The 72089-nt window shown below is 33.0% G+C and overlaps 2 protein-coding genes and 1 long non-coding RNA gene across 4 annotated transcripts; 2 read left to right on the top strand and 1 right to left on the bottom strand.

Annotated features, from left to right (window-relative positions):
* Positions 1-29633: 29633 nt before the first annotated feature.
* On the bottom strand, positions 29634-32512 carry LOC117686569 (uncharacterized). The gene is made up of 3 exons (XR_010710477.1): positions 32376-32512; positions 32195-32250; positions 29634-32097 (listed from the first exon to the last, which is right to left on the bottom strand). It is a non-coding gene; the product is annotated as an uncharacterized lncRNA (long non-coding RNA).
* Positions 32513-35946: 3434 nt separating this feature from the next.
* Positions 35947-49894, top strand: LOC117686554 (protein inscuteable homolog). Its single transcript, XM_066073339.1, has 14 exons — positions 35947-36028; positions 41413-41642; positions 42135-42292; positions 42562-42625; positions 43333-43456; positions 43972-44024; positions 44264-44378; positions 44717-44830; positions 45557-45682; positions 46040-46211; positions 47037-47212; positions 48389-48614; positions 48845-48921; positions 49512-49894. The coding sequence occupies exons 2-14, from the start codon at positions 41611-41613 to the stop codon at positions 49641-49643; spliced, it is 1569 nt and encodes a 522-aa protein (XP_065929411.1). The 5' UTR covers positions 35947-36028; positions 41413-41610; the 3' UTR covers positions 49644-49894.
* A 6017-nt stretch (positions 49895-55911) lies between these two features.
* LOC117686553 (phospholipase B1, membrane-associated) lies at positions 55912-66112 on the top strand. Of its 2 annotated transcripts, none has more exons than XM_034461686.2 (13): positions 55912-56072; positions 58407-58513; positions 59110-59191; positions 60226-60284; positions 61092-61159; positions 61487-61530; positions 61635-61743; positions 61864-61996; positions 62932-63089; positions 63654-63825; positions 64329-64427; positions 64856-64924; positions 65927-66112. In XM_034461686.2, the coding sequence occupies exons 1-13, from the start codon at positions 56027-56029 to the stop codon at positions 65966-65968; spliced, it is 1188 nt and encodes a 395-aa protein (XP_034317577.2). In that variant the 5' UTR covers positions 55912-56026; the 3' UTR covers positions 65969-66112. The 2 variants fall into 2 exon arrangements, with proteins under 2 accessions (XP_034317577.2, XP_065929920.1); XM_066073848.1 differs by having other exon boundaries at positions 63654-63826; positions 64333-64427.
* Positions 66113-72089: the final 5977 nt, after the last annotated feature.

Raw genomic sequence — 72089 nt, 5'->3', positions numbered from 1 at the left:
GGTATATAACATAAAATAATTGTTTATTTATTATCGTCAGTGCACTCCACTACTGGCTCTGAAAACCCCTGTCCGTATGAAAATCCCCTGTCTTCCCCTGTCATCCCCTGTGTTTTCACTGTCATCCCAGTACATCCCCTGTGTGCCACTGTACAGAGCCCCTGTTTACCTTGGCATCCCCTGTGCGCCCCTGTACACAACCCCTGTGTGCCACTATAAGCCCCTGTCACCGCCGGTACGCCCCTGTCATCCCCTGTAAGCCACTGTATACCCCTGTGCATACCCCTGACATCCCCTGTACGGTCTTTTACTGCTCGCTAAGTAAATAAATAGCTTTTAAATAATTTGATTTTTTAAAATTTATATTTAGCATTCAGGTTTTAGACGGTGCTTGTTTTTCTTTGCATTTCATAGAGGGCAATATTATTACAAACGTAAATAATTTTGACTCAACATTGACACAAATCAAGATATACTTGTATACCGATAAACCGCTTATTTTATTACATGCATTTAAACAAATGACCGTGTTCTGTATTAAAAAAAAAAAAGGATAGAAAGAAAAATAAGTGGAGGAGTGCGTGAAATCTGCAATGTTCTGTGCCATGTAACTTGACTGAGATGAAGCACATAATAACACCACATGATCAGCACGTGCAGATAACCACACACCGATCGAAATGATCATCTATATTTTGACTGTTTTGACCATTGTAATGATGCATATAATTAAACAGCCTTTATGAAGTTCATGTAAATCGCTGATATTTGCTGTCAGTATTGTTTTTTTATAAATCATGAGAGAGAGAGAGAGAGAGAGAGAGAGAGAGAGAGAGAGGGGGAGAGTTGATTTTTTTCGGAAAGGGGGATTAGACCGGTCCATTAACACTTTTAACTTCTATCAGCTAGTGTGCGTTTTCCAGTTTAGTTATCTACATGTATATGCATTATTGTATAGAATTGTCCTCATGCATATACACTGCAGAGCAATGATACCGTTAATGAATGATTTAATGCATGACTGTATGCAAATGCCGGTAACGGGCTCCCATTTAATTAAACACACATTCATTATCTTCAACAATGGTCCGGGATTCGGGTCAGAAAAATATCAGGCATTTATTTAAATTTTATTTCATTTGAAAAATGAAAAATATAAAAGAGCAATATACAGTTTTAATTCATATCACTGTGCCAAATAATGTTCTGAATTTAAAGCTCTTCAATCTTTTCCTGTTTGAAATTCTCAGAACTGAAAAATTGAAATTTTCAATTTCTTGTTTCTTAATACTTGACAGACTGGAAAAAAGGTCATAACCGAGCATCCAGACCTGATGACGTGTGTATATACAAGTACGCGTGTGTCTGTCACCTCATTGTTCTTAATCTCGCTACCATGCACTGCAAATTGTCAAGAAGGGCTGTATACAGTATATAGCTATTATATAATCACTGACCGACCATTTAGATCTGAGGAACTGTGTGTATATTTACGTGTACACGTGTGTCTATCATCTCTTGCTACCGTGAACTGCAAATTGTCAAGAATGGCTGTGTACAGTAGCTATTATATAATCACTGACCGAATGAAATAATGTCAACATCCTCTCCTTTGAAAACTGTAGCTTCAATCAGCTAGTTGTTAATCATGTGTCTTCAAGTTTTTTGATCAATTGATCTGGTCTAGTATAAAACATTGATGTATTAAAAATCAATATGACAGCTCCTAGTTAATCTAAATAATTATAGAAACTTAGTTATGAAATCTAATTAAGATTGCATGTTGACTTATTAGGAAATTAATTCCCGGTTAAACTATTCGTAACATTTGATTGAAAATCACTGCAATCTCTCTCTCTCTCTCTCTCTCTCTCTCTCTCTCTCTCTCTCTCTCTCTCTCTCTCTCTCTCCTCATCAGTTTTTTTTAATTTCTCAATATGTATAACACCTCCTACATGTATAGAAAACACATTTACATTTTCTAACCTTGGCGACAGATTTCTGTTCACTGGCAATTAATTGAATTATTTTAAGTTTGATATCTTCCACTTTGCAGTAAAAAGAGGTATGCCAATTAGATTTTGGAAATTAATGAAATTGATTATGAGATTAAAACATCAGTTTAAATTCAAGAATCTAATAAGCTTGTCAGGAACGTAGTGAACAAACATAATAAAATAATTTCTTAGGCAAATTTATATATATGCTACTGAAACTTTATTTTGCTAGTCACGGGAAATTAATAAAGGTATAAGCAAGAACTTGGTTTGAAAAGGAGAAAGGTGTACTCTATTGTTACATAGCTGATTATAAATTATATATTTTGACTGATTTATAGGTTTTAGTTAGCTCCTATATGTTTAGATATATACAAAATTAAAAACCACGTGCCGCGCTTGATCTTAGTTTCTAGTGTGTTGTTAATTACAAAGAATCATATGGTTCATAGGCTTAAGATATTCATAAGTGAAGTGTGCATATATCTGTAGACAATTTAAAAAAAATGAATAATTCACTCTGTTGTATTTTTATGTCTGTTTTTCAAACATTAAAGAGAAGCGATTTTCCCGAGTTCCAAAGGACTACAAGCCCTGAGGGCTTGCACACCTAATATGAAAAAAAATTCCCGCCCTCACCTGAGGTTTACCACCCGGTGAATCTCAAATCTTTAGTTGTTTGCATGATTATTGAAGTATCAATGAATTATCAACTAAAACATGTGATTTCTAAAATTACGATAACAGTGTGTCTTGTGATTCGGCGCTGTTGAGTGCAAATATACCTCAAACTAGATACGATCTCGTTACGAGTAGGTCTTCCGTTCAATTTTTAAACGATACGATTAAAATATCAATGAAATTTCTGAATTCCACCTGAAACACTCCCTTTCAGATAATGTATACGATTGTCAATATCCTTTAAAATGCATAACAAAGTGTTTTGCTTTTTCACATTTTGCATATTAAAGATTTAAGAGTTTAGTCCCCTAAGATCCATAATAACGTCATCAATGGGTGTGGCAATACGTTTTACAAACTGATATTGTTATGATCAACAACTTTATTTCTGTAATGCATTACAAAATCTCGATTATTTTTAAGGTATGTGAAAAAGACTTTACGAGTGGCTTGGCCCCTAATTTAAGGGTCCAGCCCCTTTTTCTTGAATTCAGTCGAAAGATCTCACAAATTCTAACATTTTTTGTAATTGCACGTATTTAGAATTGTTGATCATTTTTGAGATACAAATGATTGAATATTTTAGGGGCCAGACTTCTAGATCCTTAATGGGGACAGATATTGGTGTTTTGATTGATGGAATCGATTAGAATCATCAACGCAAGCATTTTCTCTTTTACAAAGCTTAACAAAATATGTCTCCTTCTCTAGATATATTGCGTCAAAGTTTAAGTACTTTGGCCCCTAAAAATCCCTAATTACGTAATAAATAGGCGTGGCAATGATTTTTCCTGATAGATATTGTTACGATCAACAACTTTGCTTCTATAATGCATTACGAAATCTTTATCATTTTTAAAATATCTGTAATAGAGTTTACGAGTGCCTTGGTCCCTAATTTAAGGGGCCAGCCCCTTTTTCTTGAATTCAATCTACAGGTCTTACAAATTTTAACATGTTTTGTTCTTACATCTATTTAGAATTGTTTATCATTTTTGAGATACAAATGTTTGAATATTTAAGGAGCCAGCCCTGTAGATTCTTAATGGGGACAGAAATTGGTATTTTGATTAATGGAATCGATGGAAATCATCAATGCGAGTATTTTCTCTTCTACAATGCTTAACAAAATATGTCTCCTTCTCTAGATATATTGCGTCAAAGTTGAAGTACTTTGGCCCCTAAAAATCCCTAATTACGTAACAAAATATTAATGGGCGTGGCAATAATTTTTCCTGACAGATATTGTGACGATCAACAACTTTGCTTCTATAAAGCATTACAAAATCTTAATCGTTTTTAAGTTATTTGTATAAGAGTTTACAGGTGTCTTGGCCCCTAAATAAAACTATCTCTGATAGTCTCTGAGTTTATGTCTGCACAAAATTGGTCGTAAAAACTGACGAAATCGGCCGTAAATCGGAACCGAAAGAGACGATTTCAAAATTGCAAAGAACTTCTGGAATTATGACCACTGGCAATCATCTGTGAAAAAATGGTAGAAATCGGCCGAATATCTTTTGAGATATCGCGTGCACAAAATTTGTGGAAAAAAATAATAATAATCATAATAAGAAACAGTACGAAAACAATAAGGTCTTCCGTTGGAAACGGAAGACCTTAATAATAATAAGAAGAAACAGTACGAAAAACAATAAGCTATTCCGTTGGAAACGGAAGACCTTAAATATAACACATGTGATTTCAATAGTTGAATTAAGAAAATGATATTGAAAAAAAACCCAGGTCAAAAGCCGTACAGGGGATGTCAGGGGCACGCACATGGGTATGCAGTGGCTTACAGGGGATGACAGGGGCGTGCAGGGGGTGACAGGGGCTTACAGAGGCACACAGGGGGATGTGTACAGGGGCGCACAGGGGATGACAGGGTATACAGGGGCTCCGTACAGTGGCACACAGGGGATGTACAGGGGATGACAGTGAAAACACAGGGGTGACAGGGGACGACAGGGGATTTTCATACGCACAGGGGTTTTTAGAGTCAGTAGTGTTTTTCGTAAACGTTATCTTTAAGAATATCAGACAAAAAACATGTCAAAGGGATCTCTCATGCTTAACATTGATTTTCCATGAAAATTAAGAAATCACAAATCTAACTAACAACCGTCTTTTTTTTTTTTTTTTTAAAATTCATGTGTTTATTAAATAAAGTAAATACGTCAATATAGACAATACTAAACTAGAAACATCGAGTTTCACTTTAAATGCCGTCACGGGAAAAAAGATTCAAACCAAAGATCTCAATACAAATTCGCATCCTTAAACCCTTCATAACCAACAAAATCTCCACTTACAAAGAGGTTGAGATTATTTTTTTATCTCTTTTATTTTAATATTTTTTTTACAATATATTTACACATTTATTCATACTGTAGTCTCAAACATTGCACAAAGAACGACAATAAGGCCAGAGAATGTTTTTATGAAATATTATTACTTGACTGACCCGTATTAATTCTACCCTCATAGTTAATTATTGTCTGATTAGTCCTAGATTAAGTAAACTGTCGTCATAAAATCACTAACAACTAAACAAAAGACACAGTTGACATTCAAGCATCAAACGACATGTTTAATCACCTCGATTGTTACAAATATTGTTCACTTGCCTTTTAATTCCAATTCATACAAACACATTAAAAAAAATATATACATCATTTATCATTTTTGACACAAACTGTTTGTCAATTTAACATCCATGACAAATTAAACAAGAAAAGAGTAACTGTTGTATTTTCAACAATAAAACGGCAATCGTGATTTCTGAAGGGTCAGAGAGTTTTCGTCATAGATCCGTTGTGACGTCATAATTGAATTGGTACTAGTATTTCAAAGCTCAAATGTTGATATACAGCAATCATTTAGAGTTTATATGGAATGCAATATAAAAATATCATGCATATAAAATTTGCATTATATGCATACCCCCCCCCCCCCTTTACCAAAAAACCTCAGAGATTTGTAGCTGATTTCCTTCGTATTTCCTTAAAAAGACAGTCATAAACAAGAAGTTTTATAATAATTATTTAAAGATTATGCCCCGGTACTCCTTACAAAACTAACCTTTTGAAATAAAACATTACTAGGGGAATTCATACCTTAAATATGGAACAAAAAAAACCCCAAAACTGTAGGCCACTTTTATTTACATGTACTAGATCTTGACCTCAACTTTAATTTTTTTGATTACTTAATTACAACTCAATCATCATAATTTAACGCTATTGATAATCAATGCACTGCTGAATGTCATTACAACGTATTAATTTGTTGTCTGGTGGCAAGTTCTATTCCAAAACCTGGATAGTGTTTAAGTGACTGTTGAAATGAAAACCGGGCAGCCTGGATGTTGCCCGTGATCTGTTGACAGATCCCGAGGATCTCCCAAGAAATATCCAAAGCGTTTCTATCAACATCTTCGTCGCAATTTACTAGGGCCTGGATATTATCTAGAGCCGCCTGTGATCTCAATGTGTCATTATCTCTACAACTTAAAAACTCTAGAAAACTTAAAAGAATCCATGGCGGAATTTCGATGACAGTTTGTTTGCTCCCTGACAGGTAACTAGACTTCTGTGCCAGCAGCAATTCCGTAATATAACAAATATCATTGTCAAGCATAAGATCGTTTGTTATTGCTTGTCTCATTTTTATAGACCAAGGCCGGCCACCTACAGCTTCAGTATACGCCCAACGTTGTGTCTCACCTCTAAACATGACATATGGCTGTGACATCTTGATCTTTAATATATCTATTATAGATAAAGCCTCCTTGTATCTGAATGTTTTGTAATAAAACATTGCAATGTACAGCATGTCCGACAAAAATCCAAATTTCATTGATAATCTAAGCAAGTGGCATGCCTTTTTGTCTCTGATATATGTATTTTTGTTGTCATTTTTATCAATGTATTTGTTGTGTAGTACAAAGGCAGTACATTGAAGGAATGTGGCTGTTTGACTCTGTAACATGATCACCTGATTACTTGTCAGAGGTAAACAAATCAACTGCTCTATTGCCAGGAGGCTTATTGCACAGTTTTGTAGGTTGCTTAGAGGCAAACACATAGAACAATTTATTTCTTGAGATAATACAACATCAAAAAAAATCTCAGAGCCCAAATCACATTCCTCATAAACTATAAGCCCGGGAAAAATAAACTCTTGACAGATACAGTGCCTGATCGATGAAATTTTTAGCAACAGAAATAAACCTTTCTCATACAAATGATAAAGTCTTCTGAATAGATTTCGTTGGTCTTCACCATATATACGGTTTAAAAATAAGTTATTCTGAGGGATAAAAAAATTAGGGCAAACCCCCTCATACACCCATTTCAAAACAAGTTTAAAGCAGATCCAGAAACCAGCTAATATATTTTCTGGACTCCACTGAGGTAGCATGTTTTGTTGTATGGCCCAAAAAATGGCTGTTTTCATGTGATACGAACACAGCAATTTCTCTTCATCACTTAATCCAGCATTTATCACTTCATTTAGGAACAATTTCAGCAAGCCATAAGTTAAAAATTGCGTATGATTCATTGAATAGACAAGTTTGTTTTCTGCCTGAGAAAAAGATATCCTCCACTCGTTGTCTGCGTGGTTTCCTAGTTTGTGTCCTATCGCAACGAAATGACAACCATTTCGGACAATGTCGTCAGTAACATGCTGTGGTGGCCATGAGTGACATCTGTTTATCCATGAGTAGGCAGCGGGAGGCCAAAAATCACCGGCAAAGCAATGGGCAAAGTCGTACATCGTTGTCCCGACACTCTCACTTCTACATGGTCCATGTATTGTAGAATTAGGTGTTGCACAAGTACATTCCATTTCTCTGAATTTAGAACTTGATATATACAACCCTTCGTTCATCCTTACACAAGCAGAATAAACTATTTCGAATGTGTTTTCCCATGGCAACCGAAGTAAAGCAAATCCAGGTGGACTCTCAGAAGTGTTACATAAAATCAGAGTTTGTTCCTGTGTATTGTATAACTCGGAGTGGGACATATCCCAGATAACACGGTGCCTAGGAATTATGAACATTATATCTATGTCTGATTCTTTTAATCGGAATCCTTCTTTTCTACTGCCACTATACATCGATTCACATTCATTCTTTCTTCTCCGTAGAGTATTCAGAAACTCTTGAATATCCGACATTTCCCTTCTATAGCTTACTTCTTCTGGGGTCCCTATCTTGTGACACATCCCGTGATACGCTCGCTCAGACAAAGACTGGACATCCATTTTACTAAAAAGAATATTTGTGAGTGATTCATTTTTTTGTTGTTTTAAAATTTCTGTATCAGTAACATCTTGTTAAATTTAAACAAATGTATCCATACATGTACATGTACTTACATTTGAGATATTGGCCTTAAGAAAACAGTTTGTTATCAAAGAGATAATGCTGAGAAACATTTTCATCCTCATATACCGTATACCGACTTGTAAAAATCTTTAGAAAAATATTGATAATTTGTTTTAATAAATTATTTTATGTGACATATAGCTTAATACTCACTATATTCTTCTCTGAAACAGTCGTGGATTTTTACTGACAGCAAAATTGTTTTCAGTTCAAGACATCATTCGTTAACAGCTGCATTTGTCAGAAAGTTTGTATTTATATTCATATTCTCGATGGTTTTTCCTCCGGAATTTTCTAACACTTTGATAAGATATTTTAGAGATGTAAAGTGGTTAACAACGTTATATGGTATTCCAATTTCAGGAGAGAGAGAGAGAGAGAGAGAGAGAGAGAGAGAGAGAGAGAGAGAGAGAGAGAGAGAGAGAGAGAGAGAGAGAGAAAGTGGGCGAGGGAGAAAATGAGAAGAGAAAGTTATTATCCGTTTATAAATACTACAAAAAATAAAATCCATTCCAAGAATTATATCATCATCATCATCATCATCATCATCATCATCAACAACAACTTCAATATTATCTTGTCAGTAGATAAGCGAACATGCTCATCGAGATATTCCTAACCTTGTGTAAAAGTGTAATGAGATACGATTTATATTTGTTTATTATTCCGCTTTGTAAATGTGTGCACGTGAGTGCATGGTTTCGTGATTGTTAATGCATGTTGATTATTGAATCCAAAAACAATGACATGTTTTTACTTAAGACTAAAAATTAAATCACCCAAAATGATAAATTATAATCCGAAATCACTGGATGATTCTCTGCCATTCGGTCAAAGGAAAGGTGTTTGAGAGGTGACTGAATAACATGGCAATGTCTTTCAGTCATAGTTCGAGTCAGTTTACTTTCGCATTTTGAATGCACAGGTTGATGCATCATTTGAATCATTTAACAGCTAAGTATGCGTATCAAAAAAGTAATGCAACCTTCTATGAAGAAAAATAAAAGACAATGCTTCAAAAGATATTTATCTTGTAAAATTATCGATGGTTGTTCGATATAAACTGTGTATTGTACAATATCTCTAAAGCATTCTACTCAAATAAAAAATGAACATAAGATCCAATCAAAGTATTACCTGCGTTTTGAAATACATAATTTAAACTTTGAATCTGTTTCTGAAATTCGTCATAGTACGCTGATTTAGGTAGACATCTGACTGATGACTGAGCCAAGGGATTGCCAGGACTTGTAACGACGACCAGATAAGAACTTTCTAAGTTTTGGAAAAAGGAAAAAGTCGCATGTGGCAAGATCTGGAGAGTATGATGGTTGTGGCAAGACAGTAATCTCCTCCGACTTTAAAAATTGTTCTTAAGCTCAGATGTATGTGATGAAGCATTTTGTATTAAATTTAATCTAGTACGGAAAACTTTTTGTTCTATTTTCTCTACAGAGTTCTTCATTTTTCGGAAAGTTTTAATTGTTTAAAACAGTCCCTGACAAAACAGTTGTTCTAGCTTCAAAATATATACAATCAGACAAGGGTGTCGAGTAGAATGTTGTAGAATAGCAGTCAAATGCAGTCAAAAAACATCTTCCTTGTGATCAGGCGTGAAGTGTACTATTGAAATTCTACATTTGGCTCGATAAAAAAAAATTCCTAACGCCTGTTGAACTATTTTCTTGTTTTCTGCGAAAACTGCATTTCATATTGCAAAACTTCTTATGACTTTGTTCTTTTTTCACCCTCTGCAACTCAACTGTCCTTCAATGTGTACGCTAAGTGGCATTATGATACCCCCTTTTTTAAATAAAAATTTCAAAACTGCACAAAAGCGCGCTTAAATACATTTTATAAATTAGCAAAGCAAAAGTTGATTTTCACGCGCGAGCACATTTTGCAAATGGCCTCATAGGAGGCGTGTTCAACAGAGCGAGTGCTCGCAAGCGCTCGCCAAAAATTCCCAATACACTGTACCTGCAACACAAATATCGACTAGAACACTGAGCTGATACACCCCGAGACAGACTATATAACAAAATGGTAGAGTACACGCCATCCTCTAAAACGCTAAGAGGATGAATAAATGAGAAAATGAATTGCTTGCAAAAAATTTTCCTTTCAAGAACAAGTCTGTATTCAGTAGTAAATGAAAGGTCTACCAGCACCTATCTTGTAAATGACAGATAAAGGATATAGTGTAAAACGTGCACCATCAGAAAAGGTGATAGTACAGAGTTGTTGACTGGGGCCGAGGGCAACAGTCGATCTGTCGGACCGGCTCGTAAACTGTTGCCTAGACCGATCGAGGCCGCGGTGACGTCACCGGTCCACTGTCTTTTGAAACAGTCGATTTTAACAGTTCCAATCCAAAAGTTCCAGTCCAACTTTTAAAATACTGGACTTTTTTTTCGTATGGAGTTATATAGTAGCTGTTTAACAGAGGTATAACAAATCATGATATATCATATTAGTATAATGCTATCCTTTCCAGTGCCATGCCTAGATTCCATTGTGTATTTTTTTGGTCTGCTATTAACTTAGAGCAATATGAGCTGTATTTTTGCGAATTTTATTTTGGTGCAAAAACCTGCTAGTATGATAAATCTGCATGTGAATTAAACTTTTATGATGAATAAGATTTGAAAGAATCATTAATTTTCGTTAGAAAAAAGATTTTTTTTAAAGGAATATATAGCATATCAATTTTTGTACAGGACGACAGTAATACAGTTTTGCTTCATTTAAGGCTTCTTTATGGCTTTTCAAATAAAAATGTGGCTAACAGAACTTTAAAAACTATGATAATTTTGTAATTTTAGTAGAGGAAAACATTTTTCGTAAAAAAAATTCAGCATGAAAATTGCAGCTCATATTGCTTTAATTGTTATGCATGTACATGTATAAGGACCCCTTTGGAAATAAGCTTGTTAACAAACCTTAAGTTTATGCTATCCTTGGATAATATTGATCATTTGTATGTCATGTAATCTATATCATAATAATTGAACTAATTGATCCCTCTGAAGTTGCATACAGAGAAAAGTTTAAAAAGTGAAGTGCCTATGTATGAGATTGAGGAGCATAAATGAGAGAAGATTAACGTACATGTATGATGTACATGTACCGGTTCTACCTTTCTTCGGCTACTTTCGAAGATAACGTAAACACTTTTAAAAAAATCAAACTGGACTGTCTCTGTTAAAAACCAAACAAAATCTGCGTTCGGCCCAACTGCCACGTCGAAAGGCGTTTAATATGCAATATAAATACATGTGACTAGATGATATATATAATTTCTATAGCTGTCTGTATTCTATGACTAAAGAATTTCGAAAAAAAACAACAATCTGTAGGGAGGTATCCCCATTAAACTTTCCCGTTTTATGCATACATCATTTATCCATCCAATAGCAATCGCAACTTCCTGACGAGTTGCGGTTGACAGAATATAGACGTGGAATGCATTTATCTGTTCATTAATGTTTAAAGTGTACAACCAATCTGTCGTGGGATAAAAAAGTATGAATTCAAATTAAAACACGCTAGGTTATGCATTATTATCCATTTGCATGCATATTTTAGTCCAAAGTTGTCAGATTTAAAGTAGCTGGTCAAAGCCGATGGTTAATTCGCCGTACACTTACCGCCAAGATGTCAGTTGGTCAACCCGTTTCTAAGCACGGGGGGGGGGGGGGACAAGTTTTCCTTTAACATCAATAACATTCTTTATTTCCTTGTTTTCAATTCAATTTTTACATGGCCACGTAAAAGTGGGGGGGGGGGGGCTCCTTGTTCATTCAATTTTTTAAATGTAAATTTAAGAAAACTCTTTGCTGCACAAAAAAGAGGGGGGGGGGTGGGAGAGCGGGAGGGGGAGGGAGGCCCCCTGGAGAAAATACAAGACTTTTATCAAGACATTTATCGAAAATTACAAGACATTTATCAAATTGATCAAATTTTTATGTGCAATATCTATACTCCTCCTTTCCCCATTCCTCCAACCTCTGCCATGGATTATAATTTTGTTCAAATTAAACTGAATTGTATGGAATAGTACAGTTCATTACAATATGTTTTTGATGTTTAAGGGTATAGGTTCTTTGGATGGAACATTTCTCTTTCTCTCTTTAAAACCTGTTTCGGAGGTAAATGTACATGTAAAATAAATTGAATAGAATGACTAGGACAAATGTAAACTTTTGAATTAGTTCATTTGCATCATTTAAAAATAAAAACGTTTCAAATACCTAAAATTGAATAAGGGTTTTTTATTTTGAAAGAGCAGATTTGGAACACAAATTTAAAAACAATCCCAAAAATTATATCACAGTTTATTCAATACTAGTACTTGATTAATATATCAATTTATATTTCACATTTTAATTTGTTTATTTTCTTAAACCATTGAAATACAATGGTACATGAGGTACAAAATTGTGTACAAAATTTGCGTTAAAGGTCTAATAAATTGTATGTACAATGTAATTATATTGTAAATACTACATCATGACTAAGTAATACATGTGTCAATAAGCATAGGTAAGAAAAAAATGTAATACATGTAATACAAGTATAAAAAGTGTATAAAAATACAAAAAAGTGGACGATCATGTAGAATACCGAATTTGATTGGTATTAATTACGTGAATAATAATGATAAATACTAATTGTTATCTCAATTGTTATTTAAGAATAATTGCGTATTTAAATATTATTCGATTTAGCACGTGGAACAATGTGACTTAGGATTTTAACGATGTCGACAGGTACATATATCTATGAAAACAGCTTATTTTTCAAAACGAAATACACCAATTTTATTGATTGATGCGTTACTTTGTTTTCAATGCCCTCGTCAAGGAGAAGATTCAAAATTTCATGTGAACAGACTCTGTTACGTTAAAAAAGATTAAACACATATTCCGACTTTTATCTTTTTTTTTTCAAAAATTAAGTTATCGGAATTCTGGCAACTAAAAATAAGTAATAAAAAATACCAACCAGTTAGTCTCGGTGAGTATTAGTTCATCATGCGTAAGCGTAAGAAAAAATTGCAATGTTTAAGAAATTGTCTGGCTCTTATTGACCACGACAAAATAATTTTGTTTCAAGTAGGCAGTTGTTCACAACAGCAAGGATTCCCCTGTTAGATAAAGCAAGTAGTCGGTCACATTTTTCAGTCAAATCATTTTAGTTACAATTCATTTAATAGTCTAATAACATTTGGTATGAAGTTTCAACATACAACTCCTCATTGCTTAACAAAAACGAAAGGCTGCATGGAAAAATAAATTACAGCGCATTCTTTTAATTATTTCTTTTTATCAGCGCCTTTACGATGAAACGTGAAGAATATAGATACAATTGTATTTTGTTGTGTTTTAGGTTAATAACTATCACCATTGTTTTCATTTGATAAAATAAAGATAATGATATTTTTAGTCTTAAATTTCCACTCAGGTCAAGACGTTGTGAAGATGATGGGGTACTCCGTGTCTCTTTTTACAACTTGGTTGCGAAATATGTAAAATGCATGTTGGTATCAACAGAAAGAATATTAGGCCTCTGAAAAGAAAAACAGATCTTTATCACAAAATATTTCAATCTTCGAAGAAGCGGCTTTGACAGTAGTTCTTTTGACATAACCACTTTAGTATAAATTACATTTTATAATTGCAGGTCACTTTCTGATTTTTCAAATCAATAGCTAAATACATGAAGCACAAAAATTTCCGACAAAAATAATAATTTTTATATTGATTCAATAAGTTCTTATGATGTCACCGCTTTAGTTTATATTGTGGAACATTTTCTGGATTTTTTTTCTTCAAACCAGTAGCTAAATACATGGAGCACAAAAAATTCTAACAAAAATAATAATCTGAATATTGATTCTATATACTTCAATCTGAAGAAGGTTTAGGTCTTCATTTTATAGGTTTTACAGTTTTTGAAGCATATAAAATTGCCGATTTATCATCATACCATCATAAACTTTGTTTCTTCTTTCTTCGATTATTCAAGCCACAGCATAAATGAGAAATTTTTTGCAGCGTTTTCGCTAGACACATTTCTTCACTTTATGTCAGCAAAAGCAATTATAACTGAATATAAAAATATATTTTCTTTTCAAAGCCAAACAGGTATATGTATATGTACTTCCTATAGACAGCAAGATAAACAAAGTATTTCATATCCAACATCTTTCTTGTTTAAATAAATTAATGAAATTGTTCATGACTAATTTACTGTAGTAATGTTTGAAATTAAATTAAAAATCTTGCAGGTCAGTTGTTATATAAATGTGCTTTTATGCAATTCATATTGTAACATAAAATAGATGTAAATATGTATTTGGAGTACATATGTTTTATTTATTTTATTGTCAATAGCCCTCACAGGAATTTTGTGATATAGACTATAGCAATTAAGCAATTATTTCACCTGGTCAAATTCCCGTTTTGCACACATTTTTTCGATACCTAATTTTCAAATGTGTGCAAAACGGGAACAAACCGTAAATACATTTATTAGGTAAATAGGACAATTTTTACTGACAAGTTGCAAGTTTTGAACCAATCCGTCTAGAACCAACGGAAGTGAGATTTATCGCAAGGAAGACAACTCCAAGAGATTTATGAAATTGTATGACAAACTCGAAAAAAGTACAATTCATAAGAAGTATGAATTCTAATCAAGCCGGAAAACTGTTTTATCGTCTTGAGAACTGGAAAATCTAAAAGAAGGCACTCATACTGAGTGGATTACAATGGAAGACATAATGAGAAAATAAAAAAAAATATTTTACGATTTATCGTCCTTGCGATAAACCCTTACTTCTGTTGGTTCTAAATGAACGAAGTTAGCAACCTTCTTGTATTATATGTAAAGAAGGACTGATTTTTTTTCCAAAAAGATTTGTTTTATGTAATTTTGGGCAATGGATGAATAAATCAGATTTGAAATATGTCATGATAGGATAATTTAATAAAAAAAGAAAAATAAATTCCCGGGTATCTATATATTGGGGCGGGGGGGGGGGGGTGGAGGGGGAGGGGTCGATCCTGTCCTCAAGCACCTGTTTCAGTAACTGTTGTTATTTCAACAATAAAACGGTAATTGTGATTTTGTAAGGGTCAGAGAGTCTTCCATCATAGATGCGTTATAACGTCATAATTGGTTGGATATACATGGATCAACTGCTGATAAACAGCAACCATTAACGGATTTCATTGAATGCAATATAAAAATATCATGCATATATTTTATATGTTGGTTTTAGAGAAACTCGGCATTCTAGATTAATTTCTTACATCAAAAAGTTGAGAAATTGCCACAAAACCTCAAAAATTTGCAGCTGATATCCTTCATATTTCATTGAAAAAAAAAACAGTCATAAACACGCATTTTTACGATGTTATCTTAAAATTAAGTCATGGTACTCCGTATAAAAACTTTACTATTGTTATAAAGCATTACTAGAGCAATTCATACCTTAAATTTGAAAAAAAAATAAACAACAAACAACCCAAAACGGTAAGCCACTTTTATTTACATGTACTAAATCTTGACCTCAACTTTAATCTTTTATTTACTTAAAGCAATATAAGCTGTATTTTTTATAATTTTATTTTGCTGCAAAACCCTGCTAGTATGAGAAGTTTGCATGTAACTTAAACTTTTTTGATAAAAAAAATTGAAAGAATCATTAATTTCTTCAGAAGAAAAATTTCTCTTCTAAGGAATATATAGCAGATCAAGTTTTGTACAGAATGACAATAATTCAATTTTGTTTCAATTAAGGCTTCTTTACGACTTTTCCAATAAAAATATCGCTACCAGAACTCTGAAAACCGTAATATTTTTGTCAATTTAGTAGAAAATAACATCTTTGTAAAAAAAAATTCTGCATAAAAATTGCAGCTCATATTGCCTTAATTACAATTCAATCATCATGATTTATCGCAATCAATGCACTGCTGAATGTCATTACAATGCATTAATTCGTTGTCTGGTAGCAAGTTTTATTTCACAATATGGATATTGTTTAAGTGATTGTTGAAACGAAAACCGGGCAGCCTCGATGTTGCCTGTGATCTGTTGACAGATTCCCAGGATCTCCCAAGTAATATCCAAAGTAAACTTAGATACAAAGACACATTCTTCGCAATTTACTAGGGCCTGGATATTATCAAGAGCCGCCTGTGATCTCAATGTGTCATTCTGTCTACAACTTAAAAACTCTAGAAAACTTAAAAGAATCCATGGCGGAATATCAATACAACGTCGGTTGCCCAAGTAACTAGACTGCTGTTCCAGCAGCAGTTCCGTCATATAACAAATCGTATTGTCAAGCGTAGGAATGCTTGTTATTGCGTGTCTCATTTTTATAGACCAAGGCCGGCCACCTACAGCTTCAGTATACGTCCAACGTTGTTCCTCACCTAACATGACATATGGTTGTGACATCTTGACCTTTGAGATATCTATTATCGATAACGCTTCCTTGTATCTGAATGTTTTGTAATAGAACATTGCAATGTACAGCATGTCCGACAAATATCCAAATTTCATTGATAATCTAAGCAAGTGACTTGCCTTTTTGTCTCTGATATATGTATTTTTGTTGTCATTTTTATCAATGTATTTGTTGTGTAGTACAAAAGCAGTACATTGAAGGATTGTGGCTGTATGCTTTTGTAACATAATAATCGTATTACTATTCAGCGGTAAACAAGTCAACTGTTCTATTACGAGAAGGGCTTTTGCACAGTCTTGTAGGTTGTTTACACTCAAACGATCACAATTTTTTATTTCTTCAGATAATTTAAAATCAACCACAAACTCAGATCCCAAATTGCAATCGCCAAAAACTATAAGCCTGTCGGGGAAAATAAAGCCTTGAGGGATATAGTGTCTCATCGATGAAATATGTAGCAGCAGAAATAAACCTTTCTCATACAAATGGTACAGTCTTCTGAATAGATTTCTCTGGTCTCTGCCATATATACGGCTTAAGAATAAGTTATTTTTTGGAATAAAAAAATTAGGACAAACCCCCTCATACACCCATTTGAGAATAAGTTTAAAACAGATCCAGAATCCGGCTAATATATTTTCCGGACACCACTGAGGTAGCATGTTTTGTTGTATGGCCCAAAAAATGGCGGTTTTCATGTGATATGAACACAGCAGTTTCTCTTCATCGCTTAATCCAGCATTTATCACTTCATTTAGGAACAACTTCAGCAAGCCATAAGTTAAAAATTGCGTATGATTCATTGAATAGACAAGTTTGTTTTCTGCCTGAGAAAAAGATATCCTCCACTCGATATCGGCGTGGTTTCCTGCTTTGTTTCCTATCGCAACAAAATGACAACCATTTCTGACAATGTCGTCAGTAACATGCTGTGGTGGCCATGAGTGGCATCTGTCTATCCATGAGGAGGCAGCGGGAGGCCAAAAATCACTGACAAAACAATGGGCAAAGTCGAACATCGCTTCTCCGATATGCCTACTTCTACATGGTCCATGTATTGTAGAATCAGGTGTTGCACAAGAACATCCCATTTCTCTGAATTTAGAACTTGATATATACAACCCTCCGTTTATCCTTACACAAGCAGAATAAACTAAATCCGATGAGTTTTCCAATGGCAACCAAAGTAAAGCAAATCCAGGTGGACTCTCAGAAGTGTTACATAAAATCGGAATTTGTCCTTGTAAATTGTACATCTCGGAGTGGGACATATCCCAGATAACACGGTGCCAAGGTTCTATAAACATTATGTCTAGGTCTGATTCATTTAATCGGAATCCTTCTTTTCTACTACCACTATTCATCGTTTTGCGCTCACTCCTTCTTCTCAGACGATTGTCCAGGAACTCTTGAATATCCGACATTTCCCTTCTATAGCTTACTTCTTCTGGGGTCCCTATCTCGTGACACATCCCGTGATACGCTAGCTCAGACAGAAACTGGACAGTTATTTTACTAAAAAATAATTTGTGAGTGATTCATTTTTTTGTCGTTTTAAAATTTCTGTATTAGCAACACCTTGTTAAATTGAGACAAATGCACCCATACTTACATTTGTGGTATTGGCCTTTGGAATTTGTTATTATTAAAGGAATAATGCTTGGAAACCTAAAATGAATCCTCTTAAAATGAATATGAAGTTATTTTATGTACCAACGTGTGAAGATAGGTCTTTGGAAAACCATTGATAATTTGTTTTAGGAAAAGATTCTATATGACGCGTCTTTATACTCACTATATTCTTCTCTGGAATAATCGTGGATTCTTACTGACAGCAAATTTATATCAATGTACGTAAGACGTCATTCATTCGTTAACAGCTCCCTTTGACAGATCGTTTGTGTTTACTTTCATAATCTGGATGGGTTTTTTTCCTCCGCATTTTTTTAGTTTGGTACGATTTTAGAGATGTGAAGTGGTTGCAACATTATATGGTTTTCCAATTTCCTAGAAATTTTCAGAGAGAGAGAGAGAGAGAGAGAGAGAGAGAGAGATAGAATTTGTTAGTTTCTGTGATCAATACACTAAATAAAATAAAGTTCGTTCAAAGAATAAACCCATATATAACAATCTGACTACTGCATGTGCAGGCAAAGTGTTGTCACTATTGAAATCTTTATAAAGGATTTTTAAATACATAATTTAAATAGAAAAATGTCCTCTTCACCTCGATTCTTAATGGCATGTTGTAACATTTATTTTGTTTTATCACTCTGTTGAATTTCTACAGTAATATTCGACTTTGTGAAAAGTGATCATCATCATCATCATCATCATCATCATCATCATCATCATCATTTTGTCAGTAGAAAACCGATCATCTTTATATTCATAAGCAAGTGTAATTAAAGACGCATATTTGTTTATTTTTCCTCTATGTAAATGTATGCACGTGAAAGCATGTTTTTGAGAGTGTTAATGCATGTTGTGTGAATGATTGAATCCAAGAACAAAAACTGATTTAGGTTTTTACTTTAGATGGAATATTAGATCATCCGGAAGGATGAATTACGATCCGAAATCCCTGGATGATTCTCTGCCATTTAGTCAATGGAAAGGTGTTTGAAAAGTTACTGAATGACAAAGCAATGTATGTCGGTCAAAGTTCGGGTCCTTACAGTTAGCACTCAGTTGACTGAGGGGCGCCTGAGGGGCACAGGTTCAGGCATCATTTGAATCTTTTAATAGCTAAGTATGCGGATCATAAAAGTAATGCAACTTACTATGAATAGGAAGTAAATCGAATGCTAGACGTTGAAAGGTAAAATAGAGCTACGCATAAGTATCATAATGCACGAAATCGTGCAAAGAGTTATCGCGCTGTGCTACAATGCAAGTTACATACATGTATGAGTCATCGAAAATATTTAGAGCTTACCCTTTCAAGAAAAAAATTGTTCTCAAGTCCTGTCATCCTTTTATTTACAGCTCTAAAAAATGTTGTAGGAAGTAAAGTGCATCATTGTATTTCAAATGAAAAAGTTTTGCACATAAGCTTTGCAAAGAGATTAAGCTCCCTTGATGGATCTTATGCACCCGAAAAAAAAATCAGGGCCATTACGTTTTAGGTTGCCCCTTACTTTGTCATTATGTACTTCCTTCAAAACTTTGACTTTCTTTACAGCTTTTATTTGAATTCGAATTTGATAACCAATTATTCCTTATTATAATCTTTCACGAAGTCTTTCCCCAGGAGCATAGCGGTTAAGGTTTTACCTTACCTTTCCTATGTTTGACCATCCTTAAAATGTATGTAACAATGTTGGTGAGGTTATACCCGTTAAATCTATAAACTAACTGATTTATTTTATTTTCATGAACGATATTCAACACCATGCAATTTGCTCTTTGTGCAATAGATAGACAATGTCTTTATTCTCTTCATTTTATTTACAGTCTTAAAGGGACTTAGACACGATTTGACTTAAAACTTTCAATTTTTATTATCCATTTTCAATGTTTATGATAATAAACATGGAAGTTTAGAATGCTCTGTCAAAATTTGAAAGTCAAATATCAAGTTATTAGCAAGATGCATAATTCATAGTTCTTTCTTTTGTAAACAAAGCTCAAATATTGTCATTTTTAAATATGCGTTGTATTGGTGTAAGTTTTAATCAAAATGTATCTTTCTTTCTTTTTTTGATAATAGTATTTATGAAGATATTCAATTAGTTTAAATTTTTTTACATGTCATTTCGTCTAAAAAATGGCAATTCTCAAAAATTAAGGAAACGGTTGTGGAGATAAGTGTCATTAACGACAAGTTTATGTCATAGCACGTATTGACGCAATTGTAATAAACAAATTTAATGCTTTTTACAAGGCAATTGTTTATTTTTATAACTTTGTCCTCATGAACAGGCTAGTTTTAACAATTCTCAAAACAGAGTATCTTTACTATTAAAAAAAAGTTTCTGAAACGGTCTTGTCTTTTAAAATCATAGTTTTGCAATGTGTTTTTAAAATAACGACATGTGTTGCAGACATGTTTACATGAGTGTTCAAAAGTTATAAAGGCTGATCTCGACCGCTTAAATAGGTGCAGTATTTCGAATTCTAAAATTAATCAGATTAATTTCTAAATAGAAAATATTACATTTTATGAAACTGGTCTGAGTTTTTTATTTTATATTTCCTGAAAATTTATAAAGGTTGACCTCGACCGCTTAAATAGTTGCAATATTTCGAATTCTAAAATTAATAAGATCAATTTCTAAACAGAAAATATTACATTTTATGAAACTGGTCTGAATTTGTTATTTTATAATTCCTGAAAAAATGCTATTAAATAATAAAGAAAACATTACAAGTGTGATCTTCTTAACACAAAAATATAGGCGATCCACTTAAAATTGTAAATATCATTATAAACTAAAAACTTTAGTTTTAATTGGATAACAGACAAACATTTTACGCTTTTTAGTAATTTTGTGGTCAAAAAATTATTTATTATTTCTATTTTAAATATTTGAAAGTAAGCTATATTTCCTGAAGAAACATTCCATATTTTAAAATACCGGTATTTAAAATTTGAATATTTTCCCTTTTTACATAAAGCTCTTCTCTTTAAGGAAGTAATTAAAGTCTAAAAATGGCAACACTCATCCAGTCCTCTTAAACCTAATCTAGGACTGAAAACTTTTTGTTCTATTTTTTATACAAAGCTCTTCATGTTTCGGAAAGTTTGAGTTGTTTACAACAGTCCCTGACAAAACAACTGATCTTGGTTCAAAATGTATACCATCAGACAAGAATGTCGAGTAGGACGTTCTAGAATAGCCGTCCTTATGTCTATTTAAAGCAATATGAGCTGTATTTCTTAGAATTTTATTTTGCTGCAAAAAAACCTGCTAGTACGATAAGACTGCGTATAACTTAAACTTTTATGATAAATAAGAATTGAAAAAGTCATTAATTTTTGTCAAAGGAAATATTTCTCTTCTAATGAATATATAACTAATCAATTTTTGTACAGGACGACAATCATTCAGTTTTGCTCCAAATAAGGCTTCTTAACAGCCTTTTCCACAAAAATATGGCTAACAGAAATTTAAAAACCATGATATTTTTGTCATTTTAGTACAAAAGAACATTTTAGTAAAAAAAAAACTCAACATGAAAAATGCAGCTCATATAGCTTTAAATTCTAGATTCGGCTCGAGAAATATAAATTCCTAACAATTTGTTAATCTATTTTCTTTTTTCTGCTGGAAAGCTGCATTTTATGTACTTTTTTCATCTTTTGCAATTCAACTGTCCTTCAATACATACAGCTAAGCGGCATTATGATACCGCCTTTTTAAAAATAAAAATGTCAAAACTGCACACAAGCGCGCTTAAATATCCTATACTTGCAACACAAATTTTGGCGAACGCTCTATCTGCAGAACACGCCTCGGAGCAGACACTAGCAAAATGACAGATTCAACCCTTTTCTCATTGGTTGATGAATGAATATTATAATATACTATATATCATATTTTCATATTGGCATTATACTAGTCTGTTATATTCCTTTCAAGTACCCTGTCTAAATTCCATTGTGTATAAATTTTTTGTCTGTTAGGCATTAACTTCATTGTTATAATGCATAAGGACCCCATCGGAAATAACCTTAAGTTTTTAACACAGCTTAAATTTATTGACTATCCTTACATAAGGTAATATCTATCATTTATATATGTCATGTAATCTATATAATGATAAAGGGGCTGCCCACCCCCACCCCACACACACTTTTTTGCGCAGCAAAGATTTTTCTTAAATTTACATACAAAAAATTGAATTAACGTGGTGTTGCCCCCCCCCCTTTTCTGTGACCATGGAAAAATTGAATTGAAACGAAGGAAATAAACAGTGAAATTGAAGTGAAATATATACCTGCACCCCTACACCCCCCGGACTAGGATTTTCAGGATTTTGGATAGTAACCTTTTCCATTTTTTTTTCTTGTCAAGATTTTTTGATGAATCTGCCCCCCCCCCCCTTTCAAAAACGATGATACGTGCCTGTTCAGTATCTTTTAACAACAGTCTTTGTCATAAACAAATCAGTTTAAGAAGCCGTTTACATTTTGGTCCAAATGCAATGTGTGCAATTTGGCGGTACATCCCCCATAAAATAAAAGTTAATTTACAATATTCAAATATCTCAAATTGAAGAAATTGGAAAAAATTGACCAAAAATGCTAACCTAATATGCTACAAAATAAATAGCTCCCGTTCTAAAAAAAAAAAATCGGATGGACGACGTCCGATTTTTTTCCAGACCCGGAGCTATGTACCTTCAGGTAGCCACAAAAGTGCTTAGTCTAATCAAGAATTGCGACTTGTTTTACGTATATGTATGTCTTATCAAGTTGTACAATTCGCGCCAAGAACCATTTCTCGCCAGTGCATCGTTACATGAACGTCCGGGATTTAATCGACACATTAATTATAATTATATACGAATAATGACGTAACATTTATGCACTGGCGAGAAATGGTACTTTGCGAGAATTCATCGCAGTCAAGCAATAGTTTAAGCAATTGGTCAACCCGTTTCTAAGCACACCGTTCTGGAAAGTTCTTTCCATTCTGGCACGTAGCATCGTTTTCGAAAGGGGGGAACAAACTCATATATATATATATATATATCCAAAAAAATCTTGAAAATCCTAATGGGGGGGGGGGGGGGGACAAGTTTTCCTTTAACATCAATAACATTTTTTATTTCCTTGTTTTCAACTCAATTTTTACATGGCCACATAAAAGTGGGGGGGGGGGGGGAGGGACTCCTTGTTCATTCAATTTTTTTTAATGTAAATTTAAGAAAAATCTTTCCTGCCCAAAAAAGTGGGGGTTGGGGGAGCGGGAGGGGGAGGGGGAGGGAGGCCCCCTGGAGAAATAACAAGACTTTTATCAAGCCATTATCAAAAATTACAAGACATTTATCAAATTGGTCAAACTTTTATGAAGCAATATCTATACTCATCCTTTCCCCATTCCTCCAACCTCTGCATTGGATTATAATTTTGTTCAAATTAAAATGAATTGTACGGACAAGTACAGTTCATTACAATATGTTTTTGATGTTTAAGGGTATACGTTCTTTTGATGGAAAATTTCTCTTTCTCTATTTAAAGCCTGTTTACAGAGGTGAATGTACATGTAAAATAATTTGAATAGAATGACTAGGACAAATGTAAACTTTAGAATTAGTTCATTAGCATCATTTGCAATTGATAACATTTTAAATGTCTAAAATTGAATAAGGATTTTCTATTCTGAAAGAGCAGATTTGGAACACAAATTTATAAACAACCCCAAAAATTAAATCACAGTTTATTCAATACCAGTACTTGATTAATGTATCAATTTATATTTCAAATTTCAATTTGTTTATTTTCTTAAACCATCATTAAACCATCTAATGATAAAAAATATTGGATGAAAATCCTTATAAAGATTATTTAAAAAAAAAAAAAAATACGAATATAAGGTAAAATTAACAATAGAGGGTCATTACATCTGATATACCCATCATATCTAGATATGTAGACAGAACCTAATGGACGACTAAACATTCACACACTGGGTGGCCAAAAGACAGAAGATCATTTTACCTGTATGCGCATTTTTTATCGACCGCAGCATCGGCCAATCATTTGCAATTGATAACATTTTAAATGTCTAAAATTGAATAAGGATTTTCTGTTCTGAAAGAGCAGATTTGGAACACAAATTTAATAACAACCCCAAAAATTATATCACAGTTTATTCAATACCAGTACTTGATTATTGTATCAATTTATATTTCAAATTTCAATTTGTTTATTTTCTTAAACCATTGAAATACAATGGTACATGAGGTACAAAATTGTGAACAAAATTTGCGTTAAAGGTCTAATAAATTGTATGTACAATGTAATTATACTGTAATACTACATCATCACTAAGTAATACATGTGTCAATAAGCATAGGTAAGAAAAGAATGTGATACATGTAATACAAGTATAAAAAGTGTATAAAAATACAAAAAGTGGACGATCATATAGAATACAGAATTTGATTGGCATTTAGTACGTGAATAATAATTATAAATACTAATATGAGTTAGGCTGGATGTTTGAAATAATGTTTTGTAGATAAAGAAAGATAACTCTTGCTGATTGAAGCAGTAATGTATGTTCAAAAGCACCGCTTCATTATGTTTTTGTAATAAGAATTTACAATGTATATATCTATATATTATTTTTATATGCATTGAATATTTTTAAATTTATGCTGCGATAGTACATATGATAATTTTCTTTTTATCATGATTGGACACATAATCAAATTTTACAAAATTCTAGCCGCGCTTCATCTCATTTGAATCTAATGATAAAAAATATTGGATGAAAATCATTATAAAGATTTATTTTTTAGAAAATACGAATATATGGTAAAATTAACAACAGAGGGACATTACATCTGATATACCCATCATATCTAAATATATAGACAGAACCTAGTGGATGACTAAACATTCACACACTGTGTGGCTAAAAGACAAAGATCATTTTAAATGTATGTGCACTTTTTATCGAGCGCGGCAACGGCCAATCAGTCTTTATATAAATACAGTTAAAAGCGGAAATCCTAAACATACATTTTCCCAGGGGTTTTTGATGAATAATTTCGGGAGGAGGGAGGTCCGTTACCTTTTTTCGGTAATTTTTCTACGTAGAATTCCCCCCCCCCCCACACACTCCCGATAAAAGATTTCTTTATGTATTTCGATGTTAAAAAACTTAAATTGAATTCTTCTTGTAAAAGAGGTTTGAATATTCAATGGAACTTCATAAAATAAATCCAAGTCTGACTCTTCAAAAAGGTTTGGGTTTGGTCTTAATTGTTATTTATGAAAAATTACGTATTTGAATATCATTCGGTTAAACACGTGGAACAAACTTTTCCGTATATATGTGTATTTTCATCTACCTATTGCCTCATCGCTCATTCATACCTTTTGTGTGACTTAGGATTTTAACGATGTCGACCGGTACATGTATCTATGAGAAAAGCATATTTTTCAAAACGAAATACACAAACTTTCTTGATTGATGCGTTCCTTTGTTTTGAATTCCCTCGTCAAGGAGAAGATTCAAAATTGAAAATTTCATGTGAACAGACTCTGTTACGGTTAAAAAAAGATTAAGCACATATTCCGACATTTATCTTTTTTTCAAAAATTAAGTTATCGGAATACCAGCAACTAAAAAAAGTAATAAAAAATACCAACCAGGTGGTCTCGGTGAGTATTTGTTCATCATGCGTAAGCATAAGAAAAAAAATGCAATATTCAAGAAATTGTCTGACTCTTATTGACCATGTCAAATTAATTTTGTTTCAAGTAGGCAGTTGTTCACAACAGCAAGAATTTCCCTCTTAGATACAGCAAGTAGTCGGTCACATTTTTCAGTTTATTCATTTTAGTTACAATTCATTTAATAGTCTAATAAAATTTGGTATGAAGTTTCAACATACAACTCTTCATTGCTTTATAAAAACGAAAGGCTGCATGGAAAACAAATTAAAAGCGCATTCTTTTAATTATTTTTTTTTTTTATCTGAGACGGCTTTATTAAAAAAACTGCTAAAAGGTGCGAAGGCAAAAGTGCAAAGATACAAAGGCGAAGGAGCAAAAGTGTGATTATAGTTTTAAATGCTCTGAATTTTGAAACTTTAATGTAATTCATTAATATCCGTTGTAAAACGTTTTAAATACACTAGTTAATCCTAACACACAAATTCGTCTTGAAAAAAACCCAGACTTAAGTCGTTACAGGTACATAACAATCTACTACAAGACTCCAGCCAATAATAGCTATCTTTGGAAAGTGGTTTGTTTATTTGTGTCAAAGTCCGGATGCGTTTCCTCTATTTTCCCCCTAATTTCAAGAGTTTGATAAGATTGCACAGCTGTGAAGGGGTTTACAACAAAGTATTTTTTTTTCTCTTCAATTCTTTGAAAGTTTCTCATAGAGAAAGAACCAGCGTTTACATGTGTGATAATTATATTTAACAATTTTCTACAAAATGAAAATTCAGTTCAGGAATAATCGCAATCAATAGTAATTTAACCACTACATGGTGCAATGCAATTTACTTACAATTTTAAAATTCTTATGTTTATAATTTTAAAATATATCATTATTACTTTCATTTTCAATATTTTGTTTAGAAATTATCAACTGAGATTTAAGGTTTGTTGTTTCAAATAAACAAACAAATGTCTCTGTCAGCTCTTTGTTGTCACCAACATCATCATTTTTATTACAACCATTTTAACAAAAGCTTGGACTTTGAGTAGTTGTGTAAAACAGCAATGTGACCTAGGCCTGTCTATTTCATTGCTGGCCACTCAGCCATGGTTCTTTGAAATCAGCAAGATTTGTCCTGCATTTTAGCTTAGACCACGCAATCGGTGTATATTTCGCTTGACACCAGCGTCATTTATAAATTGTTTTGACACAAGAAATAGATAGTTACGTCCTATTGAAAGTCCAACGTTAAAATGGTTCTAGTTTTTAGAAAAACGGTCAAACCGAATCCCTAACATAGAAGAACGTGTACAATGTTATTGATCAGGCAATAGATTGAATGGCATTTCGTGTACAACACAGGGAAACGTCACTGTACACCTACATGTTAATGTGTACTGTGGAACATTTAATTTCGTGGAGGACAGTTTTCGTGGATTGTAGTTTTTTTTGCTTATTCATGGGAATGATATTTCGTGGATGAGTCAGATTTCAGTTTTCTTTATAAGCTTTTATAATTAATTTTCGTTTAGGATGTGAATTCATTGGCGAGGGTTACCCGCCAATGACTCGAGAATTGAGCCATCACGAATTGTAATGATTCCATAGTCAAAAACTTTTTTTTAAAAATAATTCAGATGAAAGACGATACCAAACTGTTTTCTGTAATCCTTTAGCCATTAAGTGAGCGTATAAAATAGTTTAGCAGCCAATTATAAAAAGGAAGCAACGGGATTGTGCGAAGGAAAGTCTTATCTTTCAATTGTTTATGTTTTCGTGGTGCAAACCTTAGAAAAAAACCTTAATATTCAAATTTTCTTTTAAATCACCTATTTATAAACTTTAACTTTTCAAATTAAGGTTTTTGAAAGAGTTTTAATTTTTTACTAGTTGTGTTTTTCATTAAATAAGTAAAATATAGAAATAAGACTATAAAGCTATGAGAGGTAGAAATGATAAGATAAACATATTTGCACATACATACGATTTATTAATTACATAGCAGTCTTTACAATGGTGGAATAGGTCGCGTAATGTATAAAACTTTTTTTGCAGGGCACTGGGGATGAAACCAATCTCGGAGACTCTCTGAGAGTTTCAGTTGAGCATGGGTGTCCGGATACTGAACGACTCACTGCGTTGAACTAGATAAAATGATAACTCTTTTTTTTACCCCATTGTTTTGTTAAATTATCAAAAAATCGGTAGGGATTTAAAACGGGATTAATAAATAATCTAATATTTTTAAAAATAGTAACTGAAACCTTAATATTTTTTTTCTATTTAGTGCCTCTACCATTCATAAATTGTTTTTCATTTTTAAAAAGTTTAAAAATTTCATTGTAAAATATTTACAATGAAGAAAATTTCAATCATAGTGTAAAATTTTTCTTAATTTTACAAAACAAAATTCAATGGCCATTAACTCAAATAGTAGGTCATTGATGTACTTCTTTGAAAGTGAAAAGTGAAAACACCCACTTCAATCAAAGGTCTATAACATACAATAGATTTTTTTTTATTATCTTTAGTGGATTTTTTTTTCAATTTTAGAAAACGTCATCCTTAAGAATATCAGAAAAAAACCATGCTATAGAGATTTCTCATGCTTAACTTTGATTTTCCATGAAAAATAAGAAATATCAAATCTAAGCGACAAACGTCTTTTTTCAAAAAAAAAAATCATGTGTTTATTAAATAAAGTAAACACGAAACTAGAAACATTGAGTTTCACTATCAATGCCGTCACGGAAAAAAGATTCAAAACCCAAGATCTCAATATGAATTCGCATCGTTAAACCCTTCATAACCAACAAAATCTCCATTTACAAAGAGGTTGAGATTATTTGTTTATCTTTTTTATTTAAATATTTTTTTTACAATATATTTACACATTTATTCATTTTTTGGTTTCAAACATTGTACAAAGAGCGACAACAAGACCAGAGAATGGTTTCAGGAAATTGTATCACTTGACCGACCCGTATTAATTCTCCCATCCTAGTAAATTATTATCTGATTAGTCTTTGATTTAGTAAACTGTCGTCATAAAATCACTATCAACTCAACAAAAGACACAGTTGACATTCATCAACATCAGCATCAAACGGCATGTTTTATCACCTCGATTGTTACAAATATTCTTCACTTGCCTTTTAATCCCAATTCATACAAACACATTTTTAAAAATAAATAGATATCATGAATCATTTTTGACACAAATTCTTTGTAAATTTTACATCCATGACAAATTAATCAAACAGAAGAGTAACTGTTGTTATTTCAACTATAAAACGGCAATTGTGATTTTGTAAGGCTCAGAGAGTCTTCCATCATAGATGCGTTATAACGTCATAATTTGTTGGATATATAAACACGGATCAAATGTTGATAAACAGCAACCATTAACGGATTTTATTGAGTGCAATATAAACATATCATGCATATATTTTATATGTTGATTTTAGGGAAACTCGGCATTCTAGATTAATTTCTTACATCATGAAGTTGAGAAATCCCCACAACACCTCAAAATTTGCAGCTGATATCCTTCATATTTCATTGACAAAGACAGTCATCAACACGAATTTTCACGATGTTTTCTTAAAATTAAGTCATGGTACTCCGTATTAAAACTTTTAAAACTATTGTTATAAAGCACTACTAGAGCAATTCATACCCTAAATTTGAAAAAAAAAAACAAACAACAAACAACCCAAAACGGTAAGCCACTTTTATTTACATGTACTAAATCTTGACCTCAACTTTAATCTTTTATTTACTTAAAGCAATATAAGCTGTATTTTTTATAATTTTATTTTGCTGCAAAACCTTGCTAGTATGAGAAGTTTGCATGTAACTTAAACTTTTTTGATAAAAAAAATTGAAAGAATCATTAATTTCGTCAGAAGAAAAATTTATCTTCTAAGGAATATAAAGCAGATCAAGTTTTGTACAGAATGACAATAATTCAATTTTGTTTCAATTAAGGCTTCTTTAAGACTTTTCCAATAAAAATATCGCTACCAGAACTCTGAAAACCGTAATATTTTTGTCAATTTAGTAGAAAGTAACATCTTTGTAAAAAAAAAAATTCTGCATAAAAATTGCAGCTCATATTGCCTTAATTACAATTCAATCATCATGATTTATCGCAACCCGTGCACTGCTGAATGTCATTACAATGCATTAATTCGTTGTCTGGTGGCAAGTTTTATTTCACACAATGAATTTTGTTTAAGTGATTGTTGAAATGAAAACCGGGCAGCCTCGATGTTGCCTGTGATCTGTTGACAGATTCCCAAGATCTCCCAAGAAATAGCCAAAGTGAACTTAGGTACAAAGACACATTCTTCGCAATTCACTAGGGCCTGGATATTATCTAGAGCCGCCTGTGATCTCAATGTGTCATTCTGTCTACAACTTAAAAACTCTAGAAAACTTAAAAGAACCCATGGCGGAATATTAATACCACGTCGGTTGCCCAAGTAACTAGACTGCTGTTCCAGCAGCAGTTCCGTCATATAACAAATCGTATTGTGAAGCATAGGAATGCTTGTTATTGCGTGTCTCATTTTTATAGACCAAGGCCGGCCACCTACAGCTTCAGTATACGTCCAACGTTGTTCCTCACCTAACATGACATATGGTTGTGACATCTTGACCTTTGAGATATCTATTATCGATAACGCTTCCTTGTATCTGAATGTTTTGTAATAGAACATTGCAATGTACAGCATGTCCGACAAATATCCAAATTTCATTGATAATCTAAGCAAGTGACACGCCTTTTTGTCTCTGATATATGTATTTTTGTTGTCATTTTTATCAATGTATTTGTTGTGTAGTACAAAAGCAGTACATTGAAGGATTGTGGCTGTATGCTTTTGTAACATAATAATCGTATAACTATTCAGCGGTAAACAAGTCAACTGTTCTATTACGAGAAGGGCTTTTGCACAGTCTTGTAGGTTGTTTACACTCAAACGATCACAATTTTTTATTTCTTCAGATAATTTAAAATCAACCACAAACTCAGATCCCAAATTGCAATCGCCAGAAACTATAAGCCTGTCGGGGAAAATAAAGCCTTGAGGGATATAGTGTCTCATCGATGAAATATGTAGCAGCAGAAATAAACCTTTCTCATACAAATGATACAGTCTTCTGAATAGATTTCTCTGGTCTCTGCCATATATACGGCTTAAGAATAAGTTATTTTTTGGAATAAAAAAATTAGGACAAACCCCCTGATACACCCATTTGAGAATAAGTTTAAAACAGATCCAGAATCCGGCTAATATATTTTCCGGACACCACTGAGGTAGCATGTTTTGTTGTATGGCCCAAAAAATGGCGGTTTTCATGTGATATGAACACAGCAGTTTCTCTTCATCGCTTAATCCAGCATTTATTACTTCATTTAGGAACAACTTCAGCAAGCCATAAGTTAAAAATTGCGTATGATTCATTGAATAGACAAGTTTGTTTTCTGCCTGAGAAAAAGATATCCTCCACTCGATATCGGCGTGGTTTCCTGCTTTGTTTCCTATCGCAACAAAATGACAACCATTTCTGACAATGTCGTCAGTAACATGCTGTGGTGGCCATGAGTGGCATCTGTCTATCCATGAGGAGGCAGCGGGAGGCCAAAAATCACTGACAAAACAATGGGCAAAGTCGAACATCGCTTCTCCGATATGCCTACTTCTACATGGTCCATGTATTGTAGAATCAGGTGTTGCACAAGAACATCCCATTTCTCTGAATTTAGAACTTGATATACACAACCCTCCGTTTATCCTTACACAAGCAGAATAAACTAAATCCGATGAGTTTTCCAATGGCAACCATAGTAAAGCAAATCCAGGTGGACTCTCAGAAGTGTTACATAAAATCGGAATTTGTCCTTGTAAATTGTACATCTCGGAGTGGGACATATCCCAGATAACACGGTGCCAAGGTTCTATAAACATTATGTCTCTGTCTGATTCATTTAATCGGAATCCTTCTTTTCTACTACCACTATTCATCGTTTTGCGCTGACTCCTTCTTCTCAGACGATTGTCCAGGAACTCTTGAATATCCAACATTTCCCTTCTATAGCTTACTTCTTCTGGGGTCCCTATCTTGTGACACATCCCGTGATACGCTAGCTCAGACAGAAACTGGACAGTCATTTTACTAAAAAATAATTTGTGAGTGATTCATTTTTTTGTCGTTTTAAAATTTCTGTATTAGCAACACCTTGTTAAATTGAGACAAATGCACCCATACTTACATTTGTGGTATTGGCCTTTGGAATTTGTTATTATTAAAGGAATAATGCTAGGAAACCTAAAATGAATCCTCTTAATGAATATGAAGTTATTTTAACTACCAACGTGTGAAGATAGGTCTTTGGAAAACCATTGATAATTTGTTTTAGGAAAAGATTCTATATGATGCGTCTTTATACTCACTATATTCTTCTCTGGAATAATCGTGGATTCTTACTGACAGCAAATTTATATCAATGTACGTAAGACGTCATTCATTCGTTAACAGCTCCCTTTGACAGATCGTTTGTGTTTACTTTCATAATCTGGATTGGTTTTTTTTCCTCCGCATTTTTTTTAGTTTGGTACGATTTTAGAGATGTGAAGTGGTTGCAACATTATATGGTTTTCCAATTTCCTAGAAATTTTCAGAGAGAGAGAGAGAGAGAGAGAGAGAGAGAGAGAGAGAGAGAGAGAGAGAGTTTGTTAGTTTCTGTGATCAATACACTAAATAAAATAAAGTTCGTTCAAAGAAAAAACCCATATATAACGATCTGACTACTGCACGTGCAAGCAAAGCGTTGTTCAGTCACTATTGAAATCTTATAAAGGATTTTTATAATTACACATATTTTAAATAGAAAAATGTCCTCTTCACCTCGATTATAAATGGCATGTTGTAACATTTATTTAGTTTTATCACTGTTGAATTTATACAGTAATATTCGAATTTGTGAATTGTGATCAGCATCATCATCAACATCATCATCATCATTTTATCAGTAGAAAACCGATCATGTTTTTGAGAGTGTTAATGCATGTTGTGTAAATGATTGAATCCAAGAACAAAAAAAGATGTAGGTTTTTACTTTAGATGGAATATTAGATCATCCGGGAGGATGATTCTCTGCCATCTAGTCAATGGAAAGGTGTTTGAAAAGTAACTGAATGACAAAGCAATGTATGTCGGTCAAAGTTCGAGTCCTTACAGTTAGCACTCAGTTGACGGAGGGACACAGGTTCAGGCATCATTTGAATCTTTTAACAGCTAAGTATGCGGATCATAAAAGTAATGCAACTTACTATGAATAGGAAGTAAATAGAATGCTAGACGTTGAAAGGTAAAATAGAGCTACGCAAAAGTATCATAATGCACGAAATCGTGCAAAGAGTTATCGCGCTGTGCTACAATGCAAGTTACATACATGTATGAGTCATCGAAAATATTTAGAGCTTACCCTTTCAAGAAAAAAATTGTTCTCAAGTCCTGTCATCCTTTTATTTACAGCTCTAAAAAATGTTGTAGGAAGTAAAGTGCATCATTGTATTTCAAATGAAAGAGTTTTGCACATAAGCTTTGCAAAGAGATTAAGCTCCCTTGATGGATCTTATGCACCCGGAAAAAAAATCAGGGCCATTACGTTTTAGGTTGCCCCTTACTTTGTCATTATGTACTTCCTTCAAAAACTTTGACCTTCTTTACAGCTTTTATTTGAATTCGAATTTGATAACCAATTATTCCTTATTATAATCTTTCACGAATTCTATTTTTTTTTCCCCAGGAGCATAGCGGTTTAGGTTTTGCCTTACTTTTCCTATGTTTGACAATCCTTAAAATGTATGTAACACTGTTGGTGAGGTTATACCCGTTAAATCGATTAACTAACTGATTTATTTTATTTTCATGAACGATATTCAACACCATGCAATTTGCTCTTTGTGCAACATTTTTGACGATAGACAATTTCTTTATTCTCTTCATTTTATTTACAGTCTTAAAGGGACTTAGACACGATTTGACTTAAAATTTTCATTTTTTTTCCCCCATTTTCAATGTTTATGATAATAAACATGGAAGTTTATAATGCTATGTCAAAATTTGAAAGTCAAATATCAAGTTATTAGCAAGATGCAGAATTCATACTTCTTTGTTTTGTAAACAAAGCTCAAATATTGTCATTTTTAATTATGTGTTGTATTTGTGTAAGTTTTAATCAAAATGTATCTTTCTTTTTTTTTTTTTTTTGATAATAGTATTTATGAAGATATTCAATTAGTTTATTTTTTTTTACATGTCATTTCGTCTAAGAAATGGCAATTCTCAAAAAGTAAAGAAACGGTTGTGGAGATAAGTGTCATTAACGACAAGCTTATGTCATAGCACGTATTGACGCAATTATAATAAACAAATTCAATGATTTTTACAAGAAAATTGTTTATTTTTATAACTTTGTCCTTATGAACAGGCTAGTTTTAACAATTCTCAAAACAAAGTATCTTTACTATATAAAAAAAATTAAAGTTTCTGAAACGGTCTTGTCTTTTAAAATCATAGTTTTGCAATGCGTTTTTAAAATAACGACATGTGTTGCAGACATGTTTACATGAGTGTTCAAAATTTATAAAGGCTGACCTCGACCGCTTAAATAGGTGCAGTATTTCGAATTCTAAAATTAATAAGATCAATTTCTAAACAGAAAATATTACATTTTATGAAACTGGTCTGAATTTTTTATTTTATAATTCCTGAAAAAAATGCTATTGAATAATAAAGAAAACATTAAAAGTGTTATCTTTTTAACACAAAAATATAGGAGATCCACATAAAATTGTAAATATGATTATAAACTAAAAACTATAGTTTTAATTGGATAACAGACAAAAATTCTACAGTTTTAAGTAATTTTGTGGTCAAAAAATTATTTATTATTTCTATTTTAAATATTTGAAAGTAAGCTATATTTCGTGAAGAAATATTCCATATTTTAAAATACCGGTATTTAAAATTTGAATAGTTTCCCTTTTTACATAAAGCTCTTCTCTTCAAGGAAGTAATTAAAGTCTAAAAATGGCAACACTCATCCAGTCCTCTTAAACCTAATCTAGGACTGAAAACTTTTTGTTCTATTTTTTATACAAAGCTCTTCATTTTTCGGAAAGTTTGAGTTGTTTACAACAGTCCCTGACAAAACAACTGTTCTTGGTTCAAAATGTATACCATCAGACAAGGATGTCGAGTATGGCGTTCTAGAATAGCAGTCAAATGCCAATATTTTTCTATGATCAGGCATGAAGTGTACTTATGTCTATTTAAAGCAATATGAGCTGTATTTCTTAGAATTTTATTTCGCTGCAAAAACCTGCTAGTACGACATGACTGCGTAGAACTTAAACTTTTATGATAAATATAAGAATTGAAAAAAATCATTAATTTTAGTCAAAGGAAATATTTCTCTTCTATTGAATATATAACTAATCAATTTTTGTACAGGACGACAATAATTCAGTTTTTCTCCAAATAAGGCTTCTTATCTTTTATTTCAGCCTTTTCCACAAAAATATGGCTAACAGAAATTTAAAAACCATGATATTTTTGTCATTTTAGTACAAAAGAACATTTTAGTAAAAAAAAAAATCAACATGAAAAATGCAGCTCATATTGCTTTAAATTCTAGATTCGGCTCGAGAAAAATAAATTCCTAACACCTTGTTAAACTATTATTTCTTTTCTGTTGGAAAGCTGCATTTTATGTTCTTTTTTTCATCTTTTGCAACTCAACTGCCCTTCAATACATGGTGTACATGTACCGGTAATATCTTTCTTCGGCTACTTCCGAAGATAACCCATTCAAGAAAACCAAACTGTACTGTCTCTGTTAAAACCAAACAAAATCTGCACTCGCTTAACGGTCACGTCGTTTAATATGCTTCATAAATAATGTAACAAAGTGCGCTTAGCCTAAATCTTTTAGAGATCGGGATCGGAAAACAGAATATAGTTACCACATGTTTACAAGATCAGACAAACATTACTACAATATTTCGCTAAAAGTCCCAACCAGCACCAGCATGTGAAGGTAATACAGCAGGCTGCTCTTTTATGGAATTGTATTAAAGTCGCGGTAACTAGTTTGTAGAAAAAAACCCAAACCGGAGTAAATCAAACGTCAATCTCTAATACAGTGGCCGCCTGATTTACACCGGTGCTACCAGGGTCTCGATTTGGTTTGTATACATGTGCATGATACATAATATATGAGCCCGTCTTATGATATCGCGGTAGTTAAATAATTTTGTGGAAAATCTATCAATACTGAATTATTTCCAAAAACTAAATGTTATTGGGGGATTCCTCTATCATATACCTCAGTGGTGTCCAGCGTGCCTCTGTTTACTATGTCTAAAAATATCCCGACGTCAAATGTCAATTTCAGCGCGTGCTACTATTCGTAAACAGAAATACCGCGATGCCATAGAACCCGCGATATAATAGGAGGCTACTCTACATATTAATAGGGCTGGGATGATACTTTACCTAGCCGATTCGGTACATATCACGATACATGAGATGCGATACATTACTGATGTTTAATATTTAAAATGAGCGTTGCACAATTTACAAGTTACTTTAGTCTTGTGTTCACTACTTTTTCATAAACAAGTAATCCGAAAGTTTTCCACACTCCAGATTTAGCTTCATAACAGTTTGGACAACTTTACGAGGTTTTCCGCAATCATTTGTACTTTCATATTCGCCACGCAGACTAAAAATAGCCTATATATGAAGCTTGGATATTTTTGAAAAATCAAAAAAAGTTTGCTAAGGTATCGTTGTATTATTATCGTAGTAACTGTATCGATCCAAATATCGTCAAAATAAATACTGTGATTCACCGGTGCATCGGTGGATCGTTTCATTCCTACATATAAATGTACTTATTTAAACAATAAAATGCTTTCTTTGATGATTCATTCGGGATATGAAGGTAGTGACATTGCAGAAAATATACATAACCCGCTAAAGCTAAAGCGGGTTATGTAAATTTTTTTGGCAATGATCGCTACCTTCATTACCCGAATGAATCATTGAATAGCCAATTGATAAATTGATTATGAAAAGTAATTAAAATTCACTAAATTACTGTTAATGTACGTAAGTACGTTAACTAAAAGAAACAACCAAATCGTCTCCTGTTAGACTTTCAGTCTGACATCGTCATGATTATTTCGTGCAGTTCGTGAATTTTCCTAGGTATTTGTAGGTCTCGATCAATCGATAAACAGGGCGTGTCAAGTTTGGTCCTGTCACTTTCTTGTCAGTTTCAGCGGCTGTAGATTTTGACCAATCAATAAACGGGGCGTGTAGATTTCAATCTGGCTGTTTCTATAGAGCTATGAATTAACTATATGTTTCCGTAAGAAATAGAGGGAATAATACTTGGTAGATGTAAATATATACATATGAGGTATATATATTGGGACCCAATCACCTGTTGCTAATTACACATACTTTGTATTTGCTAAGTTTTATTATGTGTTGTCACATGTAGATCTTTAGTCTATAGTCTCTCCCAATTTATTGCTTCATTCATTTTTTTTATTTTTAATTAATAAACATACCTGTCAATGAAGAACAATTCAAATAAATTAAAGGAAAAAAATTCCAAGATTTGTTCATTGAAACATCATTTGTTTATGCTGGAAGTACCTGGGACACCCTGCCCAATTTTTTAACGTTATCAGCGAGGGGTGCTAAAAAATTGTTTGCAATGCAAAATCCCCGTTTTTTAGAATATTTTTGGTTGTGTATTGAAACGCTAGAGGCGATAGAGATGGCATTTCAGGAGAGATAATCTGGACTTCGTCTTTAATTCTTCTTCTGGATGTAGTTTACGCACAAAAGTATTTATGATTATCGAGATATTATGCAAACACTGGTGGAAGCAGAAACTTGGGACAGAGTATAAAATATAACATATCATTTATTGTTTCACCGCTGCGGGGAGCGCATGCATTTCTAAGGAACTACACTGTCAACTACATTCCACAGACTTGCCCTGACCTAAAACAATGTCACTTTCTCTCAAATACTTTTACTCCCACCCCGAAGTTGGCCAGAAACCAAAGTTATAAAATAATTGTTATTCCAAATTGTCCCAAACTAGGTTGTTATAGATAATTCAACTTTCTCTGGGTCAACTTGCTTTAAATAAAAAAAACCAAAAAACTAATAAAAATATTTTCATTGATAAATACAAAGTTTCATTCAAATATCATGCTCAAAATTTATTTTTCCTTTTGAAATGAATATTTAGGTCACCTGAGTCACTCAGTTTTAGTCTTTGCCCTTAATCATAATGTGACGTCTGTTGTGGATAACAGTTTTACATTTTTGACTACTTCTTGAAAATCACATTGCCAATTGTTACCATTTTTGGTGTGAAGCATTTCTAGGATAAAAGGAATCTAAATTGTAAAATTTATGACCTTACCACCCCTAGGCCTCATGGGCTGGTCAAAATATGAATAAATAAAGGCCAAATTTTCAAAATTCTTCACACATGTGGGTAAAAAAACTGAATGCATGATTATAATAATGTCTATGATGCCCTCTACCAACATTTTAAAATTCTTCATATAACAACTTTTTTTCAATTTTATATGGAATAATAAACCTCCAAGAGTGGCAAAAAAATGTATCACACAAAACTATGAAGATGGTGGACTTAGAATGATAGATCTAAACAATTTATGTACAAGCTTAAAGATCACATGGATTCGTAGATTTCTAAATTATACTTCCTCTTGGAAATCACTATTACTCAGTACGTTGCCAAAAATTGAAAACATTTTTTTGTATGGAAATATGTTTACAAAAGTTTTATCAAGTTGCTGTACAAACTTGTTTTGGAGAGATGTATTTGATGCTCTATTTAAATTTAGGAAAATTGTTGAAACAGAAGTGTCTGAATCTGTTGTTCAGCCAATCTGGTATAATGAAAATTTTAAAATTAACAACAATTTTTTTTTTTATGAATGCTTGGCTCAAAAAGGTGTTCTGTATGTATATGATTTTTTTAGTACTAATGGTCAAATACTGCAATATGAAGATTTTTGTGATAAATTTGATGTACTGATTCCATTTACAACCTATTATGGTATTGTCAACAATATTAAAATGTTAAAACTGCCCTACGATGTAAATACAATTATGTTCAACAATCCATATTATCCAGTTTTCTTAAAGCCAATTCTCAAAAACATAAAGGGTTCAAAAGAGATATATGATATAATCACAGCTACATCCTGGGAAAAACCAAAATATGAAACTAAATGGGAAAATGAACTTAACCTTGATGTAGACAGATTTTGGTGGAAATTACATAACCGTGCAATTTTTAAGATATCCACAGATGTACAAATTCAATGGTTTCAATACAGAATTGTTCACAGAATTTTAACTACAAATGTATTTTTGAAAAGAATTGGAATTGTGCAATCTGATTTATGCTCTTTTTGTGACCTTTATCCTGAAAACTTGTCCCATATATTCTGGGAGTGTACTTATGTTGAAGAACTATGGAATTCTTTTTTTGAGTGGATTAATGATCAAACTAATATGATGATTGATGCCAATATTGTTGATATTTTGTTTGGTAAACTGTCAAAGCACAAAAATATAATCAATCTTTTGATCATCTTAGTAAAACGCCATATTTATAAGAAAAGAAATAACAAAATGTTACCGTCTTTCGAAGGCTTAAAAAGAGAAATACTGTATTATAGAAATTTAGAACATTATATGTATAAAAAAAATAACAATGAAGACAATTTTTATAAACGATGGGATATTTTCTCTTCCCTTCAATAAGTGTCCTCTGTTTTTAATTTACACTTGGGATACTCTATTTTTTCCAACTTCCGCTTTCTTTTTTTCTTATTTTTAAATTTGAACAATCTTAGTATATATAGTTACTCTGTGTACACAACCATAAACACTGTATGAATGTGTGTGTATATGCAAAAAATGTCCTATGTACAGTTTTTTTCACAATAATATTGTAAATTTGATGACTTCAGGGCCTCCCAACCCTGACATCAAATAAATGTTTAAATTGTCTGGGACAATAAAATATTTAAATAAAAAAAAAAAAAAAAAACATTTTAAAATTCATGGCCCCTGGGTCAGGGGTTTAGACCCAAGGGGGGGTTGGGGGGGGGGGTCAATATGGTCATATTGTGAAAATTTTGCTTACTGCATGCCCATGGGACAAATGTGGAGGTTTTTTTTTTTTTGGGGGGGGGGGGTGACAAATATGGTCGTTCAGTGAACATGTATAATTCTTAGGGTAATTACTGTTTGTTGTTCTTTATCAATTTTTACTTCTTCTTAAAAACTACATAGTTAATTGTCATTTGGAAATACATGTATCAAATTCAATATGTGTTCTATTTTTAAATTAGGAAATCTCCTATAATTTACTGTGCATTGCATGCTAGAAATAAGCTGTATGCATGTTGTATGCATTATAAATGAAACTTTGAATATTATAAAAGATGGACCATTAACAGCCTGCAGATCTCTTTTTACCAAAAAGGTTTACAATTTTTGGCCCCTTTTAAGCTAGGGAATAGATATACTGAGATTCCTCCGACTCTTGAACCTCCCCCATCTGCCACCACCCATTTTTTCAACAGAATAAATAAAGGAATGGAGGAAAAGTTGTTCCCTTAGTAACGGGCTTAGTTATCACGGAAATGTGAGTGATGATATAAATAGTCCACAAACCGCAAGTAACTGTAAATTGCCAAATCTTCAAGGGTTTTAGCCTGTTCTTTTCCCTTACAGGACCTTTCTTGCATGTGATTTGTCATTATAGTGCTTTAGAGGTTTGTTTGGTATACAGAAAATACCACAAGCACCTGGATTTTTATTTTTTATTTATTTTTATCAAGTTGTTCAAAAATTGTCAAAAAAAGATCAAGTGAAAAAAATGCAAGCAGAATGAAAAAATTTAATTGACATGGACAAATGTTCCCATTTTATAGCCCTAATTAGCACATTACTGGAAGTGGGGCAACATTCTTACCCAATGCCGTTGGAACAAGTTGTCATGCATGAAATGTGTATTAAACATATGTCCTACTATAACTACCAAAATAATCAGCCAGCCATTTTATTTGTAAACATGTTAGTAACATTGCCCACAGGACGTATATACTTATATATATAGCTGTTAAATAAAACTGAGTGCTTTTAGTTTTATGACCATTGACCGCTGAACACTCTGCTATATCAGAGTTTTATTTCAGCCAGATTTTAACTCTGTACAAAGTTTTACTTAGTATAAATAACATATAAATATTAATTGTAGTACTTGTATATCAGATTGAAGCTTTTAATGTTTAATAGCTCTTAAAAATTGTACATAATGAATAATTCCACTCCACTATAATTTAGACTGAAGAACAAAACCTGATTTAAAGTTCAGTATATGGAAAACAGGAGAAACTGAGTGAGGTAAATCCATGGGAGAAGATGACCAAGAATAGCCATGCTTTCTAAGGAGGTGGCTAGAGCTTTTATTCAGGACAGAAACTTAAACATCTGAGACTGTAGAATTCCACACACTCCGTTTATTGTTGAGGTTTAGTCATCATGCTTCGACACAAGAAAACCAAAGCCTCCGGGTAAGTGCCAGCTGTTTACAAAAAAAAAATCCCATTATTTTATTTCAGGAATTTTTTTTCCGTATATTAATTATTCTATAAGTACAAGTACTGGGATAAGTACATTTATTGTAATATATTGTACTATTAGCCCAGCCACAGTTTATGTACCTTTTGAAATAGGTATAATTGAATTTTACATTCTTACAAGTTATAATCTCTCATTTGTCAGGATAGATACATGTTATCATTATCAAATTATCATTTGAAAAAAAAAAATTGTTTTTAAGAAACATATATTTTGTTTATTATTGCCAAAAAAAAAAAAACTTGTGGAATACAAGGGAACATATTTAATTAATTAGGAAAAAACCCCACAATTTGGTTATTAAAATTAAAAAGAAAACATTTTTCGGTTGATAAATGAAGAAAATGCAATATACTGTATATGTATGTATTTTTATACATAATTTTTGTAATAGAATGGAAACAAATTTTGACCACTGTTTTTAGTGTGACCCACTGGCTTAGAAAACGCAGAGAAGACCCAGTGCAGCAATGGCTGATGGACATTCGCTGGTCTACGGAGATGGAGTGTATGAACGTCCTGCAGGGAAAGTCCATCGTACAGAGTGTGGAGAAATCTGCCTTCCACACCTCGCATATTAAAGGTAGGTTCCACACCTCAACCATAAAAAGTAGGTTCCACGCCATGCACATAAAGGGTAGTTTCTTTGGGTTCTATAAATTTGCTGCATTTGTTATTTACACTTCTGCACAGGAATGAATGTAATGCATCACTAAAATCAGATGATGGCATGAATGTTTACATTTAAGTATTTAAGAAAATAGGTGACTATACATGGCCAGACCCTTATGTAAATCATTGAATCTTACATAGAATTGATCAATATTAACACTTAATTTTCTCCTTTTCAAGGTGCTATTGACATTGTGAGGAATGAGTCAAATGACATCAGTGGAGAATTCTCAGTTCTTTTCAAGTAAGTTATAATTCTTAGTTTTTTTTTCAAGTAACTTAAATCTAAGTTCTTTTTAAGTATGTTAATTATCAGTTCTTTTCAAGTCAGTCAATTCTGAGTTCTCTTAAAGTAAGTTGATTTCCTCTGAGTTCTTCTATTGAAATGAAATTTTAAGGCAATTTCTCTGTTCTGTTCAATTTAGTTATTCATTATTTCATTTTTAATAAATTTTTTTATAATTTTCTTTTTTTCAAACAAGTTACCTAACTTCAGACAGAGTCGCTCATATCTTTGTAGGGTCAAATGAAAAATTGCTAAAGAGAGGCCCAAAAAGTTGTTTAATTGTTTTGATGTTGTTTTCAGGCACTGCTGCATTAGCATTAGGTTGAATATTGACATTCATTTAATTGCAGCCATGTTAACGTTGAAAAGTGGAAGAAATATCAATTAAAAAAATTAAGTGAAAAAAGGTAGAAATTGAGTTATTTCCCTTGCACTTCTCAAATCCTACTATAATTTAAATACCTGCCTGCAGCATCAAAAGTTGAAAATTTTAGGTCTTCAAAATGTGATATTAATGTGTGCCACTAAATTTTGAAATATTTTTTGCAAATGAAGTGAAAAAGTCTGTCGTAGTGATTAATTTTGTTGTTAGTGTATGGTATAATGAAATCTATTTAAATTACCATATTATTAAGTATAAATCAAAGTACATGTTGATATTTCAGACTGGTGGAGGACGAGGAATGGGAGACAGTACAGACATTTACCATACAGCTGACCTGTCATGTTAGGGGGCTCATACACAACTGTAGCAGGGACATCCCCAACCCTAACCAGTTCATCCTAGAGGTAAGGGACATCCCCAACCAACATCTCGAGGGGTAAGGGACATCCCTCATGTTAGGGGGCTCATACACAACTGTAGCAGGGACACCCCCACCCTAATCAGTACATCCTAGAGGTAAGGGGCATCCCCCACCCCAACCAACATATCCTTGAGACAATGGACATCCCCCACCCTAACCAATATGTCTTTGAGGAAAGGGACATCCCCCAACACAGCCTGGTGTTAAGGGACATTAACTAGATGCCTTTTCTTTAAAATTTGATTCCACTGCATAATTCCTTTTGTTTAAGTGAGTCTGAGACCTTTTTAAATATGATAGCCTTAGGGGCCTGGTTTTAATTTATTGAATTCAAAGAGAGAGAAATGAAATCATGTTCAATAATATTAACCCCTGTTGCTAAATCAATCCAATATTCAAGGTTATAAACATCTGTTTGAGGATGGCCTTTATTCTAAGTCTCTCGTTGATAAACATATAGGCAGGGGAGCTGATATCATTTTAAATTTTTTTTTCTAGCAACAAGAAGTTGTAATGGGAGAATGTGCTAAGCTTGCACAGCAGGTAGAAAGGTGAGTCTTAATTATACTACATGGTTTTTTTTTCCTTTTTCACGACATACATGTATGTAATGAGATGGGGGAAAAAGAACAGAGTGTGGAAAATAAAATGAATGAGAGAATATGACAAGACAAGAGAGAGAGAGAGAGAGAGAGATTGCTACCAAGTGATAAATATCTACAAGATTGAAGTTTTACATATATATATACATATACGTTGTAGTAACTTTTTTTTGGCTTTTCTTTTCCAGTGCATTTGTTAACTCTGCAAGCCACCCCTCCAAAATCCCCGTCATTAACCAGCTGACTTTCCTTGGCCAGGCTTTCAGTCGATTTGTCGACCTCTCCCTGGGTTATCTTGTTCAGGTAGGATCACTACAGTATAATACCAATGGCATGTACATGGTCACAGTGCAGATGGGACGGTAGTTTAATATTATCTCATCTCTCATGGATATATTATAATTATTTTGAATTATTTTTGTATTTATTATGATGCAGCCAGTCTGAATATCCTGGAATTTGTAGTATTATTGTATGGACTTCCACTGTGCTTTTCAACAATTTTTAAAAATAATTTTTCAAAATTTAGATAATAAAGTAAGGTTTCAGTATTGCAATTTTGGCTCTTATGTTTAATATGATCATCATATTTTGACAACTTCATCATATTTTTTTCTTAGCAATTTTTTATGATTTTGTAGAAAATAGTAGACATTTTGGATGAGGCTAATGACCCAATGGTGCTGTCTCAAGCTATTGGCTCAGTGGTTTCCTTAGGTCTAGAAGGAGAACACATGTGTTACATCATAGCCAGGGTATAGTATTATATTCTTACTATTTAGGCAAAAGGGAGACTACTCTCAACAGGTCAAAAGTTAGAAACAGCAACTGTGCTTTCATATTTACAATGAAGTCCTTAGGGAAGTGTGTTATTATAACTTAGGGAAGAGTGAAATTGTTCTTTCCCTTTTACATCGAAGATCATCAGGGAAGAGTGTAATTTCACTCTCACTTTAAATGTATCTGTACTTTTCACTTTTACCTTGAAAATCCTGGGGAAAAGTGTAACTGTGCCATCAATCATTGTACAATAAGAGACTCAGACTGTACTTTCATTTTTACGATGAATATCTTATGAATGCGCAGATCTAAAGGGAGGGCGGGGTGTGCACTGTAACTGTACTTTCACTTTAATTTATAATTCCACCATTAAATGATAACCTAATAGGGAACAAGGTATACAGTTGAACCTTGATATCTCGAACACTAATATATCGAATACAATGGATATGTAAAAGTGATTTGTAAGTCCCAACCATTTATTTTTTAAGTAATTTACCCTCGATATCTTGAATACTCAGATATCTTGAAGTTTTTAGACAGTCCCATCTAGTTCGAGATAACGAAGTTTGACTGTACTTCAATTTCTGGGAAATGATACTGCCACTATTTGCATACAATAGTTACATCAGCTAATTTCTCTTGATTTGGGATGATTTTATCACTATTTGCTGATCAATGGCTGTCTTATTTAACTGTAGGAGGGTGGAGTGCGAGCCCTGCTCGACATCTGTAGGACCGAGAACCTGAGATTCTGCCACGCTCAGTCCCTGAGAGCGCTCGCCACCATCAGCTGTGTCACAGAGAGCATATTCGAAATGGAAAAGGTAACAAGTTATCATAGATCTTGAATGTGTTTAATAGCTATGAAGAATTTATATTCATAAAAGATGGGAATTTTTACATGTATATATATGAACTGGGTTTGACAGTTGAGCTTAAAACTGTTCTGACAACTTTACATGAGTATTTAAAGAGAGAATAAATTTGCAAAAAAATAAATGTACGGTACCTATTTTGGTATATAAAGGCAAAAATCTGCACCTGTATTCATAAAAGTTGCACAGTCACACAGTGTGTTTAATTTATTACAGGCAGAAAGTATGTTACATGAATTTGATATGCAGGTTGTGTAAGAAACATCAAAACAGTTAATTTTGATTAACCACTTTTTATGCTCACAGGAAGGAGGAATTTGGAGTCTGCTTGACCTTTTGTCTGACCCTGAGGTCAGGGAGTCAGTGCGGGGTGAAGTGGCCGGGGTCATTGCTCAGGTTACCTCCCCTTGCCTGGAGAATGTCCACCAGATGTCAGGGTTGATTGACAACATGGAAGATCTTCTGATCCATCTACTTGGTACTGTACATCATGTTACCCCATCCCCCCCCCCCCCCCCCAAAAAAAAAAAAAAAACCCAAAAAAAACCCCAAAAACCAAAAAAACAAACAAAAATAACCAACAACAAAAAAATTGATTGACTACTGTGAATCATCATTGTTGCGAACCAATGTTTGTGGCTACCCACAAACATTGACCCCCTACGAATAAAAACGATTCCACAGTAGCTTTTTCAGGGATGGTTAATTATATTAAATGCTGCCATCTTGAATAATTTTATAGATATTTTAAAGAGGGGAATCACTTAAATTTTAATTTTAACAGAAAAAAGCAGGTTAAGTTATTTTTAAATCTAGGAATAAAAATGAAATCAGATACCTTCTTGTCATATAATTTCTTAAAAGTTTTTTGTCCTATGAAACCAAAGACTAATTTTATCAGCCTAACTTTATGGATTTGAAACTTTTTAATGGAATTTGGTTACTTTGAATTTCTTACCTTTTGAAAACACTGTGTTTTGTTTAAGATAGCAATATTCATTTTTGATAATTTCAACGGATGAATAACATGAAATCAGATTAGAAATTTTTGTAATTTTCTGCTATATATTTTCATTCATTCATTCATTCATTCATTAACTCATTCATTCATTCATTTCATTCATTCATTCATTCATTCATTAACTCATTCATTCATTCATTAACTCATTCATTCACCCTCTTTATGCATTCCTGCACATAAGGCCGCAACAAGGTCCCTCCATCCACACCTGTTGTTGGCCATCCTGGTGCTGTTATTCCAGTTGTATCCCATACTCTTCATCTCCGTTTTGATGAATTTCAGGGCTCTGCAACTCCACAAAGACCGAGGAGATTTTTCTGTTGTCGTCTGCTGCCATTGCTAACATGACGTTCATGGATAGCACAACCTGTGAAATCCTGCAGAAGATTCAGGCTCCCAGAATCCTCTGCTCTTCCTGTCATTCCAACATTGCCAAATCTCTCTTTTCTAAGGACCAGGTAATTTGTGTTCTTTCATTCTTGGGAACCCCCCTCTCCCCCTTCCCCCCCAAAAATTGAAAATTTTATCTGGAGTATGTAAATTTGAAGTTTTGTCAGCCAAATTCCATCTGTACAAGATAGACATTTTCAGCAAACTTATGGTGACACTGAAGAAGCAGAAATATTCATTGAGGATTTAATTTCTTTTATTTTCATTGGCAGTATTATTGACGAAGTTAAATCTTTGACGAATTTTTAACCCAAGTATTAATTATTACTGAGTTGATACGCAATACGTTTTAGGGATTACGATATGACGAAATTAAATACCAACAAAATTGTATATGGTTTAAAAACTACAAAATTTTAACTTAGTAACAAAAAGATGTGCTTCTACTGTATTAAATGAGACATTAACATCATTCATGATTTTTTTTTTCTCAAACATTTGTTCAGATGCCTTATGAGAAATATACTCAAACTAATTACATTTCTAAAAGCATAATTATTTTTGTGACATTTATTTCTAAGACTTTAAAAGAAACTGTAAGCCAACTGTTATCTACATGCAAGAAAATTGCAAAGATAGGTTTAAACCTCAGTGTGACATTATAATTTTTGCCAGACTTTTAATGTGAGAATTAATCCAAGACTTTATGTATAGATTTCATAAAATGATTTATAGAAGAAGGTAATGTCTTCTCAAAGCAATGTGTTAATATTTAAAAAAAAATTTAAAGTGATCGAACCACAGGCGCATCATATCTGCTCTACAATCTATGACATATATATATATAAATATTACACAAGGGAAGAATCGAAAGTAGGACACGATTTGAAAACAATGTCAAAAAACAACTTACTTGACAAAAGTTACGCAAATCCTCCCACACAATGTTGCAAAATTATGTTGTCAAAACACACATTCACACTGAAATATTCCTAATAAACTCGGTAAAAAGCGTTTTTATTCCATTAAAACAGCTGTCTGCTGCAGACACTCAATCTCTTTGCCCAAGAAAAGATAACTCTACAACTATTTTAGTTAACATGGTAGTTTATTTATATGTTGATTTTTAAAAGAAATGACAACAATAACTTAACATCCTACATGTATTTAGCAACCATTCTAGCTATCAAGGTGGCTGCATTTGTATATTGAAAGAAATTGTTAAAATAAATTGTGCATCGTAGGTGGCAACCATTTTAGCCAACATGGTAGCCGCAGACAGCTGTCGCCACGATGTGGTGGACTGTGGTGGTATAGACATCTGTCTGGAGCTGCTGAATGAGAGTCCTCTGGATTACAAGACGCCGTCAGAGATTGCGGCGTGCGAGCGAGTCCAACAGAAAGCCGCCATCGCTCTGACCAGGATGTGTCGCGACGAGAGTAATGCCGCAACCATTGTGAAATCTGAAGGTATAGGAATTTTCAATAATAAACATTAAAATTTTCAACCTTTTCAAGCTGCTATAGAACTGGGGTATTAAATGTTAATTATACAAAAATCATACAAAAATAATGTGTTGCAAAGAATTTTAAAAAAATTATGGAATGTTTCTTTCTTGGTTAATTTTTTGACCACCATGGTCAGCTTCTTGAAATGATTAAGCTGAAAACACATACACAAACCTTCAAATTACTTTAAGGTGTACCCCGGTTGATACAGTTGTGTCGTGACAAGAGAGAGAGGAGTAACAGTGACGCTGTGTTAGTAGCCTGTTTGGTAAGTCCTCAATTTGTATCCATTTATGTCCATGTGTCACTATAAAAATAGTGCCTGTTTGGGAGGGTAACAGTTGAAATTGACACCCCGAGAAAACCGTTGTCAACCGACGCGAAGCGGAGGTTGACAATGGTTTTCGAGGGGTGTCAATTTCAACTGTTATCCTCCCAAACAGGCACTATTTATTTTGTTATACTGAATGTCTTAATTTTTATGAAAATATGAAAATTTTACTGCTTTTATATAGGAATAACGTGAATTCTACAGCGAACCGTACGCGCATAATTTTCGCGCATTTAACATTTTTTAATGTTACCCATTGCTAAGTGCGTTGCTAACACTGAGGGTAATAGAAAATATTATTAACTGCGTCTTAACCAATCAGATTTCAGTATTTAACATGAAAGTATAACAATGATGATTATCATTACCTTATGATATGATATACTTGTACCATATAGAAATTCATAAATTTTATTACATGAACATGTGCAACCTTTCTTTCTTGAGCAGCAGTGCTAGCCATTTTGAACCTTATTGTACCTGGTTTTGAAGAAATTAATGGCTTTGATTTTAATCATTTGAACCAGGCTGCATTAAGAAAGATCAACTCCTTGAACAAGCTCGAGGACCTGAGTGGGATCGACAACCAACAGCTGATCCAGCCCAAACTCATGGACTCGTTCCTCATCTGCACCAACACAGATGAAAATTTTGTATGATCCTGTAGAGGCATGTTTACTTAAGGACTCATTATCTGCACCGACACAGATCAAAATTTTGTATGAACCTGTAGAGGCATGTTTACCCATGGATTCATTATCTGCACCAGCACAGATAAATATTTTGTATGAACCTGTAGAGGCATGATTACTCATGTGCACCAGCACAGATGAAAATTGTGTGTGAACCTATAGAGTGATGCTCTCCAACATCCAGTCAATGTGCAGTATTGAGGCATTCCTTGGGTGAACAGAAAGGGAACAAAGTAAAAACTAAATGCAAAGTCAACATGAGTTGACCTATCAAATCCATATCAATAAAATGCTCATTTTTTTGGCACAAGTATACAAAATATATTTTTGTAGAAAACTGTAGATGCTGAAAATTTTTAATAGTTTATGATAGTGTGTAAATTTATTTTGTGATTTTTGCGACATGAGATCAAATTTGAATTCACTTAAAGTGTCTTTATGTTGTTGGTGTAGTACCTGTTTTTTTTTCTTTAAAAATAGGTACTCTTACATGTACCTATAAACTCAGTAATTAAACTTCTGATATTGGTGCATCTTTGCCTTATACTGTGGTTTCATTAAAATTCGTTGAACACCAATTTTCCTGGATTTCTTAGTTAAGATCCACGAAATTTACTGTTCATTGAAGTGCAATTTCTATTAACATTTTGTATTAATGGGGTCATAAGCTGCAAAGAACTATATATGATAGTAGTTAAATTTGGCCCCCAAAATTAGCTATTTTTAAAATGATTCAGGTACATTAATTTGTTGTGTTATTTTATAAAAGAGTTGACATGAAAACTATTGTTCACCTATTTATTTGATATATATGCACTCACTGACAGTATATGACGTCAGAAGTGATGCTTTTTTCATAATTCAATCAAAATCAATCAAAAATTGACAATTTTCAAATCTTTTTTCGAATGGGAAATATAGAGCGACTCTTTGAACAAGAACAAACTTTTTGTCACTTATAAGTATTGGAGAGATACATCTTTGGTGAAAATATTTTGTTTGTTCAAGCAGTCGCTCGATGTTTCCTTAAAGAAAAACTTCCTCAAAACAAGCCGTTTTATGCTAAAAATGAGAAAATGGCGGGAAAAGGTAACCTTTTTGATGTTATATTTTTAAATAGTGAGCTCTAAAATCAAAATGAAAATTATGAAAAAACTTCCAATGTATATTTGTACAAATAAAACAAAGAATTACAGTAAAATGCCAATGTTCATTTTAGGGGGCCATTTTAGGCTCAAACCATATATAGTCCTTTATGTATCCTTAAAACTGTGATTTTCATTTTATCTATTAAAATTGATGCCCTTGAATATTAATGAAACCACAGTAAATAATTGTGTTCATTCAACTCTGTGTTCTTCTTGGAGCTTTATCTGAATCCAAACAATACTTCAGGGTACAATTATAGTTATGACACCCTTCAGGTTATATCTTATTGAGATATCTATCAAAGCTTTTAAAGATTGATTGCACCAAAAGAAAAGCATTAGTACAAGGTTGTCAAAAGTTGATCTATTTCGTTTGATATTTAAATTTGTTGTTTAATTATCTTTCCGTCATGATTGTTGTCAAAACTTTGTTTTATATTTTGAAACTTTGTTCTTTTTCCATGGAATCAAGTTTAAAAACTTGAAGAAAAAAATCCTTACAGTGAGGAATATTTTTTTAAGAACTGCATTGTAGTTCCTAAGTTGTAAATTGTTTTGTTTTGTATTTTCAAAATGACAATTTGAAAAATGTTTTTCATTTTCCAAAACAAAAAAATATTGCAGATAAAAAATTGCAAATATACCCTAAAACCTCGAAAGTTAGGTTTTGAAAATTAGCCCCCACTTTCTTATCAAAAGTTGAAATAAGCTGCGGCTTATATTCAAGGTTTTAGGGTATGCAATCAGTTAAATTTGTGTAACATAGAACCATTTAAACCAGACCTTGGACATTCAGTAGGACGTAGCCTTTTATTTCTTGCGTCAAAACAAGTTAAAAATGATGCGGTTTCAAGCGAAATATGCACCGATTGCGTAGTCTTAGCTCAAAAGCCAGACAAATCTTGTTGATTTCATGGAGCCATGGCTAAGTGGCTGACAATGAAATAGACAGGCCTACATCACATTGCTGTTTGACACAACTACCCAAAGTCCAAGCTCTTGTTAAAATGGTTCTAATGAGTTAGATTGGGAAATATAAAAACACTGTTTATTACTTGGTACTTTAACTAGGATTGGACCGAAATCTTAAGCTGTTCAGATATTATCATATGGTAATTTAAGTTTTTTTTAAGAAGGTTGTTACCATATTATATGTAGCAGACGTGCAAGAGAAATGTTTCTGCTTGTTAAGAATTTTGAACACATGGATGAGCAGTGCTAACATTTTGTTGTGACTTTTTAAATTTTTTTTCTTGTGCATTTTAGCAGTGTTTTATTTTTAGGCATTGAAAATTCTTGCAATTTTATAGATTAGGTATGGCATATATTTTGAACTGTTTTATTTTGGTAAAATTTTTATAAAATGTGTTGCTATACAAGTATTTAGAAGCATAATTTTTAATCGTCAACATAACCTCAATTTTGACAGTTTTGTGCATATCACCAAGATAAGCTATAATTAACACCTTATAAAAATGAATGCTGGAGAAAACGTACCCAGGAGAAAACGTACCCAGGAGAAAACGTACCCAATTTATAGGGTACGTTTTCTCCAGGAGAAAACGTACCCGGGTACGTTTTCTCCAAGAGAAAACGTACCCTATGAAAATAATTAATAATGGTTTTCATGGATATTCTTAAATGAAACAAAAAAAAATATACAATGAACATTTGTAGCATTTGTTGCTGTTGTTTTTAAATGCATAGTCACGTACTTAAATTATTAAGACAATAATTTGTAACATACACATACACGAAGATGGCCTGAGCAGTTTAATTAGTCGACAATTGATACACCATAAACGAGACCGTTAAGTAATTAGTTTCTATTGCAATCTCATTTGGAGAACTAAATGATGAGTATCTCAAGAAGTCGATATCGCGTTATTATTTTTTTTTTTTTTCATTTTTTGAAATTTTTCTAAAAAACAATGTTGCTTAATAAAACCAAGTTCACATGGAAACTACTACGAAATGTAACATTGAACAGTCAATTTGCTTCTGACGCCACCGACATGCTGCTCAGGTATTTAATTGATTATCACTATAATTAAAATCAGGGGATCTCGCATGGAGAAACTCAAATCGGTAAGGCTACCGATAAATGGATAATTAGAAGCAGTAGTCAGATAACACTTTATGATAGGTCATTATTAAATTTGTACTAAAACAAAAGTTGCTACAATTATTATAAAGATATTATTCATAAAATGAATATATGTCTATACATCTATGCATTGAAATATGCATTAAAGTAGAATTTGAAAATTAAAATTATTTAATATGTCCAACCCCTTTAAAATTATAAACTATTAAATTCATATATCTATAAAACTCTTACATTTCTGTATATTTATTATGCAAAATAGTACTAGTATTTAAAACTATTAAGTAGTATAATTATAATTTTCTTAGGGTACGTTTTCTCTTGGAGAAAACGTACCCGGGTACGTTTTCTCCTGGAGAAAACGTACCCTAGAGATTGGGTACGTTTTCTCCTGGGTACGTTTTCTCTTGGGTACGTTTTCTCCTGATACCATAAAAAATACCACTGTAAATTAGTTAAGAAAAATCTGTTTCTAGAAAATGTTTGTTTACCTAGTAATCTCAATTATACACTGATAATAATGTATACATGTACACCTAAACATACAATTCATAATGATTCAGAATTGTATAGTAATTAATGCACAATATAACAACAACACTCAAACTCAATTGGGCCAAGAAAATCACAGTAAGAATAAATGAAAACAAACAAACCCAAAAGACATTGGTACTAACTAAAGGTAAAACTTAAGATGTTTGAATTATTGAAGTGCAAATATACATAGTTACTCAGTATACATAATGCATTAACAATTTGTGGTGCACATTGCGACGTTTCCACAAGAATGACTTACAGTATTACAAATATATTAGGAACCATGTTATATATCTTGCCTTCATTTTATTATTATATATTTATTAATACAGATATAAATAAACTCTGTTTTAATGTGGTATATTTTTATCACTTGCAAAACATTTTGCTGATAATCTTGAATTTCTCTTAGACTAGTGAAAAGTCTATTGTTTTATTTGTTTATTATCAATATTTTGCTCTGACTCAAACACACACACACACACACACAAAATAAGCTGATTCACCTTGAGTTGATAGTGATTTAAGGACTGTATGATTATATATTACTGTATTGTTATTGTCATAGATTTTTAAAAATGGTATTTGATTCTTTTGATGTCTCAATTTAGATTTTTAGCAAATATACGAATGTACTTTATGCATTTGATCTCACTTTATTTTATACACGCAAAACACAAACCATATTTCTTACTCTCATATTTAAAAAATGTTTTGATATTCTTATCATTTTATACATTTGTATCTTTATGATGTCTATTTATTATGATAATATGATTTTGTTTAAAGAGTATGCATCAGAATTTGAATCATACAAAAACATTGCACCGGAATGGTATTTTTATTATACACAAACACACCTTATGGTTCGTTTTACAACTGTTACAGCATTGTTTATATACATGTATACAGTGTTGTTTAGATATTGTATTGAGATCCGGTTCAGCGCCACCTAGTTTAGAGAGCCAGTTAATTTGTTCTGTGACTGTTTGGGTCCTGGTCAATTTGAACCGTTTTACACGATGGTGACAGTTATCTAGATTAATATGTGTATTATGAAAACCCTGTGCATTATCTGTTATCAGTTCTTTGATTGGCAGAATGAAGTGTACTATTGAGAGGTTGTTTTATTATTAGATAGACTAAGTACACTTGTTCACAAAGATAACGTGACCTGATTCATGCTGGGTTTAGTTGCTACAGTAAATACATGTACATGTAAATTGTTATCTTTGGCAGTGGGACTGTTATGTCAAGTCATGAAACATTCCTTAAAGATTGATGATGTTAATATGTTTATATATTTACACGTATTGTTACAATACAAACATATCACTAACAAAGGCACGTTGGTTTATTGTAATAAATTGGCAACAGATCTGTTACAACTTGTTTGGTCTTTTTTTAAAGAGCTTTGTCAGTACTAACAATATTTAAGATGATACGGTCCGTCATCCCGAATTTCCTGTGCAGCTGAGATGATATAGGTTATACATATAATCAAACTCGTTTATTTTACGACATTTCTTGACTTTGATTATGCTTTTTTTATAATAAGTGGTTTTGTAAGCACTTGTTTACCATTATTGGATGATGAGACTGATTTTGCAAATCTATGTGAAATATGAGGGTTGTCCCAAAATGCCGTAGACAAAACACATATTAACTTATTAATAAAGCCTGTTTGCTGCAATTTCATTAGACTTTTAAGTTTTCTTTAATGACCCTTTGGCAAACAGTACTGAACAATTCAAACCCGTGCTTCATTTATTTCTAGAGAAAATGAATAATTAGTAACACAAGTTTTATCAGGCGGCGTGGTAAATGTCAAACTTTTTCTGACTGTTTTAAAAAATAATCCAATATACTAATCCATCGATTACAAAAAGATAAATTAGTTACTTTATGAAAAAAAAAAGGATTTTAAAAAAATGTAAAAGAGAGCACCGTGGCCAATTTTTTAGAGTACTAAATTACGAAATTCTACCAGAACGCCAAAGATCTAGAAATGAAGTTGCCAGCGTGTGGCGACTATCCTTTATAACTCACGCTCTACAAAATATATTATTTTCAGAAATATCTATAATAACGATTAAATTTTCAGGTGTGAATTGAATTAGGTAGATATCTCAAAGCAAGAATTTTTGTCACTTTATGCGGATTTTTCACGATTTGTGACATCACTTTTCGATCAAACCTCGTAATAGGATGTTTAAAAAATTTAATGATTTTAAAATCTTGCAATTGAGCAAATATATGAAAAAAACATGTGCTAGCTCTCTCAGTCTGTTTTAATGTCAAATCTTAAATAGAAAAACGTCAAACTCCTGGTCTGTTTTGATCCTTAGTCTAGTAAATCTGAAATAGGTCACTTGATATTTATAATTCTGTAAGTATATAGTTCTACGTTACGACAAATACGACTGTTGACTACAGTTGAAGGATATGGCACTGATAAACGGCTGAATATCTCCAATAAATGAGGCCAGTGTTAGACGTCTAATATCACGACCAGATAAGTTGACCAGTCCCAGAAATTGGTTTCTCCTGCTGCTGCCATGTTGTTTGCGGTTCTCTGTTTGCTCAGTCTTTCCGGCGCTCAAGGTGGGATATGATGATTACATTTTGGTGCATGGGCTTCTTAGATCTATACTCAATGGGCGAACAAATTTAATGCATTTTTTTTTCATCAGATTCTTTTGAAAGACATGTAGCTGATGAAAAAATTGCGTCTCTTTACGAAATACTGTATACAGGGTTATTTTCGCCCCGTGTTATTTTCGCCTTACTTAATTTGCAAACGGTTTCGCCTGGCCTATCTTGAATTCGCCCAGACAGAGTTGTGTTTAAAGATAAGTAATATGAGACATTGGAATTTGCCCAGTCTTAAATGCGCCCGCTGACCACGAGGGCAAAAGGAGCGAAAACGAAACGGGGACGAATATTTCCCTGTATACAGTATCAAAATGCAAAGCAATTGTTATGGATTGACATCGATATTGTATAATTGTAATTAAACACCTTTTTGGTATGCATTGATTGCATTGAATTTTGTTCAAAATCAAATTATGCTCCAATGAAATGAAATAATATTTAATATGTGGAAGAAAAAAAATAAGATTCATGCGAAGAAATAGGATGATGGAAGTATTAAAAAAATAACATAAATGATATATATATTTTTTTATATTTACATTTTCCAGTGTCTTTGCCTGTGATAACACTACTTATCGATTTTGTACTATATAACCCATAATACAAATGAAGCCAAATTGAGGCGCCAGCGGGGTATGCTTATTTATATTTACATATTTAAACGTACGATTGCTAAAAATTATATATATTTAAGTAATAAGGAATCATTCTTTGAATATTATGGGGTGATAATTTCGGTCGGGGCGTGATAAAATCTATCATAAAGCCCTTCGGGCTTTTAATTATTGGATTTGATCACGCCCCAACCAAAATTATCACCTCATAATACTCAAAGAATGATTACAAATTCCTCATATAAATAAGCAAACCCCGCTGGCGGTTCGATTTGGCGTCATTTGAAGTTATGGGTTTTATAGTACAAAATCGATACATAATGTTATCACACAGGCAAAGGCACTGGAAAATGTAAATATAAGTATATATATTGTCGCAAGGAAAAACATATTTTTTTCGCCCAATTTCAAAAAATATATGAATATATTTTTAAGCATAGCCTATAATTTTTGATAAGAAATCAAGTGTACTGTATTTGAAGCACAGTGTTAAACTTTTAAGTACTTGAATCTCATTAAATAAAAACATCTGTCTCATTCCTCTAATGAACAGTAAACCAACGCTATTTCAATCAATCATTCTCGTAAAAGTTAAAAAAGAAGAGCAATACCATTTTACATCAAGGGTAATTGGATCTCAAGAGACATCATTAAAAGCGAATTCCAAAAATCATCGCGATGTCTCCCATAATTTTTTTTCCCTGATATTTCCTCTGATACAGTAACTGAATTAAATGAGTCTTGTGCCTTTGGGTTTTATACAACCAATCAAATGTACGATAGTTGAATGCCTAGGCCATTTCAAATTATTTGTACGTTTCAAAAGTAGATGTTTGACGTTAAAATACACGTTTAAACTATTTCTATTTATCAATATAAAAAAGGAATTTATTGAAGTGTTTAAAGTCAAGTGCCTTCGGTTAAACGTAACCCAAAAAAATCAAACTTTAACCAGTACTTAAATATCAGTTTAGGAGAAAAATCAACATGCATAAGAGTGCGAATTCACTCATTTGTTTGTATTTAAAACAGTAATGGAGAAAAATGCAATAGTCTATGGAACATAATGAATATATAATGTTAAAAAGACTGCTTCGTGGCGTATGTCAAATATATATATACTTACGAATAAATGTAGCTACAAACACTTATTCTCTACTTAACATATTTAATGCAGTTTTCTCTTTCTGCAAGTTTTACGTTTATAAAAGAATTAACTTTGAGCAGCCTAAGAAAAGACGATCGCGTTAATTGCTCGTTTAGAACTTTATTTGCGTAGATAACGCGTATATAACTAAATTCAAGTACTCAAGTACACCAGAGGCAACACTATCTTGAATTTGAAAGGTTTATAATGATGTCGTCATTTGTTGAAGTTAATAAACACAACTACAGCAAGAATCTTTGCACTTACTTCAGTTTTAAATTGTATTGTTCGATTTGTCAAAGAAAAAATTTATATATTTGAATATAATATTGCTTTCAGAAAATATAAAAATGTAAGGATATCGATTCATTTAAGATGCTTGAAATATACATTAAGAAATAAAGTGAATTATAGTAAGGAAAAGTAAACTTAGCTCAATTGTTTTGCTTTTTTGGGGTGTTTTAAGTCCTATCCAGTTTATTTCCTCACATTGCTATACGTGTTGTGTGATGCTTTCTATAGCCGCCGGTTGGTACGATAGATATGTGGAGTTCTTTAACAACACACTCCCCAATAACCAAACACTGCTGGACATGTGGAAAAATCACCTGAAGCTCTGGGAGGAGAACGTGAGTCTTTCATCTACTGTGGAATCATTGTATTTCGTGGGGGGCTCCATTTTCGTGGAATTCGTGCTTACCTCCTACCAAGGAATAAACACCCTCATCAAATTAACAAATCAATCAATTAATATATTAATTCATAAAAATCTTATTTCTTTTTGTAAGTAAAAAAAAACAACACGATATTGAGTCCTCACGAACCAATGTGATTTCAGCAATCCATGAAAATTGGCCCTCATGAATTTTAATGATTCTTCAAATAACTTCGAGATACATGATCGAGAGTTGATTGAATTAGTCGGTAATTTCTTGGCATTAGAACAACCCAGGACCATGCTGGTCAGGAAAAACGCAATACTATCTATTTTACTGTGTAGTTTTAGTGCGAATGTAACACTCAGGAAAATAAATTAAATGTGAAAATGTTATAATAAAATCGACGAGCTTTATTGTTAGGTATAAAATATGCGTTTTCGTTGAACTTAATACTTTTGGATTTAGTTCTCTAACCCATACACGCACACCTAAGGAATATAATCTTTTAAAAGTTTATCATGTGCATATGTGGTATTTGCTACTTTAAAATTGTGTTCTAATTTCAGAGCAGCCGAAGTAAGCGATATCCCATTCCAAACTTTGACTGTCACAACACCCATGCGCACAACGGACATCAGGCTACAAGTGGTAAGTGAAAATTAATATCAGGCTCATGTGGTAAGTGAAAATGGATATCAGGCTACAAGTGGTAAGTGAAAATAGATATCAGGCTACAAGTGGTATGTGAAAATGGATATCAGGCTACAAGTGGTAAGTGAAAATGGATATCACGCTACAAGCGGTAAGTGAAAATGGATATCAGAAAACTTGGAGAATGGGATAATAGACACTTTAAAGATACTGGTGGTAAGTGGTAATTACCAGTTGTAAATGATAATGGACCAATTAAGAAACTGGTAATGTACATCAGTATACTACAAGAAACAGATAATGAACACTAGGATACTGTCGGTACATGTAAGTGATAATAGACATTAAGATACCAGTGGTAAGTGATAATGGACATCAGGCTACTAGATGTAAGTGATGAGTAAATAAATACTTTTATATTAATGGTTAGTGAAAATCGACGCTAAGTTACTGATGGTAAGTGGTAACTTTCACTAAGTGACTAATGGTATGTGGTAACTTTCACTTAGTTACTGATGGTAAATGATAATTTTTACTAAGTTACTGATGGTAAGTGGTAACTTTCACTAAGTTACCGATGGTAAGTGGTAACTTTTACTAAGTCACCGATGGTAAGTGGTAACTTTCACTAAGTTACAGATGGTAGTTGGTAACTTTTACTAAATTACTGATGGTTAGCGATAATGGACATCACTCTACTAGATATTTATATAAGTAATAATGGAAACTAGTATACTGGCGGTACGTTGCAAAGAACATATGGATACCAGGGGTGATTTTAAATGAAAATGGGCACTTAATAACCAGTGGAAGGTGATATTGGACATCAAGGTACGAGCAGTAACTGTGAATAAACATCAAACTATATATTTTACCATTTAATCTACGAATAACAGAAGATGTTACATGGACAAACGTGCTTTTTTTAATGTAGTTGAATTATTATGCTAGTTAGATTTCAAAACAAGTGTTAATTGTTTCTTTGTTAAGAGCTGGTTAAAACCATGTCATATTTCCGTCTTTCGTTGTAGTGCACGATCTTCATCCGGGTGACATTCGTATTATCGGTGCCATGGGAGACTCCTTAACGGTAATGAACATTGCTATGATCACTCATACATTGTACTACTGCTTTATAGTACGATTTATACAATTATGTTTCCATAATTTGGAGAAAATAACGGCAGGAAAGTTTGCGGGGATACAAGTATTATTTTAAACATTATCAACAATCATGGATAATTGACATAATTAAGGGGGCTTGGTGGTTTTGGCCATCTTTTCGCTTCATTTACCTCCATTCATCAACAAGCTCTGAATGTATAAAGGTATACAGAGAGATGTGTAAACTTTAATTCTAGAATATTTTTGGTTTTCATCACTAGATAATAGTATGTGGCCCAAAATATTGTAAAAATATGTTAAAGTCATTCCTGATGATTATTTTATTGACCATCCAACCTCTCTAAATGCCTGTCAACACAGTTCTCTATCGTTGCGATTTGTCCTACCGTTCCATTGTGAGTAGAACAAAGATGTGATAGCAACAATTAGAAAACATCACAAAAAACTCAATAGCGATATTTTGAGTCAAACGAAGATGTGATAGAAACAATTAAAAAAAACATCACAAAAAACAAAAAACTCAATTGCGATATATGCTCCTGCTCTTTTGCATTGGCGTTTTCTACCCTTTCCTTGATCCCTTCCAGCATTTTGTTTTTCTAATTCTCGCTACGGTCTTTGGAAATTTGCAGCTTCGATGTATAAGACTGTCATAGCACGAAGTAGCTGTAGGCTTTAGCGGAACAACAAATGAGAATATTTTGTTTTATTAGAAAGTTGGATAAATATTATTTTTGACAAATTGAAGATGTTTACAATTCTGATTTTTCAGGCCGGTAATGGAATTCTTGCCAGTAATATTATTGGTGATTTCATCGAATACCGTGGACAAGTCTGGAGGTAGGAATTCTAATGTTGGAAAACACATTAAGCATTAAATAGTTTTGTTATGTTCAATATTTTAATCTTCATACAAATAAATAAATAAATAAATAAATAAATAAATAAATAAATAAATATATATATATATATATATATATATATATATATATATATATATATATATATATATATATATATATATATAGTAATGATACTTGTCATTATCTTTTCAACTTATGATAATTTTCTCTGATTAGGTCATAGATTTACCATTGATTTGAAAGTTCAAAAGAAATACCTTAGACAAGAAGTTTGTCCTATTTGATTTTTTATTATCTTTTTTAGCATTGGCGGAGATGGAGATTTGTCAAACACGATTACTCTCCCAAGTAAGTTTTTTTTTCAAATGTCCTTAAATCATGAGTTTGTGTCTACAGGTTTTTTTAAATTTTAAATTAATTTTTTGGCAAATCACCAAAATGATAATTTGCAGATATTCTGAAGAAGTTTGGTCAGTTCTTGTGGGGTCAATCGTATGGTACCGGGTCAGTAGGGACAACCAACTCTATGCTGAACTATGCTCACCCAGGGGATGTAGCATCGTAAGTAATTACTACCATAAACTAAGGAAGTTGGTTGGGGGTGACAGCTTTCGAGAACTAGAATTGGGGAAGTGAGTTACAATTACAATAACCTTTTTAAATTTTTTTTTCATTTACCAGAAACATGCCTGGACAAGCCAACGCCATCGTTCAGAGGTTGAAAACTGACACTCACGTGCGTTACCAAGACGACTGGAAAGTCATCACCTTTTTCATTGGTGGAAACGATTTGTGTGATTACTGTCACGACCAGGTAACAAATGCATTCATTTTAGACTAAACAAGCAATTTCACATTTAATATGTTATGAGCTAAAATACAGAAATCGCTCAAAAATAGAAAAAAGAAAATGTGTGTACATTTTTTAATAGTACTAGACTTTGACCCGTGCGTGCACGGGTTGACATTGCATATCGGACACTTACGAAATAGGTACATCGACACAGTTTATTATTGTTTGCATAACACAGCTATAAGCCTACATTAATGGTATTAATTTCACTACACTTTCCTTAGTTTGGTAAATTTAACTGTGTCTCGGGAAAGGCACTCTCCACAGTTATAATGCCTCCGTTATACCCGTAATGTAGCAGAAAATTGAAGAATCGCTCCGGAACGATTATGGAGAAAGTTAATGAAGTTGCCTTGTAAATAACAGTCAAATTCATCACACCAAACCTTTTTCAGACTGCAAATACCTTTTATCTAAAAAATTTAATCCACAGAATGGAAGAATTCAACACCTTTTCACCAACGTACACGTATTTTCTTTGTAAAACTGGGTCCGTAGGACATTATTCATTTTTACGACAAAACATATTTTATCTTCACTCTAACAAATATAGTGTAACTTTTTTGCATGTAATCAAATATTTTTTGTCATCACGAAGACGAAAGTAATTAAGTACTTACATGTACTTACATGTAAAATCCAAAAAATCCAAGTGATTTCCGGGAATTTATGAGGAATTTTCGTTGATTATTAATTAGCGAAGCTTAACTGAGAAAAAATAAAAACAAATTGGTAATCTTCAAGTACCAATTATGTTTAAAATATATAAAACAAAAGACAGTATTCTTCCGATTTCTCGGTATTAAAGACAAAAAATTCGAGTCTATTATTTTTATATAGTAGTATAGATAGATATAGATTCACAACTAATAGCTTAACTACTACATGTACAATAGAATGGCTACTCGGCCGCCAACTACATTCGTCACGTGAGGGATGCCCTTGACATCTTGCATAACAATGTTCCCAAGCTGTTCGTTAACTTGGTGGAAATATTCGACATCGCTCCAATTGCTGCAATGGATGGAGGATTTATGTGCAATCTTGTACACAAGTAAGACAAGATACAGTTTAACGTACATTGTTTTTTTTTTATAGTGGAAGAGATAAGTCTCATTTATGGGCTGAATTAATATTTTTTCCTCTACAAACTGTCACTCGCAGTCAAAAGTTGTTGCAAAAGATGTTGCTCCATTTTTGCCATGCTGAGTTTTTTTTCTATTAAAAAGAAACTCGCAAGAAAAGATTTAAGATACATATAATTTCGCTTGCTTGTAAAATTTAATGACCTACATGAAAGTAAAACCAAATAGCAAAAAGTTCTCTTTTCTGTCACTTTTTTTGTCTGAAAGTTTTCCTTCTTCCTAAATTGGTATAAAAGTACAAGGATAAAAAGTACTCCGGTTGATATATAAAAGCTTCCTAAGGATAGGTCTCCGAGGGATAGTTACATGTATGTTTGACGGAGGAGGGACCAAGACATTTGTTCAGTAGTTCTATTATGTAAATTAAAGAAATTAACCATGACTCCTCAATGGATCCGCACATGCAAAGGTATTTACCAAAGTATTAATACAGAAAATTAAACAAAACACTTTCCCGCCATTTCTGTGTTTAGCATCGTCTGCGACTGCGGACACAACAAAGCCAACTCTGAGATGTTGAAGAATGCCGCCATGGCTTACCAGCGAGAGCTCCGCGCCCTGGTTAACTCTGGTCGTTACGACACTAGGGGAGATTTCACGGTGGTGCTTCAGCCATTCTTCAAAAACACAGAACCACCAACTTTGGTACGACTCAGGAATATTTGGGTTTTATTTCGTATTACGTTTAAGAGTTTTGATGAATAATATAATTTTTGTATTTTTTGTTGTTGTTGATTTACTACTTTTTAAAATAGAAACCTTACTTAATTCACTTTACTTTATTTAACTTTAAAATCATTTAACCATATATCGAATGTAGTTTTGAATTTCTATAAAAAGACTATTCTAACTACGACTAAATACTAGTATGCTCAATCTGGCAGAAATTAGAAAAGACGAGGCCAGAACAGTCTGGTTGATCGAGACTAGTATGATAGGAGATTTTGAATTTTAACCAGCCTATCAAACTACACAGCTTTTTGACATTTGAATTTATTTTGCATTTTTTCGCATAAATTTCCATGCATCTACTTATAAAATAAAATTAAGCATAATAAACCTGACGCAATGCTATGACGTCATATAATAAATATCAATAATTATTGCCAATTCTTTATCATTATTTTCCTTTTTTTATTTTTTGCCAGGGTGGTGGCTCCATTGATTTGAGTTTCTTTTCCCCGGATTGCTTCCATTTCAGCAAGAAAGGACAGAGCGCCGCCGGTCTCTCCCTGTGGAACAACATGGTAGAATTTATTTTATGCCTGAACTGATTATTCATTTCAGCATATTTAATTACTTTCTTTGGGTGGCGATGAGGTTGGATGTGTAATCCTTTTTTCAGTGGAAAAAGTAAAAACTTCTTCAGTACTTGATTGTAACTGTGCCTTTTGGGTATCATTCAAGGAGAAATGACACATATTATAAAATGAAAATTACCTAGAGTAGTCGATTCAAGTACGTGCATTCTACTGCGATGTATCTCTGTAAGTCATTTCAGGACTTTGATTTTTCTTGTAATCGATATGCATTAAAATATTCTAAAATTAGATGTTAATTGATCTATGCTTTGAAAGAAAAATATATAAAAACGTTTCATTAATCTATAAATTACTTTATGGTTTATATGAATCGAAAGTAAGCTACTTTTATGACGTAAACCGCCTTATTTTAGTTGGAGGCACCCCAATATAAAGAAGAGCAGTGGCATCTGTACGGTGACTTCCATTGCCCAGGAACACACGTAAGATTTCTTTATCTAATATGATGATGATGAAGATGATGATGATGATGATGAAGAAGTTAAAAATGATGATTATTATGACGATTTGTTTGATCTAAGTAACGATAATAAAGACAATCATCTTTTAATGATGATGATGATGATGATGATGATGATGATGATGATAATCAGTTTTAATTGATTAACAATGATTATGACAATGATTTTTTGATGAGTTTGATGATGATTTTCATAATGAATGATGTCGATGTTAATAATAACAATGATGATGTTGAAGTCTAAATAAAAAAAACCTTTTTTTTTATTAACGACGATTAAGATGATGATGATTTTAATAATTTAATAATAATCTAAAAATATTAATGATTTATTTATATTTAGTTTATTTATTGTCATTGACGGTTGTACGATAACAAAGTTTAATATAATACTGTGGAATCATCATTGTTCGTGAGTTGACCAATGTTTGTGGCTTTTGTGGGTAATCCTTGTCCACGAACTTACATTTCCACGAACGTATATACAACAGTTTGATTAATATCTATTCACGAACTAGAACTTCCTACCTACGAAATTACGTCCCAACGAACCAGAAAATTCTTTTGCTACCCACGAACATTGACCCCCACGATTAAAAATGATTCCACGGTGTTGTTTAACTAACAATATTATTATTGATATAGAACCATTTTAACCAGACCTTGGACTTTCGGTTGGGCGTAGCTATCTACTTCTTGCGTCAAAACAAGTTGAAAATGACGCTGTTTCAAGCAAAATATACACCGATTGCGTAGTCTTAGCTCAAAAGCCAGACAAATCTTGTTGATTTCACAGAGCTATGACTGAGTGGTCAGCAATGAAATAGACAGGCCTACGTCACATTGCTGTTTTACACAACTACCAAAATTCCAAGCTCTTGATAAAATGGTTCTAAATGCTGGCATTTGAATTTTATCCAAGCAGTGATGATTTGATGACAAGAGTGATTATTCTTTCTTTTAGGCTGGACATGACCACTCTTTCTTTACTACATACAAGAATTAAGCTGGGACGCTTGGTAATCGGAATGCATTAAATTATAGGATAATGAGGTGGTGTTTTAAATCACAGGAACTCTTTGCTGTAGAATCTGTCGGTTTACCAAAACGGTGTTCCATGATGAACTTAATAAAATGACATAAATCTAAAGATCGTTTAATTTTGTTAAAACAAATTTTTAGATAAAATCTCTTTATTTTGTTTAATAACCGGATGAACTGAGAGAGAGAGAGAGAGAGAGAGAGAGAGAGAGAGAGAGGGGGAACAAACGATATTAAATGCGTTCATCTCTACAGCTGTTGTATTCAATTTGTCCTTCTTAAGATGATTTCTTATATCTAGGATACATTTCCTCTTTATGTAGTGGTCAGTAGTTTGGTACACTCATTTCTATTCTGCTCGTGTGTGGGAAAAGAATCTAGCCAAATCGTCATTGCTCTTAATGAACCTTACTTACAGCTCTTCTGGGATAAGGCATTAAACAAAGTGCCATGGACTTTCTGAAAACAAATAGACGCAAATTATGGAAGCAATGGCTAATATCGGTCAATTAGCCGTCTTTTATTCTCCGCGGTATATCGTGCGAGTTTTTTTAGCTTAATTACAAAACTTTCAGGACTTAACACTACGTTGCATTTTAGAGGTTCTATCCGTATTTCTCTCCCTCGTTGCCGATTGGTCCGTTGGCGCCTCCAAATAATGAACTTCCTTACACTGATCAGTTAAAACAGAATGTTGATAATAATTTTGATGTTATTGATGAATATGTTGTCAAAACTAATTGATTTAATTTTAAAAGCTTTTAGATAAAGATTTTGAAATTAAAAATATATACTAGATATGACATGTATAATTACGTTTTTCTTGAGTGACATGCAGAAAGCCAGGGGCAACATTAAGGACAGTTTGACTTCCTTACTTGTCATTAATTGTTACCAAATCTGTATTTGTTTTGCCTCGGACTAGAATGTCTCGACGTCATTGGATGAATCGCGTCACGTGGTTGCCTCATAAATTTCTTTAAAGGGCAAGCGTCAAAATTTAAACGGCAACATGGCGGACGTAACGTTTTTTGAGCTGATTTTTTACACAAACGTTCAACCATACCTTTAATTTTTAAGCCCAAAAATATTTAGAGTGACCCCCCCTTTGCCCGTGACGTAATATTATGATCCTACAATAGCAAGGAGGTTTGCACAAACAACTGACGAGGAAGGTAAAAAATTAGAGAATTAAGCTATGAATTTAATCGTTATATATTATCTTTTGTTTGTTTACATATCAAACTGTAGGTCCTTGACAAAACAAAACACTTATTAGGTTTGTTACTGACTGTTTACAGAAATTTGTGGTGTCGGTAAAGTCCATAGAAGGCTCGGCTCCGCCTCGCCTTCTATGGACTTTACCGACCCCACAAATTTCTGTAAACAGTCAGTAACGAACCTAATAAGTAATAATGTACTATCGAATGTTTTAAAGAACAACCTGAATTTTCAAATTCATTTTAATTGCTGTTTATATATTGAATACAATTCTGTGTCCGAGATACATTCTCAATTACCTTCAACATGTTTTTTTATGTTAAATGAATCATTTGCGATTATAGATGGGAGGTCGGGAGAGAAGGAGGTATCGACCCACCCCCCTCCCCTTCCGAAAAATCAAATTCATTAAATCTACATTATAAAATTATTAATAATGTGGCTTGTACACCTCTGAGCAAACTTAGATATCCCTCGGACCTCCTAAAAAAGTCCCCAAGATCAGTGAATGTGAGTTTTAATTATTAGGCTTAACCTACCGTAACCAGACAAGTCCAGTTTAAGTTTATTTTTTAAACCTTTAAATGCTTCATTCTATTTATCTATGTTTAGAAGCCAAATGCTCAATCATGTTTATGACCCGAACATCTTGGTGTTACCGTGAAAACAAAATTTTTAACCTTTTGGAGAAAACTTAATGTAGCTTATTAATAACTTAATTCCATAAGCAATTGATGTATTTATGCAAACTTTTCCATGAAAAGTATATTTGATGTTCAATTGTCAGAGAGAATGCATAAGAAGAGAGAGAGAGAGAGAGAGAGAGAGAGAGAGAGTGAGTGAGAGAGAGAGAGAGAGAAGCAAAAAGAAAAGATGACATTTCTTGCATTAAACCATCGACAATCAAATCTGCAATTTCTATTCAATTTTTTGGAACTTCATGTATTGTCTCTTGACACGAGTTAGAAATTCTGGCAATTGTATTGTGCAGCTCTTGGGGCTAATGTTTCGTTTTATTATCAATTGAAAACTAGATTTTCTGAAATTGATAAAGGGAAGGAGGACCGTCGATCGATAAATGGCTGTAGATTTGTTGACTAATTCAATTGGTTCTCCCTGTAAATCTTGTTAGTTTACCTCAATTGTTGCGATGATGAATGCTACTGACAGTTCAAAGTCGACCGATTCATGCATTGAAGTTCACCCTTATGAGTGTCTAGACGATGCTAGTCATAATAAAATAAAATGTATGATCTTATTTTAAACTGTTTAAGTTGCATTCTTAAGAAAATTGAAATCGATTGTTAGTTTCGAACGCTTTTAAGTACATGTAGAATTAGAACAACTGTTCTGTTGAAAATCTGTGGCTCATTGCCTGAAAGCCATAATGTATACTTAAAAGAAATATTTTCTAGCTGACATCTTAACACATGCATGTAATATTAATAATGTTATAAAAATAATTGTGCAATCAGTATTTTAGTTTCGTGTTTAAATGTAGATCTATAATTCTTTATTACAAAAATATTTGAGGATTGTGGCTAATTACAAAAAGCACGCACAGTAACAAGAAAAAAGAAGAAATTGTGTGACGTGTAAGATAACATTATTAGAGAAAACGAATGTTGCGATCCGTCCTTTGGGGTTTTTAAAAACTCAATAAACAGAATTATAATTCGTCATGTAAATCTCGCGAGAGCATCATTGCGTGTTCTTCTAAAAACAGCTTTCCAATGTAACAGAATCACGTCGCGTTGCACTGGGAATACACTAAAAGAGAGAAACGCATCTGGATATTACGTAAGAGGAATCATGGATCTTCTTTAGCTTCCTTATAGGAGTGTACATGTAACTTTGGATAATGAATCTGTCACCAGGGGGAGAAGCACGCAGGCCTCAATGCATTTATTTGAAGCAAAGGAATGGTAACGTCTCAGACTTTTTTAAAAGAGCGAAAAAATCCCATTTCTTATGGAATTTGTTTTCGAATGTTAGAATATACAAAGTAAAATCCCCTCTTGCATTAAAAGTTTCAAAATATATGCTAGGCAGTGTCGAATGTCTATCCTGTGGTACATTTAAGGTAGTTTATTATATTACTGTATTAATATATTCAATGAAGATTAGCTTTAAACTCATGAAATTTCCTCATTTATAAAACAATGTAGCTTGTCGAAAATATTATCATAAGTAATTGTATTGATTTTTCCTATTTTGTTCTTCAAAGTCCTTGGCTTAAGAACAGGATTGCATATAGATAGCCGTATTGTTCTGCGTAGAGTTAGGAATGTCTTTATCCATATTCTTCTGCCTTTAGCATTCCTATAGAGATAAACTTGTCAAACATTTCCCAGGGGTCCCTGCCAATAATGGGGAAATCGGCTCGAACCCGATAATCTCCGGACATCCGGACACAAAAGAAACATTCTAAGAGAGGAAACATCATCGCACGCGTACGGCACAAGACCGGAAACACTTCCGAATTGTTGCAGCCCAGTCACGCTGATATTGGTCGCATCTGTTTTGTAACTTGTATAAATCATTAATTTTTTAGCCGGGCTCTGCAGAAAGCAGAGTCCTGGCTGCAGGCAGGCAAATCGCCAATGTTACTATAAATAGCACAACTTCAAAAGTCAACAAAAAACCAAACAGCGTCAAGCTTCCGCTATACCAAATAGTTACACAAAGAGCCACGCTTTGTCAAATGTGTTTGCATTTTGTTTCTTTTTTTTAATTTCGAGAGAATCTTTTTTAGTAATCTTATTAATGACGTGCTTTAAAAACAAGACTATGCATTTCGGACACATACAATGCGCATGAATTTCCATGAACTCCTTTGCTGCGCATTTAAGAAATGGGGATTGAATATATAACGCTTATTGCAAAATTCATGGCAGCAACTGATGAACTTTTTTCTATTAGACATACATATTTTTATTTATAGCCGCTTACAAAATTTGGTCGCTCTCTGACGCTTTGCCGACATAAAAAGCATGAGAGAGAGAGAGAGAGAGAGAGAGAGAGAGAGAGAGAGAGAAAGAGAGAGAGATTTAAGTCTTTACTAAACAATATGCATATAGACACACCAAAAGAGCCCGCCTTTCAGTACTTCAGTACTTTGATTATTATTTTTCATCTGGGCAAGGAGGCGGCGTGTTCAACAAATAATACATCGATCTACCTAAAGTTTTTAGACCTTTTTTTGTAAAGCTTTGTTAAGTAAAAAAATATTCAATTTATTTAAGGTGGTTCTCTACATCAATAAAGGTACTGTAGGTTCTTTTTGTTACATGGATTTTTACCAGTAGTTGGACTAGTAAACAACAATACAAGACACCAAAGTAAAAAACAATTTATTTTTTTTTGGAAAATTTTAAAAATATCAATCCTGATGTCTTCTTTATAATAATATCAATATTATAAACTAGACTTATTGGACACAACCACCCAACCCTTTAAAATAAATAAAGATTATATATAAACTCTTGTATCGCCAACCTAAATTCCGGAACAGACCGTACGTTTTCCTGGTTTCTTTTTCATTAAACTATAATTTCTGATCCACTACAAACAGTTGTTACGTTGATTCGTATCTTCCAATTTCAAATCAGCAATTGAAATTAACTGCAACATATGCAACCTATGAAACTGAAGATTTAAAGAGTTTGTAATTATTGTTTAAGCGTAATGAATGTATTACATAATTTGTAGCCATTAAGATTTCAGAGTGTTTGCATACAACTTTTCAATTTATTAATATTGTATATATCAAGTATACAAATGTTATTCTGTGGCATAATTAATAATATTCATTGAAACCAGTCTTCATGTATTCCGTTGTTGATTCAACCACAGAAGTCCAATTTTCATCGAAATAGATTAAGTTTATATCACAGTTATTCTTCATTTGCATACTTAAAACTGTAGAAATTTGTAGATCCACGAAAATTAATGTCCACCACTATTATTCAAAAAGCTTTGCAACATAGAAAATACAAACATTACCAAGCTTTATTTTAAATATTATCAAAAACATAGATAGCAAACTACGCGATTCTGATGCCAATCACTAGCCAGTAGTTACCAATCTTAGAACCATTTTAACATTTGACTTTTGGTAGGACGTAACTGTTTTTTTCTTACATCAAAAAGGTTAAAATGACTCTAGTTTCGAGTGAAATAATTTTACATTGATTAAGTAGTCTTAGCCCAAAAGCCATACAAATCTTGTTGATTTCAAAGAGCCATGGCCAAGTGGCCAGCAATGAAATACACAGCCTTACGTTACATTGCTTTTCACACAACTACCAAAAGTCCACGTCCATTTTAATATGTACGGTGTTCCGATGGGGCCACTTTGACCTTCACACTTTCGCCTATAGGGCGAAAATGCGAGAGTGCGAAGTAATGAGGAAGAAATTGCAAAAGTGCGACGGCGAAGGTGCGAAATAAGAAGATGCTACGACGAAAGTGCGAAGTTGCGAAGGCGAAAGTGCGAAGTTGCGAAGTGGCCCCATCGGAACACCATAAATTGTATGTAATCGACCGAGACTTGCTGAATGCAATAAAAAAAAGCGAAGGTAAGAGTGCGAAGGCGAAGGAGGGATAGTAGTATCGCTCCTTCGCCTTCGCACTTTCGCCATCGTATCTTCGCGCTTCGCCGTCGCATCTTCGCACTTTCGCTCATTCCCCTTCCAGCTTCACACTTCGCACTCTCGCATCTTTGCCCTAGAGGCGAAAGTGCAAAGGTGGAAGTGGCCCCATCGGAACACCATAAATATGGTATTAATTATAGCTTGGTGAATTTTCGGAGAAGTCTAAAGTACTGAACGTCAATGAAATATTAAAGTCCCTTAATGGCATTG

Source organism: Magallana gigas, chromosome 10 (genome assembly GCF_963853765.1).
Source record: "Magallana gigas chromosome 10, xbMagGiga1.1, whole genome shotgun sequence".
In the NCBI taxonomy this organism is placed as follows: Eukaryota; Metazoa; Mollusca; class Bivalvia; order Ostreida; family Ostreidae; genus Magallana; species Magallana gigas.
This window is presented reverse-complemented; position numbering and strand designations above follow the sequence as displayed.

Excerpts from the sequence above, each read along its gene's own strand:
- LOC117686553 (XM_034461686.2), top strand. The coding sequence starts at position 56,027 with ATGTTGTTTGCGGTTCTCTGTTTGCTCAGTCTTTCCGGCGCTCAAG. Across the intron at positions 59,192-60,225 it reads CGGACATCAGGCTACAAGTG|TGCACGATCTTCATCCGGGT; the intron begins GTAAGTGAAAAT and ends CTTTCGTTGTAG. Across the intron at positions 61,744-61,863 it reads CACCCAGGGGATGTAGCATC|AAACATGCCTGGACAAGCCA; the intron begins GTAAGTAATTAC and ends TTCATTTACCAG.
- LOC117686554 (XM_066073339.1), top strand. The coding sequence starts at position 41,611 with ATGCTTCGACACAAGAAAACCAAAGCCTCCGG. Across the intron at positions 41,643-42,134 it reads AAGAAAACCAAAGCCTCCGG|TGTGACCCACTGGCTTAGAA; the intron begins GTAAGTGCCAGC and ends CACTGTTTTTAG. Across the intron at positions 48,922-49,511 it reads CTGTGTTAGTAGCCTGTTTG|GCTGCATTAAGAAAGATCAA; the intron begins GTAAGTCCTCAA and ends CATTTGAACCAG.